The sequence below is a fragment of the Ictalurus furcatus genome, chromosome 24 (assembly GCF_023375685.1).
Source record: "Ictalurus furcatus strain D&B chromosome 24, Billie_1.0, whole genome shotgun sequence".
Classification (NCBI taxonomy): domain Eukaryota; kingdom Metazoa; phylum Chordata; class Actinopteri; order Siluriformes; family Ictaluridae; genus Ictalurus; species Ictalurus furcatus.
In genome coordinates, this window is record NC_071278.1 from 4457651 (window position 1) to 4529739 (window position 72089).

The 72089-nt window shown below is 38.3% G+C and overlaps 5 protein-coding genes across 10 annotated transcripts in view; 3 read left to right on the plus strand and 2 right to left on the minus strand.

Annotated features, from left to right (window-relative positions):
• Window positions 1-2999: 2999 nt before the first annotated feature.
• Window positions 3000-4486, plus strand: LOC128600732 (P2Y purinoceptor 11-like). Its single transcript, XM_053613409.1, has one exon. The coding sequence runs from the start codon at window positions 3242-3244 to the stop codon at window positions 4121-4123; it is 882 nt and encodes a 293-aa protein (XP_053469384.1). The 5' UTR covers window positions 3000-3241; the 3' UTR covers window positions 4124-4486.
• Window positions 4487-7227: 2741 nt separating this feature from the next.
• On the plus strand, window positions 7228-18969 carry LOC128600656 (P2Y purinoceptor 11). Of its 6 annotated transcripts, XM_053613292.1 has the most exons (4): window positions 7228-7960; window positions 16100-16193; window positions 16275-16390; window positions 17888-18969. In XM_053613292.1, the coding sequence occupies exon 4, from the start codon at window positions 17901-17903 to the stop codon at window positions 18801-18803; it is 903 nt and encodes a 300-aa protein (XP_053469267.1). In that variant the 5' UTR covers window positions 7228-7960; window positions 16100-16193; window positions 16275-16390; window positions 17888-17900; the 3' UTR covers window positions 18804-18969. The 6 variants fall into 6 exon arrangements, with proteins under 6 accessions (XP_053469267.1, XP_053469266.1, XP_053469269.1 ...); XM_053613291.1 differs by having other exon boundaries at window positions 16100-16390; XM_053613289.1 differs by lacking the exon at window positions 16275-16390 and having other exon boundaries at window positions 7230-7960.
• A 3078-nt stretch (window positions 18970-22047) lies between these two features.
• On the plus strand, window positions 22048-29885 carry eif3g (eukaryotic translation initiation factor 3, subunit G). Its single transcript, XM_053613274.1, has 10 exons — window positions 22048-22134; window positions 22208-22254; window positions 24015-24103; window positions 24194-24253; window positions 24370-24474; window positions 25621-25813; window positions 26673-26780; window positions 26876-27012; window positions 29570-29676; window positions 29780-29885. The coding sequence occupies exons 1-10, from the start codon at window positions 22112-22114 to the stop codon at window positions 29793-29795; spliced, it is 885 nt and encodes a 294-aa protein (XP_053469249.1). The 5' UTR covers window positions 22048-22111; the 3' UTR covers window positions 29796-29885.
• Window positions 29886-31279: 1394 nt separating this feature from the next.
• On the minus strand, window positions 31280-50056 carry dnmt1 (DNA (cytosine-5-)-methyltransferase 1). The gene is made up of 34 exons (XM_053613086.1): window positions 49864-50056; window positions 48407-48449; window positions 46081-46188; window positions 45731-45974; window positions 45521-45593; window positions 44638-44722; window positions 44513-44556; window positions 44342-44396; window positions 44183-44266; window positions 43969-44078; window positions 43753-43871; window positions 43578-43670; window positions 43334-43485; window positions 43066-43253; window positions 41588-41768; window positions 41000-41097; window positions 40383-40536; window positions 40117-40232; window positions 39427-39625; window positions 38934-39067; window positions 38620-38799; window positions 37883-38110; window positions 37516-37708; window positions 37168-37258; window positions 36950-37081; window positions 36549-36831; window positions 35993-36134; window positions 35700-35866; window positions 35438-35615; window positions 34835-35030; window positions 34586-34749; window positions 33606-33722; window positions 33078-33168; window positions 31280-32995 (listed from the first exon to the last, which is right to left on the minus strand). Exons 1-34 carry the CDS (start codon window positions 49908-49910, stop codon window positions 32964-32966), a joined length of 4521 nt encoding a protein of 1506 aa, XP_053469061.1. The 5' UTR covers window positions 49911-50056; the 3' UTR covers window positions 31280-32963.
• An 8689-nt stretch (window positions 50057-58745) lies between these two features.
• The window catches only part of s1pr2 (sphingosine-1-phosphate receptor 2), a 32207-nt gene continuing 18863 nt past the window's right edge, over window positions 58746-72089 (minus strand). The window contains exon 2 of the mRNA XM_053612854.1: window positions 58746-61641. Within this exon, the coding sequence (XP_053468829.1) occupies window positions 60431-61534 (1104 nt within the window). The 5' untranslated portion in view covers window positions 61535-61641 and the 3' untranslated portion in view covers window positions 58746-60430. The remainder of the gene's footprint in view (window positions 61642-72089) is intronic.

Below are 72089 nucleotides of genomic sequence, written 5' to 3' on the forward strand. Positions count from 1 at the left end.
TAAAGTAATTAGCAATCTGATTACTATTTACATGCAGTAATCAGTAATGTAATCAGCTTTACACTGGTTCTCATTCACCCATTCACACTCACACACACACACCAATGGTAGCAGAGCTGCCATGCAAGGCGCTAGCTTGCCAGCGGGAGCGACTTGGAGTTCAGCGTCTTGCCCAAGGACACGTCGGCATGTGGAGTCATGTGGGCCAGGAGTCGAACCGCCAACCCTACGATTAGTGGACAACCCGCTCTACCACCTGAGCCACAGACGCCCAATATAGCCCATTTATTTATATGACCAAAGCAATTTGCAAATGAGGCACAACACAGTCCAAGCAGAAAGCACAGAATACATCACTATGCTTTACAAATTGACCAGGACGACGCTTACACAAGAAGAAGGTGATGCAAATATTTAGTAGAGAAGTATTTGCCAGCCATAACAAAGCAGGTAGTCAAACAACACCTGGCTCAAGGGGACTGGCCTAAAAAGTTTGCATTTTTAAGAGATGGTAATCTAAGCACACAGTTACTGCATTTGAAAAGAAAACTTCAAATGATAAGCTCAAAAGTAAGAAACAGCAACAAGCAAGCTGAGAGTATTTCTGCATTATTGTTTTCTTTATGATTCTTTGGGTGTTTTTTGAAGTCTGAGAGAATCTGCAGTTTTCAATCCAACTGACTGGAGTCAGGTAATTATATAAGCTGGCAAATAAGCTTGTAAATGCATATCAGGTATAAAGTATATTCCATGTCCACTAGCATTACTGCACTACAGCCATTCTTTTTTGCATATATATTACTGATCTTCAAAAATGAATACATACTGAAAGAAAATTTTAAATGTGGCATATTCTACCCTGGGGAATTGTAAATATGAACAGCATATTGGTTTTCAGATATCAAAAATTGTAAATGCTAGCACTTCTGTTGGCACCTCTGAAACAAATTATTGTCGAAATGCTCCTAGAACTACCATACTGTGATAGATACCTTCCATAGTTTCAAATTTAATCTTAATGCTTGTTCCAGAAATTTTCAGCCAGACCAGCTTATGTAGCGTGTTGGTTTCTCATCAAATAAGATTCCTTTGTACTACATTATTCTTTATACTGCAATATGTCATGTGAACTGGTGGTGTGGTTAGATATATGATTATTTTTAATCCTGTATTATATTCATTATTCCACAGTTTTAGTTTTCAGTATCATTATAACTAAATGGCATGTATAATAGAGCAAATGCAAGAAAAAATATAAAATTCCCATGATATACTTAGCTACGCATGTGTACAAATGTATCTCAATATTTACTTCTGCGATTGACTCATGTGGTTTATGCCTACTTAAATTTTTTTTTTGGCAAATCTATTTAAAATGCCACAACAGTTCAACCCTGTTTGAAGCTACCTTGTGGATTTCAGCACTTGTTGTTCATGATGCTAGCTAATGGTCATAAAGCCTCATTACAACTACATTAACCTTTCAGTGTCAATACAAAAATGATTTTTAAAAAATTAGTAGTTGAAAATTTTGTGACAGTTGAACCCCTTCATACCATTCTTTTAATCTATCCTAAAACAAGTTCTGTAGATTTCTACAGTGCCTTGCAAAAGTATTCAACCCCCTTAAAAGCTAATGAGGTTCATCTGGATTAAAAACAACATTTAGACAGATTATTCCAACCAGTATTTTTATTGCGAACCAACATGCCCTTAAAGTAATTTTTAACACAAAATTCATTATTTGTCAGAAAAAAATAACAGCTTTAATTTTGTTAATTTTGTGTTTGCACAGTGTTTGAGAGAGATTTTTGTCCATTCTCCTTGGCAGATTTGCTTCAGGTTCTTCAGGTAGGTTGGATGTTGTTTTTCATCTGCAATCTTTTGTAATATCCCCCTGTATTTTGCTGCATCCATTTTCCCTTAAATTTTGCCAGGTTCTGGGGATGAACAGCATACCCAAAGTCCCGCCATGTTTCACTGTAGGGATGGGGTTAATTGACATATGGTCTGCAGTAGGTTTGCACTATATATATATATATATATATATATATATATATATATATATATATATATATATATATATATATGTATGTGTGTGTGTGTGTGTGTGTGTGTGTGTATCTATGTATACATATATATATATATATATATATATATATATATATATATATATATATATATATATATATATATATATATAAAACTAGTCCAAATACAGTCTCTCAATCATGGTCTCATCACACCAAAATGAAATGAAACAAATCTTCACTGGGTCACTCTTGTGCTTTCATATGTCTCTTCATGAGCAGTGGTTTCTTTTTAGCCACCCTCCCACACAGTCCTCAATTATGCAGAGCTCTTAAAGTGGTTGTCTGGTGCGCCTTCATCCCACTCTCAAACACTGTACTCTTCAATGTATTTCACTGTAACTCCTTCAGAGTGACATTTTGCCTCACTGTAGCTTCCCTCACCAATCTGTGTCTTGTTTTTGTGGGATGGCCTTGTCTCTCCCGTCTGTGCCTGTGATTGTTTATGATGGTTTATATGTATGGTGTTGTTGTGTTTATGTTTTTCTACACACCCACGGTGGAAACAAATTTCCTCTTTGAGGACAAATTAATTAATTAATTAATTATCTATCTATCTATCTATCTATCTATCTATCTAGTTAGTGCTTGGGTTGTGTAATGCAGCTTTCACTTCCTCACTATTAATCCAACACTGCTTACTGGGATGTCCAACCCCTTAAATATCATTTTACACCTTATTCCTAATTTATGAAATTCTATTACCTTATTTTTAACTTCCTCCGAATGCTGCTTAGTCTTCATTACAATCCTTTCCTTCAGACTGACAGCCTCCTTAATGGCAGTTCAACTGCTGTGTTTTTTGTTAAGAAAATAGGAACTGTTACTTTAGGGTATTTTGATCACTATCTGGCGCTCCTGGAACCTGGGGGGCTGAATACTTATGCAAGCAGCATTTCTTTTTTTTTCTTCAGTTTTTGATTTTCTTTGAAATACTTGGTGATCATGTAATTAAATTTGACTTTGAAGTCAAACGAGTTTGCAGCAACATTACTGACAGGAAGAATATGTGTATGTATCATTTGTTATTCAGAAAAATCTGATAAATTCCAAGGGAACACTTCAAGACTTTTGCAAGTCACTGTATTCTATATGTCAGAAGTAAACTCTTCATTGCTATATTTTGCAGGAGGCTCAGTAAAATTGGATACATGAACCGCAGCAGCTGCAACAGTACATTTCAAAAGGAACTATTACCTCCCATCTACGGTGTTGAGATGTGTGCGGCATTGATGGGGAACATACTGGCGCTGTGGCTGCTTGTGACTAAAGAGAAGAAAAACTGGCACACGGGAGTGGTGTTCTCCTGCAACCTGGTCATCAGTGACATCCTTTACGCGCTCACTCTCCCACTTCTTATTGTCTACTATACAAAAGGATTGAAGTGGGAATTTGGTGCTGCTGTCTGCAAAATAGAGCGCTTCCTCTTCACTTCCAACCTCTATGCGAGCATTTACTTCATCATGTGCATAAGTGTCACTCGATACCTAGCCATCGTTCATCCCTTTTTCACACATGAGCACATTCACTTAAAACACGCCAAGATCATCAGTGTGTTTGTCTGGATTTCTGTAGCAATCATTTCATCTCCGATCCTCTACTATTCAGGTGTCCAGAGTGACAGATGTTCCTTATTTTCAGAACCAGGCCAGGAATCTAAAAAGGTTATCTCTCGGGTGTTTATGGCTGTTATAGGCTGCTTAGTCCCATTTGTGGTTACTTTTGCATCCTATTTTGGTGTAATGGTGGCTCTTTCTAAAAACGTCAATATCACCTCACTGGACAAGAAAAAAGTGTCTCTGACTGTGGCATTAATTTGCATCCTGTACATTGTGTCTTTTGTCCCTTATCACGTTCTGCAAATATGGTACTTTAAAATTAAGGAAGAAGGAAATATTAATTATTATGTGTGTAATGGATACCCGGCATCAAAGGCCCTAGCCTGCCTGAACATGTGCCTACATCCCATCCTGTACATGGCAATGCTTGACAGCATCACATGCTGTAGAAGGAGCCTGAACGAATACTTATGAATATTTTTAACCAACAGTCCTAAAACAACTGCACTCTGTACGGCTCAGATTTGCAATAGCTTACTTTGGTATGTTTTGGAAAATGTAGTAAAATTGTGCATGATTAAATGATAACAGTTCCTGTTTCATGACGCTTAGACCCTAAACGTGAACTAGTCATTTTGATTTCTCATAATATGTCACAGCAAAATGAGTAAAATGATAAATGTCAGAAAATAGCATTTAGTGATATTTAGTAAAACTGATGTCAATGATTCAGTTTGTGGGTGGTATGGTGGCGCAGTGGGGAGCATTTCCAATACGGTGATATATGTATTTAGTGATCGTAAGCAGCTCGATGTTAAAAAAATTTAAATTGTATAAAAATATAAGCATTTTTTACAGAATTTTATTTTTCAATAATTCATTTTTGTATACATTTAATAAAAGTATAAACTCGTTTTGGTTTTTTTTCACTGAATTTATAATGTCTACTGTTTTGCTCACTGCTTGTTAGCAAACCTTTACATTGTCATGCATATCAAGTGTCACAGAAATATCTTCAAATATATATGTTATGATATTTTTGTGATATGACCCAGCCCTACTCAGGTTTCTGTCTGTGTAGATTTTCTTCTCATGTTCTCTGGGTTCTGGATTCTCTGGTATGCACCCGTTGAAAACAAACATGCCGGGAGGTGGACTGGTTACACTAAATTTCCCATAGGTGTGAAGTGTGTTTGCATGTTGTCCTGGTGTCCCATCCAGGGTGTATTCCTGCCTCACACCTAGATTTCCCAGACTAGGCTTTGGATCCACTGCAACCCTGACCAAGAAAAAGAAAGAGATCATCTTCAGTGATCTTCAATCAAATGAATGAATGATTCCATCTGTTAATATTAATTGCTATTAAGTAACAACAGACAGGGAAGGACTACAGACAGGCCACTGGTTGAAATATGAATGTGACAGTGAAACTCTTAGCATGGCAGCTGTATTAATAAAAAACAGGGAACCACCTTGTTGGTAAAGACTCATGCATGACTTATTAGATTCTTACACTGATGCATGCACATTAGCCAGTGCAACCTTTTTTTTTCATATTTAATATTTCCCATTATTTGAGCTATTTTTGTCAACATCATTTGTTTAAAATCTGTCCATTTCTGGTTTATGGGTCTTTCCCAATTCAAGTAAACAGGAGCTTGGTCTTGTATGACTTAAAATAAAAATAATGTCGAAGGGTTTGCCAAGATGACCACTGAGTGGACAGTGTGAAGGACTAACAATAATAAAATAAACTAACAGAGAGAGCTGCAAGTAAATACTTGAGTTTAGTACTCAATGCTAGTATACCTAGTCTATATAAACTTAATTTCCGTGCGACATATAATGTAAAGGATTCTTGAAGGGCCTAGTTGCTGCATGGTGAATGGTCTGATTTATTCACAACTGCTATGGTAGCTCCATGGACTACAGTAATGACTACAACCAATAGAACAGAATGCATAATAAGTCAACTCAACAAATTTTCACAGGTCATAAATTATGTACACAGCTGCTGCCACCTGTCTCACAGTCCCATATGAATGCACCTACTGTCAAAATTTCCTGGAACCATTTTCCATCTCATCTAGGTCTATAACATTAATTCAATTCTATTAATTAATTGTTTTTATTTTTATTTGTGTAGCGCTTTTAACAATGGACATTGTCACGAAGCAGTTTTACAGAAATTCATTGTTATAAATTTAAAATGTATGCCTCTGGCAAGGAAAAACTGCCTGAGATAATATGAGGGAGGAACCCTGAGAGGAACCAGATTCCCATCCTCATCAGGGTGATGCCAGATAGTGCAATTATAAATAAATCCCTTCTGTAAATGTGCACTGCCTGGTCAAAATTGTGTAACCAGGAAATTCATTACAGTTTTCACATGAAGTCTGTTTTGCTGAACTCATCCACTGTTCACTGATGGAGACTTCAGTGCAAAAACTGTTTGTGGCAATTGCAGTCCGAAAGCTATCATAGCATAACGGTTCATATGAATTGTGTTCCAAAGCCATTGTTAGATTTCCATGTATCTCAGGAATATAATTATTATGTCTTCCAGACCTCCGTCAGCCCTTTCAGCCTAATTACTATTACAATTACTTCTATTAACTTTACTCTCAGTCCTGTGCTGCTATGAGCTAGTAAGTGTGGTTTACCGTGGAGCGTTCAGGCCTGGGGGGTCTAAAATGAACACACACTGACTTCATGCATGCTCACACAGACATCCCACTATATTCATGCAGAGCAGAAGTATTTATACACATTGATAATGGCAGTGCGTGGACGGTTTCTACTGGTGGGCCAGACAGATAGACAAAACACACACCGCACAGGGTCATACTACAAAATAAGTCTACATGTTTCAGCTATATTAAAGGATAGCAGTTGATCAGCTTATTCAAAGAGGTAATTAAATATATACATTCATCATAGGTATTTGATAGCACAGAGACACACAAACAGAAACTATAACCCAGTATTCCCCGTATCCAAGGTGTCTTAATACAGTTCATAATATGAGAGTACATACCTTTCAGCCATCTTCACAGTTTTTAAGTGGTACTATCCTTAGTAATCTCAATGATCTTCAAACTATCTATATCCAGTATCCAAATGCACTCTTTGCAAGAATGTTGGATCAGATAGATTTTTTATCTAGGAAAGACCTCACTCTCCCTTTCCATTTTAGTAAGGTATTTTAGTATTCATTTTCACCTTTTGGTTTAGATTTGGCTTAGTCCATTTTTAATTACATACAGATACAAATAATGAACGCGTGGTGACCAGAAACTGCTCAAAGTAAACACACTGATGTATCTTCTTCTCCTTCAAAGTGCACAGAACTTCCTGCTGCTGTTTAATGAGGCATACATTTATTTCCCTAGACAAACTTGTCATGTTTGTACAGCCACAGAAACACAGCATCTGGCTCATGCACTGCTGGTACAGAACTCTTTTTTTTGCCTGGAGCAGAAGCCATTCAAAAAGAAGGAAATTTCTGTGGTGGAAAAAATAAAATAAAATAAATCCACAATTCTGCTTGCAAGATGACTTTAGGTGCTGAATCTCTGCTAGCAAGATGTTTGGAGGGAAAAGGGGTCAATTATAAGTATTAAAAAGGATTTCGAGCTAGACAAATTAAAGGTCTAGGATGAGCAATGGATTAAAAGAAGGAAACAAAGGAGAACGGATCAGGTAAGATCATCATGAGGATCACAAAGTCTGACGAAGAACAGCCAAAGAACAAAGACAGGCCTGAGAGGAGAACATGCAAAGGAGAATGAAAAATAAGGAGAAACAATGAAGGAGCAATCAGTGCTGAGATCAAATCTGTACAAGGATCTATACTTCAGTGGATGAATTAGAAGAATTCAACCTGGTGGTGGCGATGTTGTCAAATGATTCAAACTTCTGAGTGAGTGAAACGTTCCTCCTTTAGCAGTCATGAAAAGACTACATTCTCCCTGAAGAGATACAAAAAATGTTCACATTTGTTGCATTTTCAGTACTAAATAATAATTTTCTTTCTAAACTGTTATAATTCTCACTGGCTAAGTGCTTTTTTTGTGTGTGTCTTATGTTATAAAGTAGAACCACAAGTGGAAAAAATGTAAGAAGGAAATGAAAGTCATTTTTGAACAGAGTAAGAGACTTGTTGACTTCACGTAGCTGTCACACAGGAAAACCTAGGCGTAGGAGACATGGGCTATCTGTACAGAATTTGTGAAAAGACTTTGGGTCAAATAGTGGTACTACTGGCGAGCAGTGAGACACATTCAGCAATTTCAGCTGTATATTCTCAAGGTAATTAATGTTATGTTATGTTATGTTCAATGTTTTACTTGGGGATATATTTATATGAGATTCTTCTTCTAGATTCAGATTTTTTTTACTTCAAATATTTTTGAAATGTAATTTACAAATGGAAAATGTTTTAAAGTAATAAGTTTTATGCTCATTGAAAATGATTTAGTGTATAGAACAATGTTTTGGTGTGTTTTTTTGAGAGAAAGAGTCTCTTTGGTAGATATTTTTTGGTAGAGAGAAACTCAGCCATGAATTACAAGAAAGAACATTTTAAATAATAATCTCTAAGTCAAACATATGATGCATACATCATGAAGCCAAGAACCATGACCATGAAAATGATATATGAGCGTATTTGAGGTTTTTATTTTTATTTTTTTATGTCTGTTGTTTAGTGATGTTTTTGTGGTTTTTCGGATTAACTGATGAATGAACTGTTCAAGTGTTTTATCAGATCTCCAAACCTTTTCTCAATTTATTGTATCACTTATATCACATCTTACTCGGGTTTAACTTGCTCTAAATAGTGAGACTTTATCAAGTGCTAGGTGGGTGGGTGCCATTTTCTTTCTATTTTTTTCTTTATTTTTTATAAGATGTGTGGCAAGTAACAGTAAAAGAAAAGAAACAATGCGCAATTCGGTGTGAATGCTATTTAACTGTGGTATTGTTAGTGTTTCTTGATTCTACTTGTGGTTTTTATGGGGATTTTTACCAACGAAATAGAGCAAAGTCTCATCCTTTCATCTTCTGTTGGCTCACAAAACCAAAGCAACAGGTCAACACTGATCTACATGAACAGGAAGTGAAAGTACCCGCCATCAAAACAGACATTTTTCACATCTCACGTATTCTTTCCAGTACAGTGAATTGTCTGTAAGGCTGTATGCGAACCTTACTGAGACGGAAAACTCAGGAAAACGTCTTTATCAGGTTTCTCCCGTATTGCTGTAATAAGGGGTCAGAAATCCTAAATGCTATATCTAAACCGTTGGTGACAGAACCTCTACATCAATGTTTTATGATTTTAATGTTTAATGGAAACCATTAAACAGCCAATTTCCATCACGAAGTAAATAAAATTGCCTTAATGACTTGCGATAATGTTGTGGCCAAGTTCAGGATTATGTTATTTCTGCTCCATGCACAAGATTTCATACCCACAACAACTTGTGTGACAAGACGCAATATCCTGAGATATGAATCACCTAGTCACATGTTAAAAATCATTTCCACCATCTGTCATCTGTTCACTGACAGATTCAACTGGTCTGTGGCTAAAAGGTGCTAAGTTTCTAGTTTTTCTTGTCTACAGTAGAATCTACATGTTGCATGTACATGGAGGTTATGATATCAAAATTTCTCTGGATTTTTTTTGTGAAATAATGATCCTAAAAAAGTAATAGGATCTTTCCACATTGTGTTACATGTGGTTTTGTAGCTCTTTCCTCATTAAAAATGTTAAAAGTTTTTTCAATTATTTATTTATTTTTTTACATTTTAAAAGATCATTAGCTGTGTCATGTCATGTAAGAACATGACAAATGTATTATTTCGTGTATATATAATGTCCAAACTTAAATTTTTTTTTAATGAATCCCAATACTTTTCCTGGTCAGGAAAAGAATGCATTTAACCTTTTAATGCCACTGTTTATTATTCAGTTATTCACATAAAGCAAATTATTCAGTAACTACTGTAGGTTGAATTATATAGTAAGCTCTGCGGCCTTTATTCATCAGAGCAGTGCAGAAACAAACACAGATCTGAGTACACAATGTTCTGTCCAAACAAATCAGTGCCTGAGTCATGAAAGTCAGCATTAACAGAAGCGATGATTTGAGAGGGAATGATAAACTCCCTCCTATTAATTTACATCATAACCAAACAGAACAGACCATTTTACCCTTGTATATGTCCCAATTACATGAAATACAGAAATACTAAAGGATGAAGGTTTTGCAGCAATTATGAAATAAAAGGAAAGAACTCATCAAGCTACAGTAATCCAGAGGAAAGATCTGAGGAAAGAAGTAAATAGAGAGGAGAAAATACATTTAAATGGTAAATGGCGCACTTATATAGTGCTTTACACTGGTTCTCATTCACCCATTCACACACACACACTCACACACCAATGGTAGCAGAGCTGCCATGCAAGGCGCTAACTTGGAATCGGGAGCAACTTGAGGTTCAGTGTCTTGCTCAAGGACACTTCGGCATGTGGAGTCACGTGGGCCAGGAATCGAACCGCCAACCCTACTATTAGCGGACAACCCGCTCTACCACCTGATCCACAACCGTCCCAAAATACATACATGATAAAATACATTTCCGGGAAGCTAAGCTAATCTTATTTGACCGTACATAACTTCATGCAACACTGTTATGCCTGTTCCAATAGGCTAAGTGGAGTTTGGAACTGATCCTAACAGGATCAAGGTCAGAGCAAGGTCAAATGTCTGAAATAGGTTTTCTTTAATAGCATCTTTTCTGTTTGAAGCATATTTTAATGGTATACAAAAATTCAGGCATACAAATTTGTGCCAAGAAGTACTAGACTTATTACAGTCATTTAAGTGTCGAAAAAATAACTGTACATCTAAGCTGGTAACCCGTGAGCTATTTAGTGAGTAGGACACTAGTAGATAAGAAAATTACATTGTTCAGTGGCTAACACTAAACAGCTAACTTGACATTAATCCATGAAATGTGTACACAATCATTTCAGTGAAATATATCTTTGACGTGTTTATATATATTTGACATTCCACCCCCCAACATTTCAATACAATTCAAATCTGGGCTTTGACTAGGACATTTCATAACCCTCCATTTCTTCTTCTTGAGCCATTCCTTGGTGGATTTGCTAGTGTGTTTAGGATCATTGTCCTGCTGAAAGGTCCACTTTCGGTTCAACTACAACTTTTGGACAGATGGCCTCACATTATCTTCAAACACTCTTTGATATGATACAGAATTCATAGTTGAATCAATGAATGTAAGCTGTCCAGTCCATGAGGCAGCGAAGCAACCCCAGACCATAACATTTCCACCACTGTGCTTAACAGTTTGTATGAGGTGCTTCTCCTGAAAAGCTGTCTTGGTCACCGCCAACATGTCTGCTGTTACTGTGGTAAACAACTCTATCTTTGATTTATCTGTCCAGAGTGCATTATTCCAAAAGCCTAGTCTTTGATTATATGCTCACTGGCAAACTTTAGTCTTGCTCTATTGTTCTTTTTAGACAGGAAAGGCAAATTTGTGCAATCTCTTTCTGATTGTAGAAGCATGCCCTTTGACACCAATCACTGCAAGACTTACTAGCAGATCCTGTGATGAAATTTTGGGGTTCTTGGAGACTTCTTTTTTCCCCACATGCACTCCCTAAGCAGGTTCTAATCACTGGCATCCAATCTTCTATTGTTTCTGCTATATACTGACTACATTTGGGTTTGAGATCAAAGGATGAACATTAGATGATAGATCAGAATTTCAGCTTTCATTTCCTCATATTTATATCTAGATGTGTTAAACAACTTACAACATGACACCTTTTGTATCAGACCACCCAATTTTTAGGGGTCCAAAAGAGATAGTTTTAATGTAATTTAAAGTAAATAACACTTAATATTTGGTTGCATATCCCTTAGTGTAATCATTGTAATAACAAGCCGGTGACTCACTGTCATCACCAAACTGTTGCATTTTTCTGTTGTGTTGCCATTCCATGCTTGCACTACAGCCTCTTTCAGTTGTTGCTTGTTTCTAAGGGTTTCTCCCTTCAGTCTCCTCTTCAGGAGGTGAAATGTTTCAGGTAATTGTCTTGCTGCATGATGAAGTTCCTCCCAATTACATTGGATAATTTCTCTGTAAATTTGAAGACAGATTGTTTCTGTAGACTACTAAATTCATGAGTTACATCAATAAAGATTACTGAGCCTGTTCCAGAAGCAGCCATGCAAGCCCAAGCCATGACACTTCCTCCACCATGCTTAACTGATGAGCTTCTATGTTTTGGATTATGAGCAGATCCATTCTTTGTCCAAACTTTGGCCTTTCAGTTCCTTTGGTAGAGGGTAATCTTAGTTCCAGAACTTTTGTGCGTCATCTCTGAATTCCAATCTGGCTTTCTGATTCTTACTGCTGATGAGTGGTTTGCATCTTGTGGTATGGCCTCTATATGGCTGCATTGAAGTCTTCTTCGAACGGTGGATTATAATACCTTCACCCCTTCCATATGAAGGTTGTTGGTGATGTCAATGACTGTTTGTTTGTTTGTTTCGTTGGTTTTTTTTGTTTGTTTGTTTTTGGGAGTGGGTGCGGTTTCACAGCTCTCACAATGTTTCCGTTATCAACTGATGTTTTTTCATTGTCTGACCTGTTCCATGACTGGTTGTTAGTACACCAGTGATTTCTTTCTTTTTCAGGACATTCCAAATGGTTGTATTGGCTATACCCAATGCTTGTGTCACCTCTAAAATAGCTTGCTTTGCTCCCACAGAGAGCTCTCTGGTCTTCATGTTGGTTTAACCTTTTTAACAACAGATGCAAGTGAAACTTAGGCCTAAATCCAAGAGTAGATGTTCAGAGCTATTAATTCTTTAAACAGTTAATTTAACAGGGCACACCTGGGCAGCAATGTTCAGTCGCATGTTCCAATATTTTTGATCACTTGAAGAAATGGATGATATCAAACAAAAGTGATCATGTTCTTAGTTGTTTACCACATCTAAATGTAAATATGAGGAAATGAAAACTGAAATTATGATTTATTGTCTCATAATCTTTTGATCTCAAACCCAAATATCTTCAATGTATAAATAAAACAATAGAATTGGCCTTGCTGTTCCAATAGTTTTGAAGGGGACTGTAGCTAGTTAGCTCGTAATGTTAATTGTCAGCTTATAACAGCAAACAATGCTGTAGATAATAGTTATTTGTCAAAATATAGATAAATGCTTTCCCAATTTAGATATAAATAACTGATGTTACTGGCATCTCAGGCACAAAGAGATCATTTGTCTAATGAGCTAAAAAAAAATAAAAAATGACGTGTCGATAACGAAAGAGTCGGCTCGCAGATAAGAAGAGTGAACAGCTCAGAAATAGCAGCAGGAAATCGTCAAAATGTATTTTTTTTATTAGAATGGACAAGACTGAAAGGTTTAATATTGTAGTGATGAATTAAGGAATGTGTTTGAGGAAAATTAGTAAAATGATTACATTGAGGGTGCAAGGTGGCTTATTGATTAGCACATTCCCCTCACACCTCCCGGGCTGGGGGTTCAATTTCCGCCGTGGCCCTGTGCTGTGGGGGTTTCCTCCGGGTACTCCGGTTTCCTACCCCAGTCCAAAGACATGCATGGTATGCATGCAATGGCTGATTGGAATGTCCAAAGTGTCCGTAGTGTATGAATGGGTGTGTGAATGTGTATGTGAATGTGATGGATCAGCACCCTGTCTTGTGCCCTATGCTCCCTGGGATACGCTCCAGGTTCCCTGCGACCCAGTAGGATAAGCAGTAAAGAAAATGGATGGATGGATGATTACATTAATGATCGTCTAGTCAACTCAAAATGTTTTGCATGTTAAGCTGCAATATTAAATGTAGCTTTCCTACAGTGTAGCTATATCTGGATTACATTTATGGTTTGAGTGTGAGTTTTTTTCCCCTGAAAACTTGGGGAAAGCATGCTCGAGTAAAATAGACACATTTCCAAAATAATTTACATAATTAGAATATATATGGAATCAGTATTATTTAAATAGTGCTTTTAACAATAGCCTACATAATTACTATTCTTGCACTCAAGTTTGAAGTATTTAGTTAGCTGGGTTTATGAAGAATTTTTGTATTTATTATTTATGTTTGCTCAGTAACCTTTAGGATAGTCGTTGAAACAAAGAATAAATGGGATAAAATGAGAAGAACTCGGAAGAAATGGGATGAAAGGTGGGCCTTATTTTGATGAATGTGAGCATGCGCTCAAATATGGAGCACAAAACCACTGAGACAGGAATTTAACCCCCTCCCATTCCCCTCTCCTCTGTGTGTGTGTGTGTGTGTGTGTGTGTGTGTGTGTGTGTGTGCGGGTGGGTATCTGTGTGTGTGTGTGTGTGTGTGTGTGTGTGGGTGTGTGTGTTGTAAGTAGACCTTATCATAGCAGACTTCAGTGTTGCCAGGTCTCCAGTTATTTCACCCTCTTGGGATTTTTTTTAATTATATGGCTTTATTTTATTTAAAAAAAAAATCTATTTATTTATTGTTTTTTTTGTCTGTAGGAGGTTGGTATTCATTCATCCTTTCAGTTATCACTTTTATCCTGTGCACATGCATATGTACTGTGGATATATAATAAAATGTAAAAAATACCTAATTGAAAGGGTGTATAAGTAAAAAAAAAAAAAAAAAAAAAAAAAAAAAAAAAGGAATGTCATGTTACGTATTGTAATTTAAGGTACAATGGCATTATATTGTGCATCAGTGAATTAGTCTACCCATTCTCATAGATATTTCATATGTGTACAATATATGGTCAAAAGTTTGTGGACACCTGACCATCACAACCATATGTGTTTGTTGAACATCCCATTCCAGATTTAGTCCCCTCTTTGCAGCTATAATAATCTCCACTCTTCTGGGAAGGCTTTCCAATAGATTTTGGAGCGTGGCTGTGGGGATTTGTGATCATTCAGCCACAAAAGTATTAGTGAGCTCAGGAAGTGATGTCAATGAGGCAATGAGGCCTGGAGTGCATTCGGTTTTGCAGTTCATCCCAAAGGTGTTCAGTGGGGTTGAGGTCAGGGCTCTGTGCAGGACACTTGAGTTCTTCCACTCCAATCTTAACAAACCATGTCTTCATGGACCTCACTTTGTGCACAGGGGCATCGTCATGCTGGAACAGGTTTGGGATAATGTGCAGCCTCATTTTGGGTGCAGCAACTGGAGTTTCAGCCTCATTGCTGCATTCAGGCTCCCTGGTTCAATCCTGACCTCGGGTTAATGTCTGTGTTGAGTTTCTCATGTTCTCCCCATGACCCGTTTCCTCCAGTTTATTTGCTTTCCTCCCACCTTCAAAAAAGTTGCAAGTATTTGGATTGGTTACCTATGTGTGTGTGTGTGTGGATATATGCATGTGTATGGTGTCAAGTACACCATAGTGTAATGTGTGTTTCTGGGAAAGGCTCCAGATCTAATGCGACCCTGCTGAAGAAAAAGGCATACATAAGATGAAAGAATTTTAAAATATTTAATAATACAAACCATTTTAGAAGCTTATTTAGGAAAAATGGTGGTTCCATTTCCAGTTTGTATATGTTTGTGCTTCACTTTTATTAAAGATATATATATACACTACCGGCCAAAAGTTTGGAGAGACTTGACTGAAACGTTTGAAATGTTTCACGAAGGTGTATGATTAAATCGGTGTTGTAGACAAAAATATAATCGTGCTGACGTATTCATTTCTTTCATTAGAAAACTAACATTTTATTTGCAAAAAAAGATTTTTTTTAATAGATGACTTGGAGCGAAATATTCAGAAAAACAGCCAATAAGTGTCCAGCGTAGGTGTGAACTCGTTTAATAATTTTTAAAAAGCATCTCAGGGAGATTCCTCAAGAAATCAGTCAAGAAAATGCCAAGAATACATTTCTGGAAATTCTAGGTGAAAAGCTTGTCTACTTTGAGGATGCTAAAATACAAAATTATTTTGATTTATTTTAGAGTTTTTTTATCACAATATAATTCCCATAGTTCCATAAGCCTAGGCTATGTGTTTTTCCAGAGTGATGACTATTATTATTCTAAAATATGGAAAAATAAAGAATGAGTGTGTCTAAACTTTTATGTGTGTATATATGCTATATAAGGTCTGCCGTGGATCTGGTTTCATTGATCAGTTAGGATGAAGACCAACAGATCTGGCAACCCTGTCAGTAATGTTGTGGACTGAGGGGAGGCAAGGCATTACGGGACAGAGAGGTGTAGCCTATTCAAAGATATCAGCCTGTTTAATAAATATATGACGAGTTATTAGACATTATTTAGCACTGTACAGTCATTCACTAAGTTGATTCTTGCTAGTCTTTGGATCTTATTCATATTTCTGTGGTTTTGCTGCTTGGCTCCAGGTGCTGAGACATTTCACTTCAAGCTACGAGTAACGGTTTCCAGTGAAAAAAAGAAAAAGGAGCCTGTGTACTGAAGAGAAAGGTCTTTTTACAGGTCAGATTTACATTTGAGATGTTGTTGATGTTGTTGTTTTATTTATCAGGTTCTCAAGCTTTCTTTACTTTTACATAGTAGCATTGAGGAGGTGCGCTCAAAATAAAACCCTAACCCCTAACCCCAAGGAAAATACTTGAAAATTGAGGAAAGTTAAAAAAAAAAAAAAAAAAAAAAAAAAAAGAAGAAGGTAAAAGGTAAGAGCATGCAGGTGTCCACCTGGATATGTATATGGTTTTATATATGTTTATATATTTAAAAAGTCAAACTTAAGGAGAGAAAAACAGATTTGTGTTTTTAAAAATCCAACATGCATTTTTTACCCTTTATTTATGTATGTATGTATTTATTTATTTATTTTACAGGATTTACATTTACAAGATTTTTAGTAGAAATGGAAATTTATCTTTCATAAATGACACTTATTGTACATTCTAAAGTCTCTTAGTCTTTTAAGTGCCTGGAAATACTAAAACTGATTGAATGCTGGGTGACTAATTAAATTTTCCGAAAACCTTGAAGATTACAACATTTCCAATTTGTGTAGCCCAGCCCAGTGCTTTCTCATTACATAGGAATTAATTTGTAGTGCAATATTCTTGCATGTGTTCTCCATCAGCAGCTATTTTTTCATTGTATGGTATGTTAATACACTTAAATGACAAATATAAGACACCAAATGCAGGATGTTATATACAATAAAGTTCATAGTACTGTATGCCTACGATGGGTTGGCACCCCGTCCAGAGTGTCCCACGCCTTGTGCCCTGAGTTCCCTGGGATAGGCTCAAGGCTCCCCGTGACCCTGTGTAAAATAAACCATCGGGAAAATGGATGGATGGATGGATGGATACTGTATGCAAAAAAAAAAAAAATTATAAGAAAATTATAAGGCTGATCTCCCTTCAGTTTCAGGCCTCTACATCTGCACTGATAGGCATTAAAGTTAAATTGACTCAATTGTAGTTTATTAAACAAAATACTGTTTGTCTAGTGCATGAATGTTGCATTTTTAGGTTAGCACTACAGTAATGATACTCATGATCGCACGTCAGTGTCAGGTAACAGCATGCTGAAACCATTTTTCAATTTCGATGATGATTTCAGCATCATCAATAACTACATCGTGTACAGCAAGTAGAGTAGTATAAACTTTAACAAAAATAAAAAAGAGCAAATATTGCTAATAATCACATTTGCTCTTGCAGGAACCTCATACTAAAATAAGGTAAAGGGGTTTAGTTATGACATGTGATTTGTAAATGTGAATCAGAATGCATAGAAGTGAGCATCCTGTATACATAAAACATGTAAATAAGGGATCAGTGGGCGGGGCTTGCACCCACACAACTCAAGCTGATTCATCAATTGCTCTTAAATCCCCAACTGTTTTATTCTGAGTTTTTGACTTGTGCTTTGTGTTCATTCTTGTGCAGTCACCATTTACAGACTAATCCACTCAGCGGGTCATTTAATCTAGCTGACCATGATGAGTTGCGGTTTGTTCAGGTCCAACTTTGTTTGGAGCAGCTGTGCTATGATTTCAGTATTTTCAGAATGTATAACATCCATAATTTGTTAGCAGACTTGTCTTGGTGTATCATTTTGAAGTAACTGGAACATTCTGATTGTCAGCTGTCACCATATGGATAGCTATGTGGCAGAAATAAACTCTACGTTTCTATTTTTTTCAGGAGACACCATAAAATGGCAGCAATCATTAACAGCAGCAACAGCAACAACTGTAACAGTACATTTTCAAAGGACCTGTTACCTCCCATCTACAGTGTGGAGATGTGTGTGGCGCTGGTGGGGAACATACTGGCGCTGTGGCTGCTTGTGAGTAAGGAGAGGAAGAACTGGCACACGGGAGTGGTGTTCTCCTGCAACCTGGTCATCAGTGACATCCTTTACGCCCTCACTCTGCCCCTTCTTATCGACTATTATTCAAGAGATCGACAGTGGATATTTGGTCATACTGTCTGCAAAATAGAGCGCTTTCTCTTCACCTGTAACCTCTACGTCAGCATTTACTTCATCATGTGCATTAGTGTTAATAGATACCTGGCCATCGTTCATCCCTTCTTCGCACGCAACCATGTGCAACCGAAACATGCCAAGATCATCAGTTTTCTGGTGTGGATCTTGGTGGCGAGCATTTCATCTCCAATCCTTTATTATTCAGGTACCAAGGGTGAAAGATGTTCCTTATTCTCAAACTCAAATTCTGAACCTAAAAAGTTTATGTACAGGGTGTTTATGGCTGTAGTAGGCTGCTTGGTCCCATTTTTGTTAACATTTGCATCCTACTTTGGTGTTATTTGGGTCGTTTTCAAAAATGAGAATATTACATCATTGGAGAAGAAAAAAGTGGCTTTGATGGTGGGTTTAGTCTGCGTCCTGTACTCCATGTCTTTTGTGCCTTATCACATTTTGCAAATATGGCACTTTAAGCTGAAGGGGGAAAAAATGAATAAGAATTATTATGTTTGTAATGGATACCAAGTGTCAAAGGCATTAGCCTGCGTGAACATGTGCCTCCATCCCATCTTGTATATGGCTGTGTTTGACAGTATCAGGACAATGTGCTGTAGCAGAAGCTCAAATTAAGCTGATTAAGCTACTGTCTTTTTGATTCTCCCAGGTTCACCTTAAATTTGAAATAGTAATGCATGTAATAATGGATTTTTTCCTTCTTTTTTTCTTTTAGTCCATAAACTTCAACAAGTTATTTGAATGTCTGGTCTCCTTGTAAATATACAGTATATACAGGTCATTGCAAATAAATAAGTGATGGAAAACAAGTACCTTAGTAGTGCTATTTTCATTATATTGAAATTGTCATAAAATTCCAACATATTATGTAACATGTAAAATATATACAATTAAAGAATAAATGATTAACAGTCTCTTTTTCAAATTAACAGAAGCTACAACATACAATATCCAATAATGTTTTCTCCTTATATATATATATATATATATATATATATATATATATATATATATATATATATATATATATATATATATATACTTTGAAGGAAACTTCTTTTACTTTGTTCCCAACACAACATGCATCACAAATTGTCCATATCTTACTCCAGTTCAAATGTCTATAAAGTGATGACTAAAAAGATTTACATGAAGGACATTTTTTCACTTATTATGTAATGTCCCAGTGAAATGCCATTTAGTATGTTATGTAATGTATATGGTGATAAGGTCTAGTAGACTTAATTATAAATTTGCTGCATGTTAGGAAGCAAATTGTTCTTTGTTCAAAAGCTATTTATCTAAAATAATGTCATTATCAAACTATTATTTTTTTAAATACTGTATTTTTTTATCTCCCGGTTTTTGTTTTACATGACTTTCCTCAGAGAATGAGGAACCTGAGTTATTTGTAGATGGCACTGAAATGTCAATATCTGGCAATTAAGTGTCTAACAGCTCTGGTACCGGTGTTACGGACTTGTCTCTCACCTGATTAATATGTCGACGTACTACTTGCCCACTTCCTAATGCTACTGTGCACGATACAGGATCAGTGTTTTTCTGAACTGTTCCTGGAATCCAAGTAGATCCAGAGCTGAAGTTCCTAGTATACATTGGGTCACCCTCCACAAGATGTCTTTCTTTTGCATATTGGTCATGGTACCATTTTTGTCTCAATTGCTTGTTACGCCCTTGACTTTTAAAATCAGGATGAATGACATCCAGTGTAGAACGCAGTTTCCTTCCACACAGCAGTTCAGCGGGTGATTTGCCAGTGGTCGAATGTGGCATAATTCAGTAACTGAACAGAGCTCTGGCTAGCTTTGCTTCAATTGAATCTCCAGCACTCTCTTTCATCAGTGTTTTGAATGTTTGGACTGCTCTTTCGGCCAGACCATTGGAAGATGCATGGTAGGGTGCTGTGGTTATGTGTTTAATGCCATTTCTTTCCATTAACTCTTGGAATTCAGCACTGGTTAAACAACCACCATTGTCTGACACCATTACTTCTGGTATCCTGTGTTGGATAAAGGTTTGTCTTAAGCACTTCTTGCTGCTTGCAGCCCCATTCCCATTTTTCATCTTTTTCTCAGAACTGCATGCAAGGGAGCCAACAAGGTTGACAAGTTGGGCAGAAATTTGTTTTAATAATTCAACACACCTAAATAGGCCTTCAGTTCACTCACAGTTCATGGTGTAGGTTCATAGGTTTTTACAGCTTGTACGTTTTCTGTTACCGTTTCCCGTTATCTGTGGCATTCATTCTGTGACCTAAAAACATCACTTCCTCTCCCATGAACTCACATTTGCTCCTTTTCAGTCTCAGTCCACTCTTTTCTAGCCTACTCTAGTACCTCATCCAAGTTCTGTAAATGTTCATCTTCATTAGCCCCGAGACTAAAATGCCATCCAGATAAACTGTGATGTGTGTGATGTTTTGCAGAATCCATTCCATTGTGCACTGGAACATCACTGGACTCAAAGCAACTCCAAATGCTAGCCTGTTGAAAGTATACAATCCCTTGTGTGTGTTAATTGTAACATACTTCTTGGAATTTTTCATCCAGCATTGTGCGCTGATACGCATGGCTCATGTCCAGTTTGGAGAATTTTGTCCCTCCTGCCAACTGAGCAAATAAATCTTCCACCTTGGGAATTGGATACTGCGCCACACTGGATGCTCAATTTACTGGGAGTTTGTAATCCCCACAAACAACATTGCTAGTTTGTGTAGCCCAGCCCAGTGCGTTCTCATTACACAGGAATTAATTTGTACAGCAATATTCTTGCATGTGTTCTCCAGCAGCAGCTATTTTTCTGCCTGCTATGGGTTGGCACCCCATCCAGGGTCCAAGTCTGTTGTTCCAATGAAAAACCTAAATGGTGAAATATATGCTTGTATGCTAGTTTCTATTCTAGAAGTGCATGTTTATTGAAGTTTTACCAGTAGTTTGTTAATGTCATGCAATGACAAGTCACATTTAACGAAACAAATACTCCACCCAAATACTCCACGTAGTGCCAGGTGAAGGTTTTATTGTTACATATCAGGGCTCATAGCAATAAAACAGTCACACACACACACACTATATGGCCAATAGTTTGTGGACACTTAACTATCACACCCATATATGCTTGTTGAACATCCCATTCCAGATTTAGAATAACTTCCGCTCCTCTGCAAAAGGTTTTCCACTAGACACTGGGGCATGGTCGATGTTGGGCGAGGAGGCCTGGGGTGCAGTCAGTGTTTCAGTTCATCCCAAAGGTGTTCAGTGGGGTTGAGGTCAGGGTTCTGTGCAGGACACTCGATTTCTTCCACACCAATGTTTGTCAAAAATATCTTCATGGACTTCTCTTTGTGCACAGGGGCATCGTCATGCTGAAACAGGTTGAACATGCTGAAACTTAACACTTAGCTTCATTTTCCAGTATACACTTTTGGTTTAGGTTTTTGGTTGATATTGTTTTAAAAACAAAAAGAAAAGTTCATTTTAATATTCTGTACAATACAAAAAGAAAAAAACATCTGAGAACAAATCACAAAATTAACAATTAACATCTTTTTGTAATTTCTACAATAAATAAATAATGTTAACTAAATAAATAAACAAACAAAGTGCCAGAGTTCAGGGTTTTTTAAAAAAATGTTTAATGCAACTTTAGTAGTAAATAAGTACATAAAATAATTACATAAAATAAAGAGAATACCAGGGGAGTGTACAGATCAAGATATTCATATCACATCAATATAAATTCTTGTAAATATTTGTGTTGACATCTTTCTTGTTTTGCCAGTGTAGACCTTCCAGCACATAGACGTCACTGTGACACTGAAATCTCGCGAGATTTCCGTCTTCTTGCTCTCGGGAAAGTTCTCTCTACTGAGCTAGCACAGTTGCTATCAGCGGTGCGTCAAAATGCCGTCGATGGAATACGACGAGTAAGTTTTTTAAAAAAAGACTATTTTTGTATTAAATTTTATACATTAAGCTAATCACAGATATCTTTCGTAGCTCAAAGCCAAGCTGGGCCGACCAGGTTGAAGAAGAAGGAGATGAAGGTAAGTTTATCGTGAGCTAGCTTAGCACACGCGTGGCCACACGGTAAAGTCCCAAATTATCGCGCACTTCCCGTGTGGGTGTTCTACAGAGGGTATAATGTTCACTTAGACAATACCCAATGGAAGTGCACTATATCTGTATTTGGGATGGAACCTGGACGAGACCGTTGAATTGACTTCCCACGCATCAAAAACGTGATTATATACGTGATATTTATTTAACGTTGACACTTGAAATGTGGATTAAAATCTAAAAACATTGACATTAGTTAAACTGATTGTTGTTTCATTAGCCAGCTAGCTAGCGTTATAATTCGTTTAAACTCGTCGCTAAACTACTTTTTTTTCCCTACCTTTCTTCCGACATGTCCCGCCTCAACGTTCGGATTGGTTATCGGTGTCCTGCCGCCCGCACAGAGATTGGCCCACTGCTGAATATACGAGCTGCTAGCCAATTATAGTGTAGGATCTTGCCATTAGAACCAATCACAGCGAAGGGGCGGATTCGGACGGAATATGGGTGGAGAAAATGAGAGGAACTCAGCTGGGATAGCATAGAAGCGTGTCAATTTAGATGTTCGTTAATATCTTTAATTGACAAAGTATTACTGAACGAATGACGTTAAAACGTAATTATTTTCTGTTGCTTTCTCCATTTTGTTGTTCTTTCCGAGACCAAAAGAGTGCCTTGCTTATTCAAGGCACCAGAAAGCGTAAAAGCCACTGTCTTGGAAAATTTTCCTGAAAAAACCTGTTGGAAACCGCTTACAACCGAGACACCTTCCATAACCGTCTCCTAACAGAAAATATCGGCACACCCACTGTTATGTTTTACTTTGTTAAATAACGTTATTTTCCCCCAAAACCTGCTTTTTTTAAATTAGTCTTAGATTATGTGTAGTGTCCGCCGTACAAGTCAGTGTGTATGCGCTGCTACTATATCAACAATAAAGTATTAGAACGTGCGCATTAATATTAACCTGTTATTCATGATTCATGTTCCAACCGGAACTACTTCCCGAGCTGTGAGATCAGGCAAAGCTAATGCACACCACCTGACCAATCAGATTTGAGCATTTGATCACGCTGTGGTAGAAAATAAAACAACTAATTGGTCCATCTTCTCTCTATTTGCATCGGACTGTGCCATCATCTGATGAATAGTGAAGTCCTTTATTTCTGGGTCACGTATTTTTAGGACCTTTATCCTGTTTATCTTAATCGTTCTTGTTGTGTTTTTTTTAGTTTTTTTTTTATACTGTGTTAATGTTTTGAATCGGCTGCTTTAGAACGCTTCGCTCTCCTGATAATTTCCCAGGAATCTTACTTGGTCTCCTTATCGCATACTTTCCCAGGCTTGCTCTGACTTGTGTTCAAGTGATTAAATGAAGTGAAATTCACACATAAAATTTACGTGTGTGAAGGAGACCTGTGGTTCTAAATCTCTTAGATTATCCTCCGCCTTAATGCGTATCGCGTCCCACATTACCGTCTGCATGATACAGACCCTAAATAGCAAGAAAGTTGAACGTTGATGGTCTGAATCGTGGTCCTGGTGCACCCCTGTCCTTCACGTTTTAGTGTTTCCGCTCATATAATGTGCCATGTTCGACCCAGTTTAGACGGCTAATTAGCTGAGGAGTTGAATGAAATGGGTTCGAAGCAGGGAAAACACTAAAATGTGTAGGACAAGTGCAGAACTGAGCTGTAGTATTCTTAGCGTATGTGATAAATCCCTTTTTTTTTTTTTTTTTTTGAAGGCACCCTTCCATCACCAAAAGAGACAGTGAAAGGCAATATCAAGACTGTTACAGAATACAAGATAGATGAGGAGGGCAAGAAGGTCAAGGTGAGAACAGTTCTGAAAACTGGATATTGAGTTAACTAGAAGAGAAATTCACTTGTTACCTGCTTACCGCTCTTTTCTTCCAAACTTCAGATAGTCCGAACTTTTAAAATTGAGACAAGGAAAGCCTCAAAAGCTGTCGCTAAGAGAAAGGTATGATTATTTGGGCTGATATATATTACGCACATGTTTTTTCTAATTTGGAATTTATTTCTTTATTTTTTAAATCTGCTTGTGGTTCTTTTTATTTCTGTCTTGCCTCTATCCAGAATTGGAAAAAATTTGGAAATTCTGAATACGATGCACCGGGGCCTAATGTTGCTACCACCACTGTCAGTGATGATGTCTACATGACCTTCATCTCCAGTAAGGAGGTAAGGAATTAAATCTTCTGATGACACTTTTCCACTGGATGGTGTGGTACAACACAATACAGTGACAAATATATTATATTACATTTTGGCATTATTTCCATTGTCAAGTGAAATAAGTACACATGCAGAATGTGATCAAGTGGGAAACGTCACCATCCCATAAGCTGCAGGAAACTCCTATATCACAGCTACAGTTATGTGATGGGGAAACGGATTCAGGTAGTTTTGAATTTGGATTAGAAACTGTAGCATGCTGTTCCATACTGTCCATGTGAAACTTGATATTTGGTGGACAGATGGATTGATGGTTTAATTGAGGGATGGATGGATAGAAGAGGGATTCATGGATAGAAGAGGGATTCATGGATGGATTGACTGATGGTTTAATTGATTGGATCTATGGATGCATGTATGGATTGGATGGGTGGACAAATTTGAGGCTGGATGATGGAAGGGATGGATGGATTGATGGTCTAATTGATTGATTGGATGGATAAAAGAGATGGGTGGATGAATTTAAGGATGGATGATGGAAGGGATAGATGGTTTGATGAATTGATGGATGGATAGAAAAGATGGGTGGATGAATTTAACGATGGATGATAGAAGGGATGGGTGGTTTGATGGATGGATGGATTGATGATTGGATGGATAGAAGAGATGGGTGGGTGAATTTAAGGATGGGCGATAGAAGGGATGGATGGATGGATTGATTGTTTAATTGATTGGATGTATGGATGGGTAGGTGGATGGATTGGATGGGTGGATGAATTTAAGGATGGATGATGGAAGGGATAGATGGTTTGATGAATTGATGGATGGATAGGAAAGATGGGTGGATGAATTTAACGATGGATGATAGAAGGGATGGATGGTTTGATGATTGGATGGATAGAAGAGATGGGTGGGTGAATTTAAGGATGGACGATAGAAGGGATGGATGGATGGATTGATTGTTTAATTGATTGGATGTATGGATGGGTAGGTGGATGTTGTGGATTGATTGATGGATGGATGGATGGATTAATTAATGGGTAGTATGATGGTTGGATGGATTTTATCAACCCTTGCAGGTGGAAATTCAAGAGCTTTGTTGTTTTTGATAGTGCAGACCAGAACTTGACGTGCTTCTCCCCTCTTTTTCAGGACTTGAATTCTCAAGACCAGGATGAAGATCCCATGAACAAGCTGAAAGGCCAGAAGATCGTGTCCTGCCGTATTTGCAAAGGGGATCACTGGACCACCCGTTGTCCCTATAAAGACACTCTGGGTCCCATGCAGAAGGAGCTGGCGGAGCAGCTGGGCCTGTCCACTGGGGGGGATAAGGAGAAGACTGCAGGTGGGGTCGCAGAACAGCATTTCAGAACTTTTTATCCATTTGTTGCTCCATTTAATGTTATGGTATGTCTGTAACATGACATTGTATTTTTAGTAACGTCATGAGAGAGACTGAAAACAAAGAGGCTGGTAAGGGGAAATAACTGTTTATAGGTGCTATAACACCATTCCTGATAGTTAGTTCCTGTTCTGAATTGTGTTGTAGTACATATAAACAATTGTACCCCTTTTACACCTCTTTTTTTTCCACGCTTAATAAAAATGCAGTGTCATGATACAGAGAAACCGGCCAAAATGGAAACCTCCTCTCTCCTGAAGACTTTCCCATGTCAAAGAACTTGCAGCTTTAGCTCTGACTGTTACAGCTGTGGTGCTGGAGACTCTTTCTAAAAATACTTACAAAAAGTGAATTATTAACCATATCACATGATTTGAGTTTTGTTTTGGTTCTTTGTTAAATGTTTTTTTTTTTTTTTTTTTTTAAAAACAAATATTTATTAGAGTGATACTATTATATTTAATTAATTTCTCTTTTAAGTAAACACAATGGAGCTGTCCCTTCTGTATTCAGCGTTTAAGGCACTGTTTTGTTTTGGGTTTTTTTCCCTAGTTTTTTTTTTAAGTTTTTTTTTTTATTTAGCTTGATCAACACTGCTGAGATGGTGAAATGCTACATGACTTTCCCCCCTTTTCTGTAGCTTTTCACCATTGTTTAAAAAAAAAAAAAATTTTATACATAAAACCGAACTTCCTGCTGTTCTGAAAAATCTTCCAGACAGTCACAAAACAAACGGCTGTAAAATATCACACTATATTCTACACTATAATCCGAGCATGAATCTTCACTGCCTGTCGTTTAGAGCCCGAGCCTGCTCAGCCAGCCCAGAGCAAGACTGGGAAGTACGTTCCTCCCAGCCTGCGGGACGGAGGCACGCGCCGAGGAGAGTCCATGCAGCCCAACCGCAGAGGTGTGTTAAGCTCCACACAGTTGGGAACACTTTCACCTGGTGTAAACATCTGTTTGGTTATTGTCTCCCACGTTCACTCGCTCGTTTTTGTCCAGCTGATGACAACGCTACAATCCGTGTGACCAACCTGTCTGAGGACACGAGGGAGACGGATCTGCAGGAGCTCTTCAGACCGTTCGGCTCTATCTCTAGGATCTACCTGGCCAAGGATAAGAACACAGGCCAGTCTAAAGTAAGTCTTAGTAGTAACTACAACAATATGTAAGTACATATTACTGTAGAGTGACTGGTGGTTTAAAAAAAAACCCAAAAAAAACAAGGCAACTGTTGTCCAGCATAGGGAAATCATAATTTCATAAGTACACCCATTAGAAACATGAAAGTAGACCTGTCAACCTGTATATGTAGGAGCCCTGCCCACCTCCTCAGTATCTGTATCCTTAATCTGCTTGTCTAAGGTACCCGTGTTAGTGATTTTGTCCGTCCCTGCATGTATTTGCATTAAAATGTAGTAGTTTCATACTTGTTGTCAAGATGCAGAGTTCCCCTTCCCCCTGCTTTAACAGGATGCGAAAAACTCCTTGCATCTACACGGCGTTGGAAGTGTTTTTGTTTATGCTGCAGCTGTATAAGCGGTACGAACACTTCACACGTCTGCTGTCAGATTGTCGTTGGTGTCAATACATGTTTGAGTGTTGATTTAAAGAGCAGGAGATGTGAGAGAAAAATGTTGTGTATGTGCATCCTGTCGTAGGCGGCTAGTTAATGCTTTCAGCACGTGAAAGAAAGGTGACAACAGACAAGTGGTCTAACGTTGTCCTGAATTGTTTTATATTTCTCTTATACTACAGCAGTTACAGTTGTTTTGTTTTTTTTAATCAGTGAATTAAACAGCATGGTTGTACTCTTTATCCTTTTATAGTTACATTTAATGTTTTTGGAATGTCCGTGAAACATGTCGGATCCTGTTAGCACTTGCGTTATGGTTTTTTTTCCCTCCACTTTCTTGAAGTTAATGAGACGGTTATGTGATGGGGAAACAGACTCTGGTAGTTTTGAATTTGGATTAGAAACTGTACCGTGCTGTACTACACTGTCCATGTGAAACTTGATATTGGGTGGACGGATTGACTGATGGTTTAATTGATGGATGGATTGATGATTGGATTGATGGAAGAGATGGATTGACTGATGGTTTAATTGATTGGATGTATTAATGAATGGGTGGATGAATTTAAGGATGCATTATAGAAGGGATGGATGGATGGTTTAATTGATGGATGGGTGGATTGATGATTGGATGAAAAGAAGAGATGGATCGACTGAGGGTTTAATTGATTGGGTGGATGAATTCAAGGATGGATGATGGAAGGGATGGATAGAAGAGGGATTGATTGGACTGAGAAGAGATGGATGGATTGATGATTGGACTGAGAAGAGATGGATTGATTGATGGTTTAAGGGATGGATGGATTGATGGTTTAATGGATGGATAGAAGAGATGGATTGATGGCTGGGTGGATGAATTTAAGGATGCATGATAGAAGGGATGGATGGATTGATGGTTTAATTGATGGATGGATGGATGCATGTGTGGATTGGATGGGTGGATGAATTCAAGGATGGATGATGGAAGGGATGGATAGAAGAGGGATTGAGTGGACTGAGAAGAGATGGATTGATGGATGGGTGGATGAATTCAAGAATGGCTGATGGAAGGGATGGGTGGATTGATGGTTTAATTGATTGGAGGTCTGGATGCAGGAGTGAATTGATGGATGGGTGGAAACCCATTAGAAACATGAAAGTAGACCTGCCAACCTGTATGCATTCTATGTACCCGCGTCGGTGATTTTTGTCTGTCCCTGCATGTATCGGTGTTAAAATTTAGTAGTTTCGTACTTCTCAAGATCGTAGAGTTGCAAAGTTCACCTTCCCCCTGCTTTAATGAAAAACACGTTGCATTTGCACTGCATTTGAAGTGTTTTTGTCTTTGCTGCAAAAAAATACCACCACTTTTCATATTAAAGATGAACTGCAAATGACTTCCCCATGCTGGACATATTACTCTTACAAAGTGCTGACACTGGAGACTCCTTCCATCAACGCTAAATTAATTTCATCAAGAAACTTCTCCAGTGACCAATGAGATTTTTTTTTTTCCTCCTTTCTTAAATAACACACATTAGAACGAGCCCCGAGTGGCATTCGGAACTACTGTCAGAGCTGCTGTTAAAAACAATTACCCAAGAAAACACCTTCCAACCAATCAGTGTAGAGAATTCAGCGTGTTCAGCCATGTGGAAAGTTTAACTTCATGCAAATTTGGAGCAACTTTGTGCAGTGACTACCGCTAGGAGAAGACAGTAGAGCGCGAACCGTGAATGGAACCGTGCACCCTGATCCGCCATGCTGCCTGCGAGTCCAAATTGGACCCAGACAGTCCGGCGTTTGTACTTTCGTACAGATAAACAACTGCATTGGCACATACTGCTTCTCATTCATCTTGTAGGATGTGATACGCACACACACACTGTTGAATTTTATACACAAACACTCTCCCTCCAGATTGTTTAATTTTAGCAACAAGGAAACTGCTTTATTTATTTATTTTTTTTGTCAGATGTGGAATGCTAATTGCATCACCCTCTGATAAATGTTGCTATGGCAACCAGTGGTAGGAATGCCTACTGGCGACTTCATAGTACAGCGACTATGTATGTGTGAGCGTGCCTTTAATAACCATAAACCCTCGTAACTGAACTGCACTCTGTTGGTCTTTTCTTCAGGGTTTTGCCTTCATCAGCTTCCACCGGCGTGAGGATGCAGCCAGAGCCATCGCTGGAGTGTCAGGCTTCGGTTACGATCATCTTATCCTCAATGTGGAATGGGCCAAGTAAGTACTACTGAAACATACAGACAAGATAGTGTGTGTACGTTGGCATTTACATCTGATGTGTGAGTAATAAATACTTTTTCTTTTTTTCCCCCCCTTCCAGACCATCCAACAACTGAGAGTGTGTACTCTGTTTATATATTCCAGAACGACTGAACCTTGTTCCAGTAGTGAATTACTATTGATTGAATAAACATAACGATGAGTAATTTGCTTCTTGGGTTTTTTTTTGTGCCCCCACCAGATACTATGACTTTTCCCAATGTTAACCTTTAGAGCAAATAATGGAAAAAGTATCTCAGAGCATGAACCAGCTTTCTGCATGAGCTTACAAGTTGTGGTCTGGAGGAACTTGCATTAAAGCTGTTGCAAAACAACAAATACAAAACTATTTTTGTGAAAGGGAACTTGGTGAAAAGGGAACATTGAAAGAAACCAGTCATCCCTTAGTTTGTACTTTTTGGTCAGTATGTATTTTTATATATATATATACACACACACAATACTGTGCAAAAGTCTTATGCACATGCAAAGAGATGCTGTAGAGCAAAGATGCCTTCAAAAAGAATGAAATTAAATGTTTCTCCATTTTTTTAAAAAAAGAGCATTTTTCTTTAAAGTATAAAATCATTTAAGTATAAAGAGCAGTAAACAGTAATAAAGGAAGCAAAGGCAATATGTGGTGTGACAACCCTTTGCTTTAAAAGAAAGAAAAAAGTCTCATGTAGAATCAGTGCAGTTTTATAAGGGGAATGAGCTGTAAGGTTTATTGAGCGTGGTGCAGAACCAGATATGGTTCTTCTGGAGACTTTGACTGTCGCACTTGCGTCTTATTTTTGCAGCAAAACCCAGCACCCTTCATTGTGTTTTTGTCTGAAAAGTGTCTCTTACCACTTAATATACAGCTTTCTTTACTGACATGCAAACATTTTTCTGTAGCATTTAATTTTAACCTGGAAAACTAATGATAATGTAGAAGCCATAAAATAAAAAAATCGAACAAAGTTTGTACTAATAAAACCAAATAGTATGCCTGAGATGTTTGCACAGTACTACTGTATATATTGTAACTTCTGCTCAAAAGAACCTGCAGCAGCGAGTGTGGTATGCGGTTAGAGGTCTTGGTGGGGTTAAAGGAAATTCACTCAATAAAACCTGCAACCACACTGCAGATACACGAGTTGAAAGCGGACCTCGTATGGTGTGAAAGTCTCGGTATGAGTACATCTGCACTCACTGCTGGCTTGGCTGATTTTGGTGTGGGTGCTGTAAACCAGGTAAACAATACCAAGACTCTTAACACAGGACTGTTTAAGTATTTGATTGAGGATTGCTTTGGCAGTAGAGCCAGCTGCAAAGAAAACCACAGGTATATATTAACACACCCATAATGTTATATCTGTACTAACTCATTCACTCAACACATAAAATGGATTAAAAACAGTAAGATGATGTTTATTTAACATTGACACTGGAGGATTCTGTAAGAGTTTTGTTTTCGGACACAGGAATGGCCTTGGGACTGAAGGCTTTCCAGTTTCTCGCTAAAACAAGCTGCATTATTTATTTTTCTTGATGTCATGAGAAGAAAAAAAGAAGCTGATGAGGGAACAACTGTTTTATAGCTGCTACAATACAACATAACATTAAGGTACTTGTATGTTCCAAATCATTACATGTAACTATAAACATACAGAAAACAATTTTTGCCAATAATTAATTTGTTATTCTGAAGAGCCTTTCATTTGCCATGCTGTAAAAAAAAACAAACAATTTAAGACGTACATTTATGCACTAAAAGGTCAATCTCAATATAAACACCCTTGTAATACTTTGAGATTAAACAGAGCCATTTTATAAACACTAAATGACATTATTGCTACTTGCACTTAACAAATGAAGTAATTTTAAATGTGCTGTTGAAATTTTAAAAGGTTTATTAGTAAAGTTGGATTCCAGGCACTCTGTAAAATCTAAATATTCACACACACGGCACACCTGTACATTCAAATCAGCCAATCATGTGGCAGTAGCACACTGCATAAAATCATGCAAATACAGATCAAAAGCATCACTTAAATGCTCAGATCAGTGGGAGTTAGGATCATTGCCCCTTTACCATGGCATGGCTGTTAATGCCAGATGGGCTGGTTTGAATATTTCTGATGATCTGGGATTTTCTTGAGCAGTGGTCACCAACCCTGTTCCTGGAGATCTACCTTCCTAAAGACTGTAGTTGTAGGCTGTGGATCAGGTGGTAGAGCAGGTTGTCCACTAATCGTAGGGTTGGCAGCCCACGACTTCACATGCTGAAGTGTCTTTGGGCAAGACACTGAACCCCAAGTTGCTCCGTACATGGCAGATCTGCTACCATCGGTGTGAGTGTGTGTGAATGGAACCGCTAGGGTTAAATAAAGCTCTATATAAATGCAGACCATTTAGCATTCTAATCATTGCCTGAAGTTCTTGAAAATCAACTAAAACAGGTTTTGGTTAGAGATGAAACATGGAGGAAGGTAGACCTCAAGGAAGAGGGTTGGTGACCACTTCTCTAGAGAGTTTAGACCACACACAAAAACACCAAACCCATCCAGGTCCACAGATGAAAACACCAACAGAAGAGACCTTTAACCCTAATAACCACTCTTTATAACTTTGGTGAGCAGAAAGGAACACAACCACTGAGGGTTGGGCTAAAACAGCCCAAGACCACATCAGAGACACAGGTATGCTGTTGAAGTGCTGCTGCCACCTGACTGGCCGATTAGATAACTGCATGAATGAGCAGGAGTAACACATTCTCAATTCAATTTTACTGTGAATAATGTTTTAAGTAGTGACAGACCAACCTTCATAAGCTCTTCAATTTAGTACACAGCATTTTATTGCTCATTTTTAATCATGATAAAAATCATTGAAACAGGGAGGAACAAAATATTAATAGTTGTAGCATGAGCCTTTATGACGTGCAACAATTCATTTTACTAAAACACATTTACACGAATTTGACATCCAGTTGATAAGAGCTTTATTTGAAATATTACAACATATAAAAACTACATAGAATTTATTCCACCACCTCAGAGTGGAGATTGCAAACACGATTAAAATTACATTTAGAAAATGAATAAAACATCACTTTTAACGGCGCTGCACAGACCACACATCCGTAGAGAGGCCAGCTGAGTGGCCAGGCTCCACATCAGCACATGGGTTAATGGAACGAACTGAATAAGTGGGAGTCGAGAAAAAACTCCAAAAAAGTACTCGAGAGGAGCATTACTCACTCACACCTCCATCTTCTCTGGTTTCACAGGCTCTGAAAGGAAAACAGAGGAATTCTCTTTATTCAAATTCACAAAAGAGGCTCAGATCTCTGCAAGATCCATACTACATCACACCTGTAGCGTTCTCCTTCATCTTCTCCAGAACACATTTCTTGATTTCAAGTCCGATGGCTTTGGAAAGAGGTGGAGGCACAGCGTTTCCGACCTAACAAAGGCAGAAGTTACGGAGATTTAGATTTGTCAGTGTTAACATAGAAGACAAAGTAGAAAAGGTGAATGAAATTAAGTTAGAGTTCAGTCTAAAATAAATAAAAAGGTAAGGGGGTGTGGGGGATGGATAATTGTAAATAATAAAATATGCACTAGTATGCATATCAGTCAATACAAAAAAAAAAAAAAAATAGAAAGAAAAAAAGGAAAACTAGGCAGTGTTCTGCACACTTCTCATTTATACAAGTGAGCAATTGAGGGTTAAGGGCCTTGCTCAAGGGCCCAACAGTGGTAGCTTGGCAGTGCTGGGGGCTTGAACTCCTGACCTTCTGATCAGTAACCCAGAGCCTTTAACCACTGAGCCACCGCTGCTCACTTGTCCGACACTTTTCACTGGAAGTGTAGCAACTACAGCTCATCATGCGTCCGTACCTGTCGGTGTTTGTCCAGGATGTTGCCAAAGAAGCGGTACGTATCGGGGAAACCTTGCGAGCGAGAGCACTCTCTAACACTGACCACACGGTGCTGCTCCGGATGTAACACACGCCCCTAAAAAACACAGACACACCATTAGGAATTACTCTTCACTCTGCAGAACATGACAATCAACATCGAGGCCAATTCCTAAAAATTCCACCAGTCTATAAGGATTAGATTGAAGAGAGCAAAACAAATGCATTAATACTGTACGAGTCTATAAATCAGAGTGGAATATAGAAAGTGTTCGTGTTCTCTCTCTTACTACTGAATTGCTCCGATAACACTCCCATAGTTACAATAAAACATTAGTTTCCAAGTATGAAGTTTGCCATGGATTTTCACAAAGACTAAGTGATCGAAAACAGAAACTGCTGCTAATCATCCACATACTCCAGTTAATTCATAATGTAAATAAATAGATAAATGTAATAGGAAAATTAAAATGAATAAGTGACTTGACAAATACAATTCATTTTTAATTTAGTTTAAACCCAAATGTATTGTATTCATTTGTTTTCTGTATATTTGTATTTAACTGTTCTTTTTATTTTTTCCATTTGTTCTTATATTCATACATTTACTTTATTTACACAAATGGAAAAAATAAAATAAAAAGGTAAAAATAAAAATAAATTAAAAAGAAATACAAAAAAGTACATGAAGGAATAAAGTAATACAAAAATAATTTTAGGATTAAATTTAATTAAAAGTGAATTGTTTCAAGTCACTTATTTTCCAATTACATTTATCTATCCATCTCATAATTTTTAATTTCTGCAGGTTTTGTCCTCCATACTACACATCATATAGGAAAATATAATTATAGCCATCATCATATCACAATTACAAATTGATAGAAAATGGTAGACACGAGCATTTAACCATCTTTTTTTTGGACCTTTCTAGGGTTTTCTAGGTGTTCAGAGTTGTACCTGCTTGCCCATGGGCTCAGGGTTGGTGACTGTGGTGCTGAAGAAGCCGTCCCACTCGAGCCTGCCATACAGTCCAGCCCAGTGGTTATGACGATTACCCGTGTGAGGCAAACACCACGGGATCAGTGTGTTGAACTGCCTGTCTGCTGGGTCACATGGTTTACCTAATGGGAATGAACAGAAAAATTTAATCATGAAGCAGTGCGAGTGAGTGCGTGCATGTGCGCAGAGTGAGAAATGACAACGCACCTCCAGCACACGTACACACTCCTCTCAGTGCACCGGTGCCGCTGCGGCCGTTTTTCTTGTCCGGGTGCGTGTACCGAAGCTTCTTTGTTGGGGTTCCGTCCCGTAGCCGCACCTCGATGTTGGGCAGGTCTCTCCAGTCAGAGCCTGGTGCAAGGGGGATGTGACGCATGCGTGCTTCCACTAGGGCACTCATGTCCTGTAAGAGCAACAAAAAGGACACCAATATTAATCAAACATGTTTGAGTAATGTAACAAGGCAGAGGACTAATGCTAGTCAATAATCCAATGCCAGACAATGGTGAAGCTGCACCACCTACAGCCATGAGGGTGAGAAAAGAAAACCATATAACTACAACTTTAAATGGCCCAAATACATGGTACATATTTTCATGAATGCCCTTCATTTTTTTTCAAGAAAAAAAAAAAAAAAATTAATCCACTTGGGAGTCCCTGTATGCATATTTCATGGGAAACAGCAGCATATTTAAGGCTTATCTGATTAACTTTGTTCTGGATGGTTTAACTGGTGTGCCGTTGACTAAAATCGTACCCAACACTTCATCTCTCAGGGTGACATTTAGAAAAGCATAATGGCAGGCAAACCTTGCAGATATGGTCCCTGAGAATAGGCTGGTATTGTGCCCCCCGAATGTGTCTCTGGAACCAGGATTGTGGCTCGCCGTTGTAGGAAATCTCCAGAGCAGAGGCTCCATTACGGATCTCTGGGAGGTCAGACATGGTGTCCCGGACCGTAATGGTTCGATAGATACCGCCGTTCCCTCTGAAGAAGTAAAACATTAGTACGTACACACACCAACATAACATCTGACTAAGAAAAGAAAAAGTTAGTAGCTGATGTAGTTACCTGGTTACGTTGGAGACATATTTTTTGTCATCAACCACTACACTGAGGGAGCACGCTCTTGGAGCGAACACATGCAGTGGTTCTGGGTAGCGTGGGAGTTTCTCACCCGGAGCAGCAGCCAGTATAATTGCCCTGCGCCGTGTCTGGGCCACCCCATACTGCCCTGCCTACAAAAAATAGGAACAATAATTACCATGGATCACTTAAGGCTACTTGGGTAAGGAAGAAAAAAAAAAAAAAAAAAAAAAAAATCTATCTATGCTGGATCTTTAATCGGTAGCAGAAACACTTACTTGGAGTACACCAAACGTGCACTGGTAGCCCATGCGCACTAGACAACGCAGTGTGAGTTTCAAGACCATGGAGCGCTTAAAGGACACAAAGTTTCGGACGTTTTCCAACAGGAAGAACTTCGGCCTGTAGTAGTCACAGTAACTGAAAACAAAGAATGCATATGCGTGATACAGAGGCTTCGACACTTCCAAAAGGAGAATTCCAAAAGGAGAAAGAGGTCCCTAAGGTATGTTAGTGTGTGTGAGACGCTACATTTTTTTTTTTAGATGCATGACAAGCAACAGTAAGAGGAATAACTTGTGGAATAAGCTCAGCATGACTCATGACTGCTACTTATTAAGCAGCGATGCTAAAGTAACTGCTGCCAGTCAGTAGAACCAAGGGAACATTTGTGTTTTGACAAAAAAACAAAAACACCCCACACCATAGATTAAATAAGAGAGCCCAAGACAATCTATAATTTAAATTGCATTCTTAAACACTTATAGCCTTCAATTCATACAACCTTTAATTTTCAGACAAAGTAGGACTAATGTGTGCACCCTTCATACTGACCTCAGATAAGAGACAACAAGGGAGTTCTTAAACTTTGAGTAAGTGCGGGAGTTGAAGCGGTTCATTCCACTGAAACCTTGGCATGGCGGCCCTCCACACAGCATCTCCACGTCACCCTTCTGAGGGAGTTTCTGGCCCAGGGAGTTGGTCTTCTCTCCAGCCATCACCAGCTTCAGCAGAACGTTGCAGTCTTCTGTGAACACTGTGGTGCCTGGGTTATTCAGCCTGAAGGCCTGTGCAGCAGGATCCCACATCTCGATGGCCCAGTGGGTCTCAGAGATACCTAGACACATATGAATAGATACATGAGTAAGTTTTTTTTTTTTTTTTTTTTTTTTTTAAAAGGGAAAGGGGAGGAGGTGCACGTATGGAAGGAACTGCATTTTGAAGAAAGGACTTGCCTGCTTGGTGGAAGCCTTCAGACAGACCACCACAGCCAGAGAACACATCCAGCGTGCGCAGTTTAGGAGCTTTGAGCTCTGGAGTCTCCTGCTCATGGGCATCCTGTGAGGAAGCTTTTCCTTTCCCTTTACCTAAAGAACAAAAGGAGCAACACTAAATTTCTGCATACAACGTAGACGATGACGTCACTCAATAAAAGTGAAATCTACATTTATACCTTTTCCCTTTCCCTTTCCTTTGCCCTTGTTTACAACAGAGCGGGCATGGTTTGGTGGGTCTTCGAATGTTTTTGATTTGGCGCTGTAGGCCTGTGGTGAAAAACATTATGATTGCAGTCAATATAAATGCTTTACTGGAATTAGGTTTGCAAACTAAACTGATCTTCGGGTTCTTCAATCAGTTTAAAGTTTGAACCAAGCATGGCCCAAAGTGGTTTATTCCCCTCATTGAACAGCAGTGTAAGCGTTTCATTTATTAATGAATACATCATGCATTGTACACACACAAATGTTCATAGTCAGATTTAATCTTACAGAACAGCCACTTAAGTTGGTTCCAGTTTTACCTCTAGGAAGTAGAACCGATCAGGTCCACTGCTGGAATACTCCTGCACACTCTCCACCAGGTCCTCCCCGTACTCCACACGACAGCGACCCAGAACATCTGCCATGTTCACAGACACCTCTTCATCGCTCCAGTAAAGCTGGTTTATATCAGTGTGGTAGCCTGCCTTTGGACCCTTATGAGTGTTCTCTGGTCTGTACAGAATGGTGTTGAAAAATCATGTACAATGTAATTAAATCGCTACTTACAAACAAAATGTTTCAGACAATGCTAATAGCAGACAACTTGGACTTAAAAGCAAGGAGTTGAATCAGTATGCAACCTACGAATTGCATTTCATTGGATACGATGAAGTGTCAAACACTCGCCTGTAAAATTTGTAAATGCGCAGTTTGACCTCCGACGCATCTGCTGGCTTGCCGTTGCTGCGCTTGATACAATAGATCTCTTTAATGCGCCCGATACGGAACGGCTCCGGCGCATCCAGATTGGATCCCTTGATGTAATCCGAGGACTTCCTGTAGTATTCTGGATAAAGGTCCTCATCCACATCCTCTTTTCGGTGAGGACGTTTGACAGGGCTTGCAGCCTTCACCCTGGGATAAAGATCAATAGGTTTTGATCAAGTGACAACTGACCCAGGAAGAAGTTCTGTCAAGTAGATCAGCACCACAACTGCCCTGATTTAATTACACACAGCTTATTTATTAAAGTTTCTAACAGTATCATTGTTATAATTTGTTATACATTGTCAGTCACAAAGACACACATGCCTGTAGTTATGACAAAATGTCTAAACAGAATCTATGACCTTATTTTTTTAATCAAATTGTCTGAAATGAAGTCACTTCATGTGAGTTTTTTTTTTTTTTTTTAAACCCCTAATCAGTTTTGAACCAGATGTGCATGTGGGTTTAATTCCAAATAAAAAGGTCTGATTTTCTGGCATGTAGTTCAGTTTAACCAATCAAATGAGTTTTTTTAATCTGGTGTACAGGACACATTTGACAATCAATTTTGTTTAAATAGGACTGTTATGCAGTAGACACTTGATATACAAACATTTGGTCATAGAAAGTATGAGGCTCATTTGCTCTTCACTTACCCAAAGTTGAAAGCCTCAGGTGGCAAGTATACGCTGTCTCCCACTCTGTATTGCTCCCCCTTCAGGCAAGCCAGGGAATATAAGATTTTAGTGTCACTCTCCTCATCCTCCAGGGGATCTAAGACACGAGGCGTCTCCCGTTCCTGCTGCTCTATATTTCTAGTGCAGCTTGCACAGAACCTGCATTAAAGCAGTTTAGCAGAATATGGTTTAAAAAAATTTATATTACACATACATATATAGCTTTCCTGCCTGTATGAACTAATTCATATGTATTGGCAAAAAAACTCTAATAATTCCAAAACTCAACAAACTTGTATTTGGAGTCTTCCTCTGGGATGACCTTGGGTGGCGTCTCAAACCGAGCAAAATCCCCATCGTACCATAGCTGATAAAAGAAGCTTTTTCCGTCATCCTCAATGACCTTTATGTCATCAACAAGACCACCCTGAGGGGAGGAAAAATAAAAAACAATAAAACAAGTTGCTTTAAAACATTTAGTAAAGCCAAGTAGTATACAGCTTATGGAAAATACATTATTCAAACATCAAAAGAGAAGACAAATGAGTAAAACTAAGACAAAATATAGTGGAGGGGGGGATTCACCCACACTAATCAAACGACTGATCACAGATTTACAGCTAAATAATTTGTTCAAACTCCCATTTCTATATGAACACCATCTGCAGTATCAGAACACACATGAGCCCAACAGCATGGTTGCAATTAAATCTTGCCATAATAAAACCACAGCACAAATCCATCAGTTGTGTTTACTAAAGAGTGAAGGAGCAAAACAATTCACACCTCCATGAACCAGTCCTCTGAAGGAGCCTTGTAGAGCACATTGACCTTGCCGTGCACAAAGCTCAGCTGCATGTCCTCACACTCATCCACAAGGAAGAGCTCCAGAGGGTCCGAGGATTCGCCCAGAACGGTGTCTGTGCCACGGCAGAACCAGTGCGCATGAAACATCATCTCACTCTCCTCCCACAAAGCTGTAATCCTAAAAAAAAATACATTTAAAGAAAAAAGGTGTCAATTTCACACCAGGTAACCCTACATGTGTAATTTTTCTTGTAAATAAAAGAACTTTAAATCATGTCTATTACATTAGTTTGAGACGTACCACATACAAAGACAACCTGAAACCAAACTTTTTTTTTTGGCTTGCTCACGTCCATGATTAATTAGCAAGAATCAAGAGATTTGTGTTTTTTGTTATTTATTAAAACGTCATCTCTTACCCAGCAAAAGCATTCTGAATTTTGAACACACCATGCAAGAGTAACAAACCAATATCTAAAAATTATATCCAAAATGATCCTTGTGTGACTTCATGTTTGTTTTTGGACATTTCACAATCCAGTGAAATCGAAGGATAAACCTCCAGCCTTGGGTTTATGTCCCAACCCAAATATTGCCTTTCAGGTGAACAGTGCAATTTCGGAAGTAAAGTGTTGCTTGTCTTCCATGCAACAGTAAAGCACCAGTTACCTGGCGAGGTAGAGTGCATGAGAGGGGTCATCTGGGCTGACGGACACACAGTCTCCAACTTCCAGCACCTCATTTTCCACACGCACCTTCATATAGTAGTCACGCTTTCCTTCAGTCTGGGAGTTGGGGGAATAATTACATGAATCACTCAACAAGAACGCATCTCTAGACTGCAGGACTGATTCATTATTAGGCAACCAAGACACATCAACATTTGGGGTTGTGTGTTTGAGTGGTAAAAACCACTAGTAAAGATGTATACATACCCTAATGGGGTCTCCCACCCAAGCGATCTTGTTCTTTGTCTGCTTTTTCTTTGCTTGGGACATCTTCTTCGGTGCATCTTTAAGAAGCGGCAAGACTTCTTCCTCATCTATATTCTCATCATCCTCTGCTTCCTTCACTGCCATATTGGGACATCTGGATAAAACACACATCCATTTAGCACACTTTACCAGCAGACACATTAAACTTATGAGCAAGTCTACTTAAATGGAGATGAAATGTTACTACTCTCCCTTCCAGACATTGTTCAACAGGAACTGTGTCTGGAGTTCATTAGTATTACTCACAACCAAAACATGCTGTCTGTTTAAACGGAAAGTATGAGAACAGTATCAGGTACCCAGAACGTTACTCTCCTTAAACCTAGAGCTTATCTGTATAGTCACTGAGCAAATTTCACAGATTGCCCAATAACGTGAAATCTTTTTCTCCACGTAGCAACATTACCCCACACAGGGTCCCATTACAAAACTCAGAGTGGAGTAAAAAGTTTTTAAAAAACAAAAAAGAGCTGAAAAATCTAGCTCTCAAAACTATAACCGTGCGTAAATGTACAACGGCTGTATAAAGCTCATTTTTGCACACAAACGGTATATACCTCCTCTTTTGACAGGCCTGCTTGCTGCGACCACTGCCTCCAAATTTGATCATGTCCTTACATGAAGAGCATTTACCACAATCAGGGGCTTGGCACACCTGGAGGAACACAGTAAACTCATTTTGATCAAAACGTTATTAAAACCAAAAGGAATGGAAGGAGCACCATGCGCTCACATGGGATATAACCACACCATACTAGAACCTCCAACGCCGGGAATATAGTGCACTACGTTTGAGATTTAGCCACAGGGAAATTCAGACTCCAGTAAAACCTGATGGAAATTAGAGTTTTAATTAGAAAACTGAAATTTCACACATTTTGTATTAAATCTATACATAAAAAGGCATGCATTAGATTATTTTAACCCCAACACACTAAGAACTTCAGCAAAAAAGATTTAGTAAACACACTGATATTTCATTAGGCTGTTCGCAGACTAGATGTGGCTTGACCTAGCAATAACAGCTTCAGGTGATCGTGTCGCACGGGATCTTAAGTTCGGCGAAAATTAATTTGAATGCAAAAAGGCCATATCTGCCTGAAAAGTGAAAATTGACTTTAAAAACAAACAAATTAAAAGCTCACCTCGCAGACCCCACAGCGCTGCCTCTTGGCACCTCCATCTTTATTATTCTGATCGATCTGCTCTTCGAAGAAGGTATCAAAGATCTGGTAGACAAGCTTCGTCGTGGTAGCTTTCGTCGGACCCTTGAAATCCTTCTCGATCTTTGTAGGATGACGAATAGCTTGTCTTCTGGCTGCTCTCCTGAAAAAAGGGGGTAGAAAAGGGACACATTAGGAACACAAACAGCTGAGTGACCAGATGAGACCACTTACTCACTAAGCAGAGATGGAGACATGCAGTTTTTATGAGAATAAATACTTTTTTTTTTTTTTAATAAATGCAGAGCTCTTTAGGGCAGGGTGATGTAAGCTTTAATTTTTTATTTATTTTTTTAAAAAGTACTTAAAATTCAAGACGGAAATTTCCAAACCTACAGCTAGGGGTTTTAAATCTTAGTTGGAATGAAAACCTGAATCCACACAACATCTATTAGACAAGATTAAAGACCCCTGCTCTACAGAGTTTCATCCACATTTAATAATTAAGACCAATACAACACAATTAGGTGAATAGTAGGTCATCAACAACACGACTGTGCTACATCACCCGTCCCTTACAGCCTGTCATGAGGCCTGGCAATCAGTGCTTCAAAACAACAACCACCAAAACCACTCCAGAGGCGCAAATTAAAAAGGTTACCTACCAGTACAGCAGCATGCTGCATTAGGGAATGCCAGAGAAGCATTAGACAACATAGCACAAGCAGCAGCAAAACCATTTGTAAAACAGAACCCAAACCCACATGTCTAATTAGATACAAACTCCACAATAATAACTGAACAATGACTAGATCAGCTTCAGCCTGGTGGGAAAAAAAAGGGGGGAGGGGGAGGAAGTACATTACCAGTATGCATACTCCACTAAATTTACAGATGTTTAAGAACTTTCCAGATAGTTGTTGTATTACATACTCTGAAGGAATATTTATTTTAGAGAGAGTGCCCAAGAGACTGATATTTACGAATTTTCCCATAATCGATTTTTTTTTTTTTTTATACCGGATCCACCAATACATGGTTTTGAGAATTGCGCACAGGACCTCTAACAGGCCTTAACATACAAATTAGATGCATGACATAAATGCTATATATGTAGTTTTTTTAAGCGGCTTGGTGCTAAGAAACTTTTGTAACAGTGCACTTTATTTCTTTGCACTCTCTCAGAACCCTCTATTTATTGGTGTATAAATAAGGAGTATTGTTTTGTATGCAAGGAGGAAGTGAAATTGACAAAATTGTTATAAATAAAACTGTTCAGTGGTGGGGGGGGAGACCAAAACACACTGAACAGCCCAAGAACCCCCTAACAAATCAAACCTTTTGCGCTTGAACACACCTCCCAGACACACTGATGTCAAGTTGACAGTTCACGTTAACCGCACTGTTTCATGATGTAAAATCCAACATGTCCTTACAACAGCCCAATTCCCCAAGCCTACCTCTTGCCCAGGGTGACTCCAGCCAGTTTGATCAGGTCCCTCATACACGGGGTAACAATGATGGGCTGTTCGTCAGAGTCTCCGGCCTCATCATAGCTCTCCACCTGCTCCACAACAAACTGGGCATGGCGCAGGAGAGTGTCCTCAGTGAAGCGATTGAAGTTCAGCCCAGCCGGTGGGACTGTGGTCTGCAAAGGAATAAAAACAGTGGTGGTCTATCAGAAAACTACTCCTCAGTCATTAACTTAATCAGACTCTAAATATTAACCTCAATTTTGTTGAGCAAGTCCTCGTATGTAGCATCTGGGTTCTTCTGAAGAAACTCAACCACAATCTTACTCATGTAGATCTTCTCCTGCATCAGCGCAAAGATCAGAGAGTATTCCTCACTTGGCTCCATTAGGATATAGTCAGCAAACGCTGCAGAGAGCAAGAGACAGATACTGTGAGCAGCTAATGCAAAACCATTTAGTTTGTAATAGAGTTAAAATGATGACACCTCATGAGGTTACCTGTGGTGAAGCCAATCAGAGCTTTCTCTCCTCCATCAAAACCAGTGATCCACCAGGCATTGATTGGGCCCAGCTTTTTAGCAGGTACACCACCTTGAGGACACAAAAATAGCATTTCAGCCATAAGGAGACATTTGTTGTTATCATTTAATATTAGTGGATCCTCCAAACATACCATCCATACAAGGATTGTCATCGTAGATGGGCTTGACTGAACAGCTGAAGTACAACTCAACATTCTTCTCAATGAGTCCAGAATCAAAAGGACACAGGTGGCCACGTTTGTCATAGACACTGGAAATAAAACCAGAAGGAAAATAATGCAGCAAAAGGGGAAAAAATGGGAAGTGTGTAACTGAGGGGAAAAGTTCAGTAAACCTCATCCCCCTACCTAAAGTTTGTAATCTTGTGTTGAGGCAGGTCGTCATAACTTTCAAACCCATCTTCATTCGAGTCGAACAACGAAAGACGCTCATCCGTTAACATCTCCGGTTCATCAAGCTGCCGATAAGATACAATGGAGGTTAATACAAAAGGGGAATGAAAACAAAAAGGTTGATAATTTCTCACCAGCTCTAAAATAGAGACAGGAACAAAACACTTACCGCATCATCAGGATCCCCCTGGAAAAACTTGAGGTCAGAGTCATCCAGGTACTGCCTGCAGTCAGGACACTTGGGTGGAGGTGTCTGAAATGGCATAAAAGGAACGTTAGTGGCTTGTGAGTGGAGGTCAGGTAAGGTTTGTGAAATAAGAAGAATCACCTTGACTGTGTTCACAGGCTTGGTCTTCTCTGCATTGGAGTTTTCAGTGGTCGGCCTGAGGGGGGGGGGAGGAAAAAGATGGCTCTCAAGCTTCATGGCATTAACGCTGCTATGTCATAGCACAGTGCCTTAAAGCCTTGAATGCCAAGTACACTTAAATTTTAAACCTACTTTTCTTCATCCTCTTCCGTTTTAAGGCGCTTTTCTTCACGGGTCTACGTTTAAAAAAAAACAATAAATTCAAGTCTGACTATTGATAAAACCAGACTTTAGCACTTTAGCACACTGTATTCTACCTCCTCGACATCAGCTTCCTCAGTGTTAACATCTGTGTCACCATTTGTAGCCTCGCCATTCACCTCATCAGACTTGCGCTTGGGCCTGAAGGAGAAAAAATGTTCACACTGGTCATTATAAATATATAAATACATCTGAGACTACAGAACTCAATGTCTTACAGCATGACCACTATTTATAAATCTTTTATAATAAAGTCATCAAAACTCCGGAATAACAAAAATGGAACTATGGGATTCATGTTGTGACAAAAAAATAAAATTTTTTTTAGTATTTTAGCATCTTCAAATTAGACACCCTTTTTGCCTAGAATTTCCAGAAATGTATTCTTGGCTTTTTCCTCAACCTATTTGAGAAATCACCCTGAGATTCTCCTTCACGCCAACGCTGGATACTTATTGGCTGCTTTTCGGAATATTTCGCGCCAAGTCATCCATTAAAAAAAAGTTTTCTAAGGAAAGAAATGAATGACGGCATGATTATATTTTTTGTCTACAACACCGATTTTAAACATTTAACCATACACCTTCAGATCAGAAGGTTTTTAAGATCATGACAAACATTTCAGTCAAGTGTCCACAAACTTGACTGGTAGTCTAAATTTTTTTTTGAAAATATTTTCCTGGTACATGGACACTAAAACCTACTTGGTACCAACCATTTCACTCTTTTTACCATAAAACTCTTCATTTTTGAAAACAAGGGACATTATTCTAAACTATAAAATAGTAAGTCTGGTATTTTGGCACAAACTTGTGTAATGAAAATACTTTATTACAAGAAGAAATAAAATTAGTAGTCTAAAAATCATTTCCACAACTCCACTCGGGGGGGGGGGGGGGGGAAACGAAGAAAAAACGAATTTTAGATTTTTATCCTTACACTCTTGAGAACATTGACAGGATTGTTTGTTGTTTTCCGGAGTTGCGTGTGACCCTTGAGCTTGCAGGAGATTCTGTCGGTCAGATCAGAGAAGAGATCATGCAGCATTACACAAATTAAGTGTGATAAGTCGTAAAAAAAAAAAAAAAACCAAAAGACACAAAACCCTTTATGACAAGTGGACTGCAGTAAAACTTAATTGTGACTCACTTTTAGGCTCAGAGTCTGCTTTACTGCGTCTGCCACCCCTGCCCTTTGATGTGCTGGGAGATTTAATGGGTTCTGCTTCCTCCCGAGTTTCCATGGCTGCTTCGTTTTCACAGTTATCTTTATGAGAGCCGTTTTCAGAGAAGCCATTCGAGTGCCCGTTCTGCTCCGCCCCATCGCTGCGACCTTCCTTGCCCAAACCTAAAGCCTTCTTCAGCACAGCTTTCACTTCGGACGTGTACACCTCCTAAAATGTGCAGTGAAAAAGAAGCTCTGGTTACTAGTTCACATGTTAAAACTCTTCTTTTATTATAATAAATAAAATTAAAAAAACAAGCGGCCAAGACACTCACCGTTGTAAGTTCAGAGTTTTTCAGCTTGAGCTCAAGGTTTTTGAGTTGGTCCTGAGTGTCATCACGCAGAAAGTCTTGCAGTAACCGGAGCTTCTCCTTCACACAATCCTAAAGAGGAGGATATTCATTCATCAGTCACAAGGGTACTCGAGTATTTATAATGAGATTTTAGTTCTTAATTAGGAAAAGATTCTGAGACAAAATCTAAATAATTCTGGAGATGTACTAGGATGAGACCCAATACCATCCCTCCAAGTAGTAGTGGATGGCACAGGCACATAAAGACACACTTATAAAAATAAACCTGGTTTGCATTGTTTGATAGGTGCTAAGACCACCACATGCTGCAACTCTTCGGTTAATGCTATTTTTGGAGGAGGACTATATGATAAAGATCACCACAACGAAGCAAGCAGCTCCAACAGTACACATCTCAGTTTCTGAATAAAACAGTATTTAACCACGCTGTTTCTAATAGATTTATAAAAGTACAGAAGCTAACCTGTTAATCTGGAAGTCATTTATCAATTATTAGGGGCCAAGCACCAAAAGTGCGTGGACACAATCTTTAGTTTTCTTATTATTATTATTCCACTCTGTAAGTCCATGGTAGCCCATAGAACCGTATGGTAAAAACTTGTGAAAGTCAGCACATTGATAAGAGGAGAGTCTGAACATTAACCACAGCAATTTGAGTCTCTACGTCAACCCCTCTAGCACCACCAACTGTTCAAAATTACACTTATGTTTGTGCGAATAACTTTTGAACCCTAAGGGCTGGAAACACCCCTCCTCCTCCCCCCCCCCCCCTTCTGATTCCGTGACTCAAGACGATTCGATGTCATGAAAGTTTCCATCATTTTTAATTTAAAAAAAAACCCAAACAAAAACCCCTACTTTTTCAAACATGTCCTAGATGGTTCTTCAGATTTTCACCAAAACTGGCTCAGATTAGCTTCAGACCATGCTGGCAAAAAGTTTATAAAAGCTTTTTGATAAACCCAACCGTTCTCGAAAAACGGGTGAAGGAATTTGACGAGGAGCACACCAAAATGGATGCGAGGATACATCTCTGCAATGCTTTAGTATTTTGAGACGACTCTTGGTACATAAGCATGACCCAAGGCTACATGCAGTGTTTCGGCATAGTGCCACCTAGTAGTCATGAGATACGAAAAGTTAACATTTTTGCTTATAACTTCGGAACAGTTTGGCCAAAAATCACAAGACCGGTCTCTTTAGATTCTGTACAGCATGTCGAGTTAAACGATACCCAATTTCACCCATATTGGCCATTCTGGGTGTCGGCCATTTTGAATTTTGTCATCAAATGCTATATTTTATGAACACCTTGGCATATCATTAGGAAACTTGGTTTTATGTTTTTGGCATCATGCCCTGAAGGTACTCAACACGTAGCAGGGCATCGCAACCTTCTGGTCAAAAATATTTTGAACAAACAGGAATTGCTTTTGATTAATTTTGCCTATTGTAACGAAACTGGTCTTATTACATTCCTTGGGTCATGCTGAGAACATGCATACTAATTTTGTCATAGTCGGACAAACTTCTTGTCCGCCATTTTGATTTTTTTTTTTTTAAAACCTACTTTTTCCTAACTCCTCCTAGACCATTGCTCAAGTTTTCACCAAAGTTGAAGCACGTCATCTTCAGACCATGCTAGCAAAGCGTTATGGATTTCGTGTCAATAGACGAATCTGTTTTCATATATTGCATCAACAATGTTGATGGCAGGATGCCAAAACCAGTCTAGGGCTGTATCTCTGCAAGGTTTTGGCATACTGACAACAACCTTTGCATGCATCATTGTCACGCCACATCACTGTCACGACTGACCATGCCACATCAAATTGGTCAGTGACAAATGTGATTGTGATGACAAGTCATAATTGATTGTCTTTATGACTACCCATTTTACCTAAAATTATATACAAATGACTAAAATTGCTCTTTCACAGTTAGACTTGATGCTCCCTGCCATGCTTGTTTAGCTCCTCGCTTAGACTCCTGTGCTTGACCCCATAATTGCTGCTTGCAACTATTATTATTATTATTATTATTATTATTAATAATAATAATAATAATAATAATAATAATAATAGTCAGACTTTATAGCTAAGAATAGATTCAATGAGCTACACTACAATCAATTACTGACAGACTTCCAACATCACAGGTGTACCGGTGCTAAAAGAAACAATAGTTTAAAAAAAAAAAAAAAAAAAAAAAAAAAACCAACTGTATGCCTCATGCTCCTTAAATAAATGTCAAACATGGAGGACGCCATTTGGTAACGTGTACGTACCTCATCTGACAAACTGTCGTCACCTTTATCCAGTGCCTGCAGTCTGGAAGTATAAAAAGCAGCCAAACATTAAAACCACATATTAACACAAATAAAATTTTTAAAATAATTTTACTAATTATGTTCTCCATGAACTTGGAGGTAAGTGTAGCTCAACTAACAAATTTTGTGTTATAATAGCTTAATAAACTGAAGGAAGAAAGAGAAAGCAAGGACACAACATCCTGCTTTAAATTTCACATTTAGCAGCAAGAAAAACAGAAATAACTGGTAACATTACAAAGATCTATTAACAACCACTAAGGTTTTCATTACAGTTAATAGAAGCATCATCACCAGAATTTGATTTAAGGACCTGAAGAAGTTCTATTGGGTTAATGAAGGTTTCTCAACTTCCTGAAGAGGTTCTCTTTGTAACCCTGTTTGATAGGGAAACCCTGTCTGTTGTAGAGTTATGAACAAACCTTTAAGCTTTGCCACCAATTAATAAAACCCTTGGGCATTCTAAATGTCAGAATTCCTACTGAAAAAGGTTTTCCTTAAGTGCATCAACAGTACTTGACTGAACTTTAAAAGCTATTCATCCATTTTCCTGTTGGTTTTTACTGTTCAACACTCCTTCCTGCATCACGATTCACTGCCCCATCGTGCTGTTCCAGGTCTTCAGACCCACTGCCATCAGCTGGTCCAACATCTCAGCTGAAGGACAAGTGTGACCATGTATTTCCAAAACTAAAAACTTTACAAATGTGGTGGTGTCATTCATACACATCTCCCTGCTTCAGTTTGTTTGTTTGTTTTTCCCTTTACACCCCACGCATTTTATCTGCTCTCATCTAGGTTCAGAACTTGGGTCAAAATTGTGCTTTAAATGTCCTCAAAATATTAAAATACCGCGACACTGATATCGAATTGATACACTGCCCCAGCCCTACGTCATGCCTCCTAATTAAACCTGACATTCCAGGCACTCCATGCTTCTTTTAAACAAACCTGACAAACACTACGGGATAAAGACAGAACCTAGCTCATGCAGGAACAGCTAACTAGTTCTTAGTGTTGTGGATGTTGTGAGTTTACAGGTTCTAACGGTAAATAAATGAGTTAAATGATAGGAGGAGTTGACACGCAGTAAGCAGCCATTATTATTTGGCGCCAAATTCAGCCTGCTGGATGACAGCGGGCGCGTGAGCCAAGTTAGCTAGCATGCTAGCACACACGTACCAAAACAAGAAGCAAGCTAGCAAGCTAAAGCGAGCTCAGTGTTGCAGAAAGATGAACTTGCTAGCTAGCCAGCTAAATTTTCCATATACAGAAAACCCCCAGCATGATTTATAAGAATAGCTAGCTAACCCATAATAGCTGTGTATTTTGTAAATTAACCCTAGCTCAAAGACAGCTGGCTTAGCTAATTTCATATTCTCCATTTTGTTTTTGTTTTTTTTAAGCTAACATACCGTTCCTTCACATCCTCCGGCAAACACAGCAAGGTCCGAGTAGGCATTTCAGCAGGTAAAACAACAAGGACGTGCAGGCTAAAGAACTATTATTATTATTATTATTATTATTTTTAAAAGACAGTGATTAAAATCGGTCAGGTTTATAAAAACAGACAGGGGCAGGAGCAGTAGTACGGCTTCACCGCAGCACAGGAACGCGGCTTTAAACACTTCTGAGAAGCGTGTGTGCGCGCGCGTGAGCCGCTTTTTTGCGCGGGTAATATAGACCGTACCACGAGTTTAAAAAATAGGGGGAACGGGAGTGAGAAATAAACAATAATAATGAAAACATCTGTTTATCCAAATACATTCGTACATTATTACTGAAATAGAATTTATACAAAGTAATGCGTTATTAATAAAAAAAATACAATTTATACCACTATGCTAATACCAAATCACTCCCCACCAAAAATTACCTCTCGTTGCAATGGAATGGTCCAAAATGACGTTTCGCCACAGACGCCAACATATGATGGATAGTAATACAGTGTTGCCAGATCCTCAGTTAATATTCTTAAATTAAATACTTTTTAATTGCTGCAACAAGTTGAGTTTTTATGTCCGAGGGTTGGATTTGGACACTGTTACTCTTTATCTGTGATGATCTAATTTTGAAACAAGATATTTCCTATCTTTTATAGGAAAAATGAAATAAAACAAGGTCAATATAGGGCGTTTATAAATTAAAAAAAAACTTCTTTTTTTATTAGTGTCTACTAAAAAATGTGTTGGATCAGCATTACGTTGCATTTAATATTATTATCCATTTTACAAATCTAGTCGTGTATTTCAGAAGCTGTGTTAATTGGAAGGGAATATGAAGAAGAGGATCATTTTGGGTTTGTGAATGATTTCTTTTGAAAGTCAAATCAGGCAACCCTGCATTGTACCGCTTTGATTGGTGCCAGCTAAGGCGGGAGACTGCACTGCATGGCTTACACGGGAGCCGTGACGCTAACTGTGTTGCTGGTCAACTTACTGAGAGCATCATCATCATCAACAACAACAACTTTATAACTACTACCACTCAGGATGATAATAATAACAATAAAATTACTACTACTACTACTACTTATTATTATTATTATTATTATTATTATTATTATTACTGTTGTTATTATAATAATAATGATGATGATAATAATAATAATAATAATAATAGCAATACTACTAATACTACTACTACTACTACTAATAATAATAATAATTATTATTATTATAATATAGGTACATTAAAGTCAACACAACACTTTTTTTAGTCTTCGTGAATGGGAAATGACATGACACTATCCTTATGACTGGTATACAAGGGTGTATTTTATGATTAATGTGATTTTGTGATTTAAAATTTAACATTCAAAACTTCAAAACCAAAGAGATTACTGTATCTGACCTGCAGCAAACATGAAATATAAAATTCAGAATTTCATGTGTATGTTTCATGTGCATGTTTACTTCCACATTCAAAAAAACAAACAAACAAACAAACAAAAAAAACACATGCCAAGAAGTGAACTGTCGACTATAAATTGGCAGTGTGAATATACTGTAGGTGTGAATGAGAGTGTGATTGTGTGTGTGTATGGTGTCCTGTGAAGGAATGGCATCCCGTCTAGTGTGTATTCTCACCTCACACCCAGTGTTTCTGAAATAGACTCTGGATCCACTGGGACTCTGAACAGGATAAAGCGGATGCTGAAAATGAATGAATGAATGAATTGCTGGATGAATGAATGAATGAATGGATGGATGGATTGATGAATTAATGAATGGATGGATGGATGGGTGGATGGATGAATGGATGGATGGATGGATGAATTAATGAATGCATTAATGAATGCTTAGACAGACAGATGGATGGATGGATGGATGGATGGATAGATGAATGGATGGATGGATGGATGAATTAATGAATGCATTAATGAATGCTTAGACAGACAGATGGATGGATGGATGGATGGATGGATAGATGAATGGATAGATGTCCATATTATCTTCATCCAAATAAAATGGCATATACAAATTGGCAAAATGTATAACTACTTTAAATCATGTACTACTTTATTTATTTGTTTGTGTATTAATTCATTCATTCATTCATTCAGAACAGAGCTTCCTAAATGAATGAATGAATGACTTAATTAATTAATTAATTAATTAATTAATTAGTATATGTGTTAGTTTGTTCATTTGTTTATTCATTCATTCGTTCATTTGTTTGTTTGTTTGTTTATTCATTCATTCATTTAGAACCAAACTATTTTTTTTTGTCAGCTGAACCCCTTCAAACTAATCATTTGCTTTAAGTATATATTGGGACTTTAAGTAGGCTAACATTAAGCGAATCTTTAATCATAGTTTTTCAAAAAAAAAATTGTATTTTTATATACTTTTACTATTTACTTTTTTATATACTTTCCTTGTAAATATGTACATGTCCCGTTTCTCTTGAAACCCTGTGTACTATGCTTAACTTGTACTACATCCATCAATTTTAGACCGATCTCGAAACTATCTTTTCTTTTAAAAGTTTTAGTGAAGGTAACTTTCTCTCAGCTTTCTTCATTCTTAACCAGGAACATTAAAAAAAAAAAAAATTCCAAACAGCCTTTTGATAACACCATAGCATGGAATCTGGCCTACTCAAGTTAACCAACAATTTATTGCTGAATGTTGATCTGGAAAGTGTGCTGTTTTAATTTTGCTAGAATCTTAGTGCAGCCTTTGATACGGTTGACCACATAATTCTTCTGGATCATCTAAAGCAGCATTTCCCAACCTTTTTTCAGCCAAGGCATCCTTTGAAAATCCCCAGGGCTCAATCCTGGCCCCTATTTTGGTTTCCTTTTACATGCTTCTGCTTCTGTCTATCTTTCAGAAATATAACATCTCTTATCACTGCAATGCAGACACACAGTCGTTCCACTGAAACCAGGTGATAAAGACTCTCTCAACCTCATTTTTGACAGTTTGAATTCATTTTTTAATTCAATTTTCAAAACTGAACTTAAAGTTTTATTGTTTGTTTTTAAGCTCAACATGGTACTACACCAAGCTATATCTCCAATCGTCTTTGCCCCCTCATTACCTCCAGATCCTTAACATCTTCTAATCAGCAGACTGGTCCTTTTCTGTTGCTGCTCCGAGATTGTGGGATATTTTACTATTGTTTATAAATTGTTTATCCCTCACAATAGACAATTTTAAAATCCAATTTGAAAACATATTTATGCTCCAAGGCATTTGAGTCATTGTAATTTCTCCATCATCCAGCTGTTTGTTTTTGTCTTGTTATTGGTGGCCTTTTTTTTTTTTTTTTTTTTTTTTGGGCGGGTTCTGTTTCCCGATTGGCTTTTTTAATCTATTTGGTTTAATTTTTTCTCTATTTTATTCTGTGTTAATCATATACTGATTTGATTTTACTGTACACAACTTCGGTTGTCACTATCTATCTATCTATCTATCTATCTTTTTAATTATTAAAAAATATGCATAATAATTATATATATATATATATATATATATATATATATATATATATATATATATATATATATATATATATATATATATATATGTCACAGTCAGAAGACCTCCATTCACTCTGCAGTACTAGGTCAGTGGAACAGAGGGCGCTATAGTTTCAGAGGTGTGAAAATTGCATCCTGTCATCTGTATTTATAGCTCTATCCACAAGATGGTGGTGTTTTCTTTAGGCTCAGATTCGGTCTTGAGAGTCTTGTACATATTTGTATTTCCAATCTAACCTTCATGTCACTCATTAACCAGTGATTAAATATTTCCTGAGCTGGAGCAAGTATGATCAAGGTTAAATCATTAAACATGGAGTTCCCAGCAGAGGTGGGTGGAGTAGCCCAAATATTTACTCAAGAAAAAGTAAAACTACTTATAAAAATAATAACCCAACTAACAGTAAAAGTAATAATGTTAATAATTCCTTGAGCAAGAGTAATAAAGTATCCAATGAGAAGACTACTCAAGTAGCAAGTTACTAGTTACCTCAGATCTGATTCAAATGAAGGGGAAATCCTGAATCTCAGACTAGAACTGTGCTGTAAGTCACACCTCTCCTTGAAAGTCTGTCTGTTCTGTTTATATGATATAAAACCTGGGTTCAAGATGAAGCAGCATATCCCAGTCCTGTGATGGGTACAATAACACACAACCTGTCATTTTCAACACAAAATCTCACACACACACACCCGAAAAAAAACAAACATTTTCCCAACAGTTGACCGTCTTTAATTTCAAAACATGTTAACAACACAAACTCACCAGCATCTGCATTTAAAGAAGACAACAGAGAACAAAAGAACAGACTATGGAACAGAACAGAAAGTGTGTGTAAAGTGTGTGTAGAGTATAGAGTGAGTGTTTGTGTGTATTACAACCCCAATTCTGAAAAAGTTGGCACAGTATGGAAAATGCTAATACAAACAAAGAGGAGTGATTTGTGAATGTACTTTGACTTGTGTTTAAACAAAAAACATATAAAGACAAGGTATTTGATGTTTTACCTCATCAACTGCACAGTTTTTTTTGAAGATAAACGTTTATTTTGAAATTGATGCACGCAACATGTTCCAAAGAAGTTGGGACAGGGGTGATTTAGGACTAATATTGACATGAGAAGTTGAAATAAGAAGGTTATGTGAAACAGGTGAGGTAATCGTCTAATCAGAGTATATAAGGAGCCTCCAAAAAAAGGTCTAGTCCTTCAAGAGTAAAGATGGTTCGAGGCTCGGCAATCTGTCAACAGATGCATTAGTGAATTATCCAACACTTTGAAGACAACATTCCCCAAAAACAAATCTGTAGGATTTTGGGCATTTCACCTTCTACAGTGCACAATATAATTAAAAAATTCAAGGAATCCGGTCAATTCTCGCTGTGTAAAGGGCGAAGCCAAAAACCACTTCTCTATGCACGTGATCTCTGATCCCTCAGATGTCACTGTCTTAAAAACCATCATGAGTCTGTAATGGAGATCCTGACATCGGCTCGGGAATACTTTGGAAACCTTTATCATTCGACACCATTCGCCGCTGCATCCACAGATGCAAGAAGCACCGCTAACTTTTCTGGACTCGGTCTCATCTGAGATGGACAGTAGCACAGTGGAATCGTGTTTTGTGGTCCAACGAGTCGACATTTCAAATAGTTTTTGGACAAAACAGCTGTCGTGTTCTCGGGGCCAAAGAGGAAAAGGACCATCCAAGCTGTTATCAGCATCAGGCCCAAAAGCCAGCATCTGTCATGCTATGCAGATGTGTCAGTGCCTATGGCATGGGTAACTTGCACATCTGTGAGGGCAGCATTCATGCAGAAAGATATATACACATTTTGGAGCAACATATGCTGCCATCCAGAGCAGGACAACGCCAAGCCACATTCTGCCCGGATTACAAGAGCGTGGTTGTGTAAGCAGAGAGTTCGGGTGCTAGCATGGCCTGCTGCAGTCCTGACCTGTCTCTGATTGAGAATGTGTGGCACATTATCAAGCGCAAAATAAGGCAACGAAGGCCCCGTACAGTTGTGCAGCTGAAGAAATGCATAATGGATGAATGGGGGGAAATTCCGCTTGCTAAACTTAACCAATTGGTGTCTTCACTCAGCGTCCAAACGCTTAATAAGTGTTATTAAAAGAAAAGGTGATGTTACACAGAAAAGGTGATGTGCTAAACAGTCGACTGTCTCAACTTTTTTGGAGTGTGTTGCAGTCATCAAATGTGAAATGAGCGTATATTTTCAAAAATAAATTAAATTACCGTGAGACTCGTGACCTCATTATACGTGATATAAACTAATTATTAAAACTACATATAGTCAATAACATTTAACAGTAATGGAGGAACACCACAGAATGTAATGAAGTAAAAGTACATTCTGTGATTAAGAATGAACTTGAGTAAGAGTAAAATTTTTTCAAAATGAGATATACAGAATTCCAGTTACTAACTCAGTTTTGAGATTGCAGCTGTTGTACAGCGGTTTGTTAAACCTGATGTCATTTCCTGCTGACAGTTATTGGTCTTTTTCCCACCAGTGTGGTCCGCCATGGGGCTGCATTGCACTCCCACCCAGGAATCATCTGTCAGTAAACCAGGCCAGACTTCTCTTCAACTGTAGACTTATTCTTTAAAATCTGTTTTTGATTAACACACATTCACAAAACAATAATTAAAAATGTAGATTTTTTTTTTTTTAAAGGCTTTTAAGGGTTCTTTGGATAGTTATGCGTTCTTTGCTTCCTTCCCTGAATCCTCAGTCAATCATTCTGTGCAGCCGGCAGCGTTGGTGCCTCTCTTCCCAGCTCCAGTATCCGAGGTTCGATTCTGAGCTCGGTTTTGCATGTTCTTCCATGTCCATATGGTTTTCTTCTAGGTTCTTCAGTTGCCTCCCATGGCCAAAAAGTGCCAGTACCTGGACTGGCTACTCTAATTTGTCCTATGTGTAAATGAGTGTCTGAGTATAGAAAAAAGTGTGTGTATGTGTGTGTGTGTGTGTGTGTGTGTGTGTGTGTGTGTGGTGCACTGTAACGGATTGGCAACTTTTCAAGGTCCTACTCCTGCCTTGGACCCAGTGTTCCCAGGATAGGCTTTAGATTCGCCATAACCCTGACCAGGATAAAAGGGTTACTGAAAATTAATGGGCGAATAAGTAGGCCTTTCCGAATGTCAGAAAAATGGAACAAGACACTGTGTTATCTACTACTACTACTACTACTACTACTACTACTGCTAATAATAATAATAATAATAATAATAATAATAATAATAATAATAATGATGATAATAATAATAATGGGGGGCACGGTGGCATAGAGTTCTCCTCGTGTTTCGGAGGCTTCCACCGATTGGTGTTTCCAAATTGTCTGTAGAGTGTGAATGTGTGTGCCCTCGTCCAGGGTGTCCCCTGTCTCGTGCCCTGAGTGCCCTGGGATAGGCTCCAGGCTCTCTGCGACCCTGTGTAGGATAAGTGGTACAGAAAATGGATGTATGGATGGATAATAATAAAACAACAACAACAATAATAATAATAATAATAATAATAATAATAATAATAATAATAATGCTTGTGTATTGTGTATTCAGCATCACTAAAGAGAACCTTGTCCCTCCCCATCAGTACTACTCCACTCTTTAAAAAGATTCATCCTAGTTCCCTAATGGAATGGTTGCAGATCTTTAGTTTGTCCCTCTAGAGGGAACCCATATTGGGTTGTATGTAGAACTCATATTCAGAGGGTTTCCCTTTTACAAAAGTCCTACCGCAAATTATACCACTTATGGCTATTCAAAGTAGAAAAAAATGTATACACTAACAAAATAGTCTCTTGAATCTTGTATAGCATGTTAAGACAAAATGATTTGTCAAATAATATATTGTAATATTATACTGAATTATATATTATAATTATATAATTATTTAACATATATAGCACTTCTCATTTTAAGTGCTTTGCATATAAACGTTTAGCAGGTCAGAGCAAGGCGTTCATGCAAATCATTAATGAATTAAGTATATATCTATGAGCAAAATCTTCTTAACAAAAAACATCCCAAGACTAATAACAGGTTATGTTTAACAAGTGTCTATATTTATTTTTTTATCTAGATTTGAGTTCCCAATAAACACTCTTCCAGCATTCAGTGGCTTCTCTATGAGTCATCATGAAACTTTGGGCTAAAATTTGCGTGCCACTGTGTGATGACCTCATGCATGGGCTTGAATGTAGAGACGTGAAGATGATTGACTGAAGTGGAAAGCATACTAAGTAGGCTAAAGATAAACGAAACACTAAACTAAACTGTTTGTGAAATCTGAGCCTTTAGGCGTGCAATGCAAAATGTATCCAGTGATTTATGAATGCAGATTCAAACGTTTTGGATGTATGAATTCAAGTACAGTTTGGAGATTTATTTAAACTGCAAAAAATATATATAAAGAAGTGCATAAGCAGAGTATATTTTTGAATCATGTTTTGTACATTTACGTCTAACAAGGCCATATTATTATTATTATTATTCCTCTATGATCCAAACTGTTTTTGTGAGCCAAAATCCCCTCCTTTGGCTGAACTATGAAGCACATCATTTTTCATAAAGCCATTATGTTTTACCTCGCATCACCCTGTTTCCTAACCTCAATACCAGGTCTGTGTGGTATAACAAGCTGATACACACCTGTAACTGGCAGGCAGTGGTGTGTAAATAGGCAGAGCCGATGGTTCTAGGAAAATGCCTTTTCATGCCCTAGCGAGCCTGGACTCAACCTTGTTGGTGCATGTTGGGTGTAATTTCATTTCTAGTGAAGCTATCGTTCTTGTAAGGACACCTCATTCGTGTGTGTGAGTGTGTGTGTGAGGCCAGAGTACAAAACAACTTTATAGGTAATTCTCCATTGACTATTACCGTCATAAATGAACAATATACAGTATCCACTTTTGTTCAAAGTTAATAAAATGAGACTTGAATGCACATTTTACATTTTGTATCTAATTTATTTTATATAAAAGTAATGAACAAAAAAAAACGTTTATGTACCAATATTAGTGTTTAGGATTGTACCGACTTAACACATGTAGCTTGCTACTAGACACACAATTCTATTGCACACAAAAGACATTTCATACATATACACATTTTAGACATAAATACAATACATACATTGTCATAAATGCATAATACAAAACTTTTTTTTGCACAGGGTTTTTGCACGGAATGGAAGTGATAGGCATGCTTGCACAATGTTCATAATATACATACATACATACATATATATATATATATACATATATATATATATATATATATATATATATATATATATATATATATATATATATATATATAAATATATATATATAAAGCAAAACAAACAAAAAAATTTGAATGATTTTGGAAGAGCTGCCAAAGTGCTTTCTCTGATGATCAACAGCGGAAAAGACAGCAAGACATTTTGGGATCAAATTTTTGTTTTTGCTTGATTGAGTGGTTTGTAAGAATAATAATGAAAGATGAGGTCAGTCCTGAACAACAGGAAGTACCACAGGAAACACTGAACTTCCTGTCATTGCAGGAAGTGTGGTTTTAGGCAGAGTAATTAGCCTCTGACCTTTGACATAAGAGCGCAACCTCCTCCTCCTCATCCACCTGAAGTGTGTGCATTTAGAGGCCATGACACAAAACAACAACAACAACAAACAAAACAAACAAACAAACAGAAAAAAGAGGTGACCTGTTTGTTTTTATCCCAACGTCATGAGTTTTCGTCTCTGCAACCTATCTGTGTGTCATCAGAGAGTTCAAATGCGGTGATCATTTTCAAGACTTCACAGTGACCCTATCCCTCTTTATTGTCTCCGACAGCTCAATATTCAACAAGACGAGAAACAATCAGTGTTCGGTAATACTGTCACAAGGAGAAGCATTTCGCTCCAAACACTTCATGCGTACATTCAGTTACAGGAGAGCACAAAAAAACAGAAAGCACACGCTGCTGCAGCGACGCTACAACATTGTCAAGACAAGTCCAGGGGATTACTGCAGACCGGGTGAAATGTGTCAGTGCCATTTCGCTGAAGGAAATGTACTTTCTGTTTGTGGCTTCCTTAAAGGAAACACTTTTCATTAAAAACAACAACAACAACAACAACAACACATAAACACACATACAGTACACACACACACACACACACACAAACATAAGCAAAGGCCAGAGAGGCTGAATGAAAAGGGTTAATGATGAAATTGTACATGAATACACCATAGATTATTTTGTACACAGGTTATGCCATGCAATATAATGAAGTGTAGTACATTGCTTTTTTTTTTTTATTGTAGTTAATTAAAGAGAATATAATGGAATACATAGCATGGTTTTGCACCAATGGCTCATAAGGAGTGCACTGTGGAGTGTAACGATTCAGTACCTCCCTTTTCTTTGTGAATCAGGTCTGCTGAGTCATGCCAAGACTCACCTTTTCATGTTCATGCAACGTTGCCTTTGTTAGTTTGACTGAATCACAGGTCAGTCACAAATACTTACAATCACATTTATGCTTGAAAGTGCAAAAAAAAAAAAAGGAAAAAAAAAAAGGTCTTTTGGTCACCGCCCAACGACTAAATATGACATGGCGAGTAATAACGGTATCAAAACAATTATAAATCATTCAGTGGAGGTCATAAATCTTAGACAAATGCAAAAACAATAACAATAAATGACTATGTTCATACCACAATTGCAATACTTGCTTTTAGCTCCTAAGAGTCCATAGTAAGTGAAAAAAAAAATCACACAGGATTGATTGCTTTGTTAAAAGGAACATGCAAAACCTCTGTCACCGCTTTTGATCGCATAACGCCTCTACAGCAGAATGATTCTTCGGGCATCTTTTTGTTCGCGTGCTTAATCTACGAACACAAATACCTCAACTTCCTTCCGGAACTAAAACCACTCTGAGACGTTTACCAATGCAGCATGGGCGCTTTCCCCAAGCTCAGACAAAAGTTGTACAGTCCTGCATGATGGGAGTGGTCTGATGTTCATGTTTGCTGGTACAGTGGTCCATCGAGCTCGAGCTCTTGAGCTGCATCAAGCAACGTTCAGCTGGCCGGCCGCTCTGGAGAATCCCCCAGCAGCACAACACGCGCAGGAACTCCCGCCGCATGTCCTTACTGCGCAGCGTGTAGATCAGCGGGTTCAGTGCCGAGTTCAAGGTGGCAATTCCGAAGAAGATGTCGGCGTGGCTGAGAATGGGGCAGGAGGACATCCTGCACGAGGTGTCAAGGAGCAGAATGCTGAAGGCGGGCAGCCAGCACACAATAAACACGCCCAGGACGATGGTGACAGTCTTGAGCAGGGCGTAGGAAGCCGAGTTAGTGGTTTCCTGGTGGCTGGAACGGACGATCAGGTAGATGCGGACATACAGGATGACAATGGCGAGCAGGATGACGCTGAAGACAGTCACCACAAAGCAGATGTAGCGCCTAGAGTTGAGAGGCAGGACAGCCGAGCACTCGCTCATATTGTTGATGCAGTTCCAGCCTAAAATGGGAAGACCTCCAAGAAGGATCGAAGTGACCCAGCATGCTCCGATAAGCAGGAACATACGGCAGGTCTTATTGGCGCCGTAAACCTTGACTTTGGTTATGGCAATGTAACGCTCTATAGCAATGGCGAGCAGACTGAACACTGATGCAGCCAATGCAATAAAAACAGTCCCTTCTCTTATGAACCACTGCACGGGCTTTAGATGAAAAGTATTTGGGCCTGATAGAAATATATTGGCGATGTAAGCCGAGCCAGCCAGCAGATCCGAGAACGCTAGATTCCCAATGAAGAAGAACATGGCCGAGTGGAACTTTTTGTTTCGGAAAACAGCAGTGAGGACCAGAAGGTTCTCCAGAATAATGATGCTGCAGATGATGATGAAGATGATGTTGAGCGAGCTGTGCCCATCACTGTCCTTTCTGCGATCCTCCAAGTCCTGCTCGCTCAAGTTCTTGGCACAGATATAGTGCAGTTTGATGAGGCTTGAGTTGTAGTACTGAGAGTACTTGCTCTTTGATGGGTCTACAATGCATTTTGTGTGGGGATCCATAGTCTCTGTTGATATTCACCCAGTTGTCTGTCTGAAATTTTGGGTCCAGGAGACTGCACCTAGCCTGGAGTCATGTCTCGGTGGCCCAGGAAGTCCCTCTGTGTTGCCTGCAGAATAACACAAGAGCGTAGACAGTGAATAAACATATAGCTGCAACTTAAACAATATTTATACCAACGTGTTGATTGACAGCAGCTCTCATGGTAGTCGTTTCTATAGTAACCGATTAATAAAAAAAATTTAATAAACACAATGGCTGTGCTTGAAGAGAAATAAAACACTTCAGAACATGCTGTTATAGCAAATTAATCAACTTTAGGGCAACTTTACAGCAAACCAGGTTGTTGTTGATAATTTTCCTTAAACTGCATGCACCGTAGTGTTTTATTCCTTTCTAAATCATGCCATATTCGAAAAGGATTCCACATTCCATCCCGCTTGAAGGTGTAATTGCAAGTGTCTAACAGACATGATGTTGAGCAAGTGTGATGGATTTTCATTTCATTTCTTGCAGACTTGTGCGGATCACACACATGTTGGAGATTCAAAAATAGCTTCAGTGGAGCTCTGGAATTTCCCCTTTGAGAAAACATTCACCATGCCAAAACCCATGCTAGACACACACACACGCACAGACACACACACGCACACACACGAGGCACAGATTGTTCTTCACACCCGCCCACACGTTGTAGGTAGAGTAGGAAACTTAAAGCTGACTTACTTATGAAGTGTTACAAACCTGTAAAATGTGTGAAGTGTGAAAATGGTGGCAAAGTAAAAAAAACCCCAAACAGTTAAAAGTCATGTATAAATAAAGGAGAAGAATAGTAGTCATTTAGATCAGCACGCTGATAGATTAGAAACTTTCCTCCAGTCAAAAATCCCCATTTATCTGGAAATGAGTACAAAAACAAGGTGACAGACAGACACGAGACACCTAACACAACATGCTAGGAAATTAGTTCATCCTGATTTCCTCCCTCTTCGTTTGCTGACGCCCTATACGTCTCGCCTCTCGGTCGCTTTAGTGCTCATTTCTCACAACAGAGAAACAAACAGAACACTGCGAACAACAAATGTTTACTATTGACAGTGCCACGGTCAAGTGGTTTTACACGCCGTATCTTAACACCTCAGCCAAATAAACACTGCTGTTATCTACTATTTATTGATCTGTTATCTAATCTGGCCTGTATCTATTATTTGAGTAAACACTGTCAGTGTAACTACGCATTCAACTTCCCCCTTGTGTTAGCCACTGGATTTGAATATCAAAGTCAATCATTTGAATTTTACCTGTCCAGATGGCAAAAAAAGAAATGAAAAAATAACGGCTCTTTAACTGATCATTGTGAACGTGTAGTTTTGGTGGCTGTATTAGCAGATGGAACTTCCCGTGTCTTTTTTCCATAATGGCAGTAATAATAAACTAGGTCATAATCACGCAACTACCAGGTATCACACATCCCGCTAATAATATCTAATCAGTTTTACAATAGGGATGCACAAGAGCAGGAAAAGTTTCACAAGCAGAAAACTTTCAGGAAAACCTTGAGCCGACATCGAAGTGTTAAATAATTAGAAATCATTTGAACGGTATCAAAAATTTGAAGGTTAGTAGAATACGGTGTAATCGTTTTAGATTTTTAGCTTATTTCATGGTAAAAAGGTTGTATTTATTCTCAGGTCAGTTTTGTCCTACTCAACGTATACTAACTTTATAAATAATTAAAGTGTTACTGTCTAAATTACACTTTAAATAAAAAAGCTTTAATACAGGCACATATAAAGAAAGATCTCTTTTCTGGTTTTCAGGCCAGCGTGTCCTGAATATCGATTTTAATTTCAGCCAGAACATTTTAATACAATGCTTCAATTAATTATAATAAATGAAATTACTCTGAAACACCTAATAATAGCTAGTTCACACTAAGTTACACTAATGCCGACATCATAGGTTATTTTCCGGTCAGTGTTTCAGAGTGACTCACGTGGAGTGTAGTAACTGCTCGACTGTTTATTCGTTACAGTCGGTGTTGAAAGTTTGACTATTTAAAATGAAACATGGTCTCTGGTCTCTGGACTATTTAAAATGAAACATGAAAAACTCTCGTCTCACGTTTCTTCATCTCCGTTAGGTCCCAAAGGCAATATATTTACATTAAATCAGTTGTTGATAGGCAAAATGATCAATCAAAGACATAATCTATATCAATGTATAAATTAATCTGGAGTTAGAAAAAGCTAAAGAGTTTTGTGTGTAGTACAGAATACTTTCTATAGATGACATGATACTATTTCATTACGGACAATGACATGCAATTGGAATTTCCTCTAATATTCCAATATTTGCTAAGTAAGTCATAAAAACATGGTTTGTGCTGTTATAGGAAAATAATCAACAGTGGAGTGATGTGATAAAGCTGAGTCACTGTTTACCACACTGAAGTGAAATATTTACCAATAACATCACATCCTCCATCCATCCATCCATCCATTTTCTGTATCACTTATCCTTACTGAGTCGTGGGAACCTGGAGCCTATCCAAGGGGGGATGGGGCACAAGGCGGGGAACACCCTGGACGGGGTGTAAATCCATCGCAGGCCACAATCACACACACATTCATACACTACGGACACTTTTGGACATACCAATCAGCCTACAATGTATGTCTTTGGACTGGGGGAGGAAACCGGAGTACCCGGAGAAAACCCCCGAAGCACAGTGAAGTTCTCTCTCTCTCTCTCTCTTAAAGTTAATAAGGCCAAAAAATAAATAAATAAATGCAGCTTGTCTTGTTACTAAGAAACCAGAAAGTCCTCTGTCCTGAAAACTTTCTTGAGTTGGAAAACAAAGTTACAACTTTACTTCAGACTGTTACAAAGCACTGACACTGGAGACTCCTTCCATAAAGGTTCAATAAAATCTTCTCATTGAAAACAACAACATATCAACAATTACACACATTTTTAAATGTGTTTATGTGGTGGGTCCGCCATACAAGTCCCTGTGATATGCTGTTACTTTAGAAACCTGCGATATGCCTTGTTGTGCAAAACTACCGTCAAAGCCGCTGTTGTGAAAATTAATCATCACTTTCTGATAAAATCGGATGTGCGAATTCAGCAGGGCTGTGGTATAGTGCACCATATTTTTCAGTAAATTTCAATACTCGCTTGTGCTAAGCAGCTCTTTACTGAGTGGAGCAATGCTGCAGAGACGACTCTATCAAGCACAATGGCATCTTCACACAAAGACAAGAATCTGAGACATCTGCATAACACACACACACATACACACATTGCACTCACACAGATACATCGCATACCGATACAAACAATAACCTGTCAAGTACACACACACACACACACACACACACACACACACACACACACTTAACTAAAGTAAGCACACCATGACACATGGCTAAAGCTTCGACAAACCGACAAAAACGTGCAGCTGCACTCGTTTCTGTCACACATCTGCAGCCCAGAGTCACTACAGCTATTTCCTCAAGATCGAACAATGAACAATGGTCTACGTCTGCCCCAAGGGAAGTCATTTAATGATGTAAACATATTCGTAAACTGATCTCAAACTCACAATCGAATTATCGCTAAAAAGTCATTATGACCAAAAAGAAAACAACAAGAAGAGTTGTATTCCTCAGAGTAGTGATGCGCCGATGACATTTACACACCCATTTTTTAACATTTACAAAAGTAAACGCTTTAATAAAGGGCACAAAGTGAAAAAAAATAAATAAAAAAGCTAATTGCTGGACAACCTGTTTAGACAAACACTACTTATTTCTTAGCGGACACATCGATCTGACATGAAGTCTGAAAAAAAGAAAAAGAGGGACAACAGAGCAAGATATTCTTATTACATAGGTTATCTGCACAGATTGATTTTTTCCACATTAGTGCAATGGGCTGCTACATAATGAATTCAGTGAATTGTAGGCTGGGTCTGTACATTGCTTTATTATGGTTGTTCAGGTTCACTTTTAGCATTTTAAATCAGGTTCATTTCTCACAACCACATGGATTTAGATTTTGTTTTATATATCTCTCTTCCATCTCTTTACTTCCATCAGCAAGTGGCAGTCTACATCATGTACACAGAATTAGCTGTCAATGTGGTATTAAGTGCCAGACTGTTGTCTGGATGTGGTTCAAGCTAAAATGTTTCAGCTGACAGAAATCGGTACTTCAAAAAAAAAAAAAAAAAAAAAAAAAAACCTGTAGATGAGCTGATAAACTTATGAAAATGTTTTTCCATAATTACAAGCATTGTGACATCTGTAGCAGATCCTCTGTTGTGGCTTGTTGCAGCTAATCGCATGCATTTATGTAAATAATTTCGCTGAAAGCAGGTCTTTGGAGCAAAATCTATCTATAGTCCTAGAGACAAGATTTTCAAAGATTACTCATTTTATTTTCCCTTTCTAATCTGATGAGCTGACATGACGACATGGCGGATGACGTGAAGCACTGCTACAAAACCAGTAAATCGTCACTAATATTTTAGCTAGTTGCATTAAAAATTTTTATTAAACTTTTGTCAGCTAGGAAATTTATGTCACTAGACTTTTTACACGTTTCAGTTGAATCCCCTTGAGCTGATCAGTATTTAAATAATATAAAGTTCAAATCACTATATTCTTTAGTCCAACGAATTCAAATGTAAAACTAAGAGTCGGAACTTTTTAAGCCAAACCTACAATATATGTTGCTAAATTGTGGTTTGAATGAACTTCAGATGAACATTTATAACCTTTTAAATCAGGCCGGTGGATATGGGTTTGTTTCTCACAACCACAGGTGGGAGCTGATCATTAAGCATGTGAAACTCAAGAGGCTTTGAAGTTTGGATTTGCTGTTGCTTAGCAACCTTGCTTTTAGATAATTTTTTTTTTTTTTTGAAAGTACACATGTGGACTTATTTCACCAGCACATCTGAGATATTTTAAGCATTATATATTTGAGAAGTTTCACTCTCATATCCCTGGCCTTGATGTGCTTCACAGTATGCTTCAGTGAACCTTAACCATATCCTTACAGGCTTTTGACAGCGTGTTAACCTGATGGGCTGATTTAGCTGCTGGGCTGCTGACATCTCTAGCCCTGACAGCAGACCCCAAACCACACATTCATATACACACCCACACAAACACACACACTCCCCTCAGACTTTTCTCCGCCCATCTTTGTAGCCTGTCTGACACGCCATTTACATATTTAATCTCATTTAATGATCACAAACCTAAATTTTCTGACTTTTAATGGTGTTTTGTACACGTTTTACCTGCTTATCTGTTATCTGCTTGTATACCTACAGCGTATTTTTAAAAAAAAAATTTTTATCGTGTACTTGTGTCTCTGTTTGCCAATATTATTGTAACAGGTTTCTCTGTAAACAAAGATCTTGGTCTGAATGAGACCACATGTATAAATATAACCGTAAAACACTTTATTCATGCAAATGAATGATTTATTCGTTTTCCGTTTCAGATTTGCAAACGTACATTCTCCATGTCGGTTTGCGTGCGTGAGCTGAACATGCTACCAGAACTATAAAAAGGCCAAAGGAAGTCAACCTGCTGACAGAACTAACATCCTGTTATACTGCAGCGAGAGATTGAGAGAGTGAGAGACAGACAGGAGGACACTTTTTCAGAGTCTTCCAGGTATGGGACAGGAAACTAATTTCAGCAGAAGTTATAAAAGAAAAGAAGAAAAAAAAAACCCACCCTCTAAACTAGGGTAGAAAAACCACATCATGGCAGGCTTCTTCACATCTGCGGTCTGTTCCCCATGCTACTGATTTTTGAAAATTGAGAATGTGTGCCAAACAGGCGCCATGTTCCCCAATGAACAGCTACAGCACAGGAACCGTATCTGCCTTGCCTATTACAGGGACTGGAGATCTACAAGCTGTGAAACCTGAATCGGGGGCCTCAGTATGGACGCTGTTTTACACGCAGTTCCCTGACAACTTTACAAAGGCCTCGGGTGCATGTTTGTGTTACCCAGCAACACCTGATAAGCCCTAATTATCTCCCTCATGGGTAATTTTAACCCCAACACACATCTGTGTCCTTTTACCTGTGAAACCCACATCATGCTCTTGTTTATATCGGCTACACAAAACATCTCGCACCCACTTATTAATAGTAAATGCATGCATAAAACAAGACAACACTACTGAGCTCTTCCTGACCACACGCTGATCTGATTTAGATATTGTTTAGCCGAAATCAAGTAATTATTACTCACTGAATTGGCTATAATTAAATACCAAGTGGATGAAAGATTTTCATCAAATCTTTTTCTCTCCCTCTCCACATCCGCCAAACACCGACAGCCCCCCCCCCCCCCCCCCCCGCCACCGCAATCGGGTAAGCTTCATGTGGTTAATTCATAACACACTTATTTTGTATACTGGGTATACTTTGTATTCTGTGTATGTGTCTTTACATCCACTATAGCTGTCAAAATGCTTTACAAAGTGCATTTAAAAAATGCGAATTTTTTAAAAATATGCATTTGAGGGTAAATGAGAGCGTCGTTTTATACTGACACAGGCAGTAACACTGCATACCCAACCTGATCTTGTGAGAAATTCATACAAATGTCAAAAAACATGGATAGTATGGTTGGTCTCTGTTCAGTTTCTCTATCCCCTATCCCACGTAACCTTTCAAACAAATTCGAATGTCTGAAGCCATGTTTAGAAAATCCCAATGAAGCATTATCATAATTTTATCATAACCCCAGCTCAGGTTACTGACTGTGCATAGTTTTTGCATGTTCTTGTCGTGTCTCCATGTTTTCTCAGCGTTCTCCGGTTTCGTCCCACCTCCCAAAAACACTCTATTAGGTGGACTGGCTTTGCTAACTCGTCCCTAGGTGTGAATGTGTGTCTGTACGGTTCCATTCGAATGGCTACTGTCCCAACCAGTAGGCTCTGGATCCACTGTGACCAAGATAAAACAGTCACTGAAGATTAATGAATGAACGATATACTATATAATCATGCTAGGGCAAATAGTCTGTGGTCCAAGAATTCTGTAAGGGTCACAACCCGTTACTTAGGAGTTCATGTGAAAGTTAGTACAGCAAAGAAAACAGCACAAGTTGATTTTTTTTTTAATACACTGTGTAGATTTCACGCTACATAGGGTGCATGTAGTGTACAATATTCCTAATAAAGCACCACTGGAGATTAAAAAAAATAAAATAAATCATGTTAGAAATGAACTACTTACAAATAATATTACTTTTAGGACATCTGATACATCATTTCGAAAGAATCACATTTGTCATCTAGGTATACTGTGAAGATTTAAAGTAAAAGTAGTATCCCGTGAATGTGGTTGGGTTTTTTTTTAGCCTTTGAATATTTAAATATGAACGCACTTATGGTGTGAACTAAGTTCCCAACAGCCCTGATGTGTGGGCGTGTGCGTGTGCTTACATGCAGACGTTTCAGTCTGCTCTTTGTCCTAGTCAGTCCTCTACATTACGTGCAGTTGTGCAATGATTTCTCTCTTCATGCTAATGATCCTGTTAGTTTAGTGTGTGCTGTTTCAGCCCTTTATGGTGTGAAAAGTCGACCTTCATCCTACCTCAATGCTGTAATCACTCGTATCATCACATTCACATTCTTCCCACTTCATTGCCTTTTGCAAAGCCACAAAGCTCAGCACGACTGCCGTCACGTAAGCAGTAAGACATGTGAAAGAACAAACAGCCACAAATCTCACACACAGAAAAAAAAAAAAAAGTAAAAGTAAGATGTTTGCCAAACTAAATTTAGCACCATGATATCTGAAATGTATGTCCCGACTTTATGCGACCGGCAAACACAAGATAACATTATCCTACTAACAACTACGTTATTAAGCGAATGTAACAGGCAGTTTGACAGAAGTTTGGAGCAGCTATAAATCCGAGCTCTCGTACTCTGCTCTACTGTACGCTGTCAAACGTAATGATATTGATTGGAGCTATGTAATGTAAGTGATATGGGAGCTGAGAGCATGGAGGAGGGATGGAGACTGAAAGAGAGCGAGAGAGAGAGGGGAGGGAAAAAAAGGACAAGGCCACAGAGGGAGTCATGGGGGAAATTTGTGTGACCTCAACTGAGCTGATAGATCGTATGCTCTCTCTCTCTCTCTCTCTCTCATGCTCCAAGGCTAAACACTATCATGCTATCAGCACACACTCTCATTCATTCACACCTCCCTACTGACCTGCAAATACTTTCCCTTGCTACTGATTCTGTCCCCCAGTACAAAGCAATACAATACAAAAATTATATATTTGAACTAGTGATGCACAATATATTGTTTGTATTGTTCTGATCTAATATTGCCAAAGCCTGAGCACACTAATAATGTCTTTTGATTTTATGATGACCTGCAAGCATTCGGACCATCTCAGAGGTTTGTCTGTTTTGATTCGGCCGCAATACGTATATAAAAATAAATAAATAAATAAATAAATAAAATTATTTGGTTAAATGGATGCAGGCCAGTTGTTTACCAATTTATCAAAACATCACAAAATGATCAGCTTTGCTGAATTCTCAAGTGCGATTAGTCAGAAAGTGTTGATTACTGTTCTATACCAGTAACTCTGACACTTGTTCTCATGAATAATGGTTTCTATAGTAACTGCTGATTCACAGGGATTTGTACGCATGCGCCAGATACTCGAATGTTCGAACTAAACGGATTAAAACACTTTAACTCTCTAAACTGATTCTTTAAAATATGAAAAAAGTATGTAATCATTGGCCAACTGCTGTGGTGTAAGAGAAAGAAAGCACTTTAGGATGTCCTGTGCTGGAAATGAATCAACTCCAACAGCGGTAACAGTAAATCGGCTTCCTGTTGGGCTGCATCACATCGCCCTGTCCATGATTATATTAAATCTTTTATTCCTTACATAACGTACGCCACGGTGTATCGCAGTCTCATTGTGTTGTTGAGTAGAGAGGCTTGAGGTGAGAAATAGCACCATGAATGTGCATTATGTTTGGAGGTGGGAAAATTGTGTTTTGAATTGAATCGAAATGTGATAAATGAGATCAGTGCATCCCTAACCTAAACATATAGTTTCTAAATATTCTAAACTATATTTTTGCAGTAAGCATCCATTGTGTAGATATTAAAATGCTGAGTGTAATTGAAATATTATTTTTTTAAAAATGTGTTTTTTTTAACGTCAATTTGCAGTCCTTCCGATCAAAATCAATAATCGTGTAACACCGCTACTAAGAGCACAGACTATGTAAAAAAAAAACAAAAAAAACCAACAACAATTATACACTGACGGTATAACAATACTGTAATAAAGAAACCAGTTGAACTAATACAAAAATGAGTAAACACTCATCAAATGACATGGAAAAAATATGTATGTAAAGTCAGTGGCACAGAGGTGAACAGGTATAGAGACAGGACGTGTGCAGAGAAAGAAATGCATAACATGCAGAGCAAATGTTGAGTCACAGACTGAGTTGTTAACTTTGTGTCTCTTTCCCATCCGTTATGTTTCTCTAGCATACTTAGCAAAGCAGCAAACAGCCACTGATGCGTGCTGCATCGCACTCGTCCTTCATCATCCATGCACACACACACACACACACACGCACACACAAAGACATATACATACACGTACAATTTTATATCTGGTTCAGATAGTGCAAAGATTTGCAGTGAGTGCTCTTTCACTTCTGCCTGACTGATGCCACAGTGGGGCCAAAGGTCAGCCATCAGCAAGTGCATTTAAATGCTCACTAATAATACATTAGGCCTACATATCTGATTTCAGCAGTTACCTCTCAAACGCTCATTAAACAACACACTGAGACATCTGATATCCAATTTAAGCCATTATTGGATTTCAAGACACCTGGATTTTAGCTCAGTAATCAGGTTATTCAGGGCATGTATTCTGGTAATCTGATATATTCTGCTTTTTCTAGTCTGCTAACGCGTGCTAGACACTCTATGGCGTGATACAGTACGTCGACTCAACATAAGTCTGTGTATGACTCAAAAATAGTCTGTAACTCAACTGCAGAATGTAAATCAATGCAATCTGTATGGGTAGGTACACTGATTTCCCAATGGGGATACAATTTTTTTAGTTTTTCAGAGCAACATATAGTCACTAGACTAGACTAGACTAAATAAAATCAAAGCATCACATCTAAACGTTTTTAGATTTTTTTTTTTTTTTTTTTTTTTTAAACCTCTCAAATTTAATGGTCAACTTCAAAAGTTCAAAAGTTAATGTCAAACACCTATTCCTGCGAAAGCAGGAGGATGAGTAACAAAGGACGGCTCTGAAAAAAAAGCTCGGCTCTGATGTGTAACAAATCGTACCAGACTCTCTATCAAAAACTGGAAATCTGTCTCGTGAAGCTACATAGCACTTACTAAAGGCATTTTCATCATACACAGTAAGTTTTCAGTATGTATAACAAAGTTCCAGTGAAACCGTGGCATCAAAAAAATAAACAATAAATACAAA

Coding starts and splice junctions, on each gene's coding strand:
- eif3g (XM_053613274.1), top strand. CDS start 22,112: ATGCCGTCGATGGAATACGACGA. Junction 24,254..24,369: donor AAGCTGTCGCTAAGAGAAAG/GTATGATTATTT, acceptor GCCTCTATCCAG/AATTGGAAAAAATTTGGAAA. Junction 25,814..26,672: donor GGATAAGGAGAAGACTGCAG/GTGGGGTCGCAG, acceptor CCTGTCGTTTAG/AGCCCGAGCCTGCTCAGCCA.
- LOC128600656 (XM_053613291.1), top strand. CDS start 17,901: ATGGCAGCAATCATTAACAGCAGCAACAGCAACAACTGTAACAGTACA.
- LOC128600732 (XM_053613409.1), top strand. CDS start 3,242: ATGAACCGCAGCAGCTGCAACAGTACATTTCAAAAGGAACTATTACCT.
- dnmt1 (XM_053613086.1), bottom strand. CDS start 49,910: ATGCCTACTCGGACCTTGCTGTGTTTGCCGGAGGATGTGAAGGAACG. Junction 44,557..44,637: donor AGGAAGCTGATGTCGAGGAG/GTAGAATACAGT, acceptor TTTTAAACGTAG/ACCCGTGAAGAAAAGCGCCT. Junction 34,750..34,834: donor AGTGTGTACGTGTGCTGGAG/GTGCGTTGTCAT, acceptor CATTCCCATTAG/GTAAACCATGTGACCCAGCA.